Raw genomic sequence first — 69,806 nt, 5'->3', positions numbered from 1 at the left:
TCTAATCTCATTGATTTGACAAACGTGTTTTTCTTCTATCCGGTTGGAAATGGGCCGCCACACCACAGTGATCGTTTCAAAAAGTCCAGCTTGTGCATGTGATGCTAAATAAATCACATTTTGACTTTTCTCATAAACACGTGCCGGATTGTACAAAAAGCAAATTCAACCCTCGTTAGTATTAGCCGAGTCTCTGCAGCCGGCAGCAATACCCAGCTCTGCCTCACCCACTTGGATGACGGTACATACAGCAGTGCATGGCTCTCGTCCAAGCCGGGCAACCATCCGCCCTCGGCTGGCTTCCATCCACAGGCCTGTTCCATTTCGGTGTACTTACTATAAAACTTTGTGATGTACTGGAAGGTTGGCATGGCTAAAACCGAGGCTGTGCATGTATGGATGGGCGACAAATTAAAGGAAAAACCTGGATTAATGAGCGGAGGAACATTACAAAAGCAAAGCACGTCCTCTGTGGCGTGTTTAAAAAAGACCCAGTTGATTCAGATTTTTCCAATGTCAAGAGGGAAAGTGACTTTGAGCGAGGGTTAATCATCGGGGGCCAGATGGCTCAACCGGCTGGAGTCTGAACTGGGACCGAAGAGACATCTGCACTTAGATTTTTTGGGGGAAAGACGTCGGTTAAAAGGTTGAAAACAGTGAAATCTGTGATGGTCGTTACATTAATGTTAAATATCACACGTAGAGGGATTTTATCAACCTCTCGTCACAAAGATGAATTCACATTAGAGATGTCAAGGGTTCAAACACTTGTAGAATCAATGTCACGTTGAAACTGAACCTTGAACCTTCCTGCGACACTTAACGACGGTTTTTCCTTTAATTGAATCACCCGCCTGTATACAGCTGCGTGTGCATGTGACTGTCGGCGTCCTTCACGTGAGAGATTTGTGTTTGATGTGTGTGTAAGTGTGTAAACACTTTGTCGCGCTGCTGATGTCTGAATCGACCTGCTTCTCTCCCCCTCCCCCCCCCCTCCCTGAAAAGCACCTTTTAAGGCCGCGGTACGTGACGGACGTCTGTAGAACAGAGTCCTGTCGTGGACGTGTATTATTTCCTTTGACGAATGTAACTAATAATTGTGTTCGGCAGGTTAACGGAGAGTAAAAAGGGAGGGAGGTGGGGGGGGGTTAGGGTGGGGGAGCCATTTATACACAAGAGTGGTGGTGGGGCTGCAGGAGGTGAAACCTGCCTGGCAGGAGCAGGTTATATTCCAAAGGAAAAACTGCGACGTTTCCCCACAGAGAAAAGAGTCGAGCCGCAGGTTCCTGCCGCATTCGCAATTCAAAGCTTTGCAATTTACTTCCTCTTTCCGAATGATGGCCTTATCGATCGCTCCCGCACACTCCTCCTCGCCGCGTGCTTCACTCGAGGGTTGGAGAAATGCTGTGTGGAGTTAGATCTCGGGTGGAGAGTGAAGTCGGTGCGCCGGGTGGAAGCGGTCGAGTTCTCCCGAGAGTAATTTCGAGGTTATTGCTACTCACAATATTAAATGACTGATACGATACCCTCCTCTGTGGCCACATTAGCACAACAACAAACATCTGTTCAGACCCATGAGCTGAACTCGGGACGACGCGATGCAAGATCAGACTGTTTAATGAAATCGTGACTGTTAAAAAATAGTGCCCGGGAGCCGTCCCTTCAGTGTGAGGTGTTGTGTGAACGGAGCGCCGTATTGATGGCGGGTTCACGCCACCTCACCCCGTCCCTCACGCAGAGTCGTTCAGCCGTCGCTCCTCGCTGTGGTCCGACCGCTAGACACCCTGAACAGCTTGGTAGGTGCATGAAATCCAAAGACAGAGCTCGGAGAGTATTTACAGGTGGTTGCCGTGGCGTCAGCTCGCGAGTGGTTTTGTGCTGCTCAGACTATCTACAAGGAGATTTATAGTCATGGGGGATATTTTTGTAAACGGGGCGGGGGAGAAAAAACAAGTCGCACGCCTAGACAGCGAAGAATGTACGCAAATGAGCTGATTTATTCATAGTCTATCAATCAGAGGTATAACTGTATAAATCTATAAATTAGATGAATAGCTTGAATTGTATTGTAGTTTGGGGAGATATGTGAGAAAAATATATGCAAAGTTCGTCAGGTTGAATAATAATAAGGTTTTGAATTGGTTCAGAACTGCTCAGGTTTGATTCCCCGGCCTCAAAGGGTGCTTTCTGTCCCGCCCGCTGGTCCAACGTGTCCCCTTTTGTCCTCTGTCCTGTCAAACACCCTCAGAGCTCCCACGCTGTTAGTCCTCTTGGCACATGCACCACATACACACCCGCTGCTCAGCTACACCTAAAGAGAGGGATCAAATGACGGAGCGCGTTTCCAGGTCCAAGCCACCTCACGGCTCCAGCCAATCACCGGCAACAAGCTCTTTAAGGCTCCACCTCTGCTTGTAGGCCCGCCACCTGCTTGCTCCGCAACAGACAGTGCTGCATGTACAGAGAGCATCGCATGCCTTTCGTATGTTCCTGAGAAAACATGTTAGCGAAAGCACACCCTGCTTCAAAAAGGGTTCACAGCAGAAGCCTGGCGGACACGTGATGTGCGTCTTGTACGGAGCAGTTGTTGCTGGTGTTTCCATGTCCGACTCTGTTTCAGGATGGTGTCATGTTGTACAAATGTCAAGGAACTGTTTGTGTCTGTATTCACTCTTTTACTCTCCGCCATCCTGCCAGAGAAACGATAGACGTGCACTGGGCCAATGAAGATCAAGAAACCATTCTGTAGATCTGACGTTGGCAGCGTGCAGGAGTTTGATTTATTTTTTAACAGATGTCAGGTTTAAGGTCTAGACGATGATGTGAAAACAGAAGCGCGCTGAAGCAAAAATGTATCTGTGGGTTCAGTTTGGATTTTGTTTCTTTTGTAAATCTTGGATTTTGTCAAGGACCCTGTTCAGCCTGCTCAGAAAATTCATGACTACGGGAAATACAATTCAACTTCATGACGATTTCAAACCAGCAGAGTTTTTTCCAAAAACACACATAAAAGAAAAATCTGATGCAAACGAGACTTCATCAACTACGTTTCTTACTTTTGTATCGTTCCTTCAAGATTTCCTCGCTTCACTGTGACTGCGGCTCGCCTGGAAACCAGACCCATCGGCGAGCTCAAGGTTCTTCACTCTCGCAGATGGGTCTGGTCCCCCCCCCCCCCCCCCCCCCTCACATTCAGACCGATTTCCAGCTGACCAATCAAATCCATTTATCTAAAATGTGGTAGGTTTGATAAAATGACCACGGCTAATAAAATATCTGTGGAATCGAGGCAATAAACCAGAAACCTGAAAGATTAAAACCCAACCTTCTGTAGTCACACAGGATTGGTTGTAGGTCTGCTCACGCCCCTTGGAAATCGGAAAATGAACGAGAGGGTCCAGACCCATACGCAAATGCGAATAGGTCTGACGACGCCAGGCTAGACTGCAGGGGCTGCTGGGAGAAATGATGATGTGTTCTGCAGACACTCAGGGGTCACGACCTCAGGGTCAGGGACAGATGATGGAAGGTGCCAAAGACGGGATATGAGGTGTTTTTGTCAGTCGTTGTTGAAAGTGTGTCAAACCTGTTGTGTCCGTGCAAACTGTAAACCAGGCAAAAAAAAAAAAAACAAAGTGCAAGAGAGTGAGAATGTCTCTGGGGCGGATTTGAAATTTCAGCCACTCATCGGTTCCTAAACTTCATCACTGGGAGATCGACAAAGGCGATTTTCTCAGTGACTTCTAAGATGGAAAACAAATCTGAGCTGATACACACCAGGCGATAGTGATGTTCCTCAACGTAATGACGAAGCAACTAAAAAAGATGGCACCTGGGTTTTTCCAAATCAAATGCAATTCAAAGTGTGAAAATGGGAAACAATACACACAGACCCTGCTGCCCAGAAGAAGCAAATCCTAAAGTCAGATGACCTGGTGCCATCTTAGCATCTGGTCCCCGCTTCTTATAAAACATCTATTCTATTGATTCAGACGTTTTTCATGGCCAGAATAAATTGGTGTTGTTGCTTTGCACTTTCCCATCACGGCTTTTTTCTCACCTCACATGTCGCTGAGACGATCGCAGAGAGTTTATGTTTCAAATGAATTTATTGAGCCGGTGGGTGAGTGAAATATTCAGGTTATCACAGTCCTGCGTCAGAGCGGCGCTGTCACGACTTCTCGAGCGAATAAGAAGTCAAAGGGAACAAAACGCAGGTGGTGTAAAAATAAAACTGGAGTTTGCAGGTACACCCGAAGCCAGAGTCTGCCGAGAAACCGTAGAATGAGTTCACAGCATGCAGGAAAACACACGGCCATTCACTGTACAGAGCATAGAGATGCACTCCGGTCTCTATCCACAGGTGCCACATAGTCATATGTATATTTTCAGGTTAAACAAAGAGTAGCAGAAAGTATTTACAGATGTATCCACTTTACTTTTCTGTGATTATGACACGAGGATACTACGAACCCCAGCCTCCTAGTATCTGTTGCAGGTTGAACCAAACAATAAGAAGTATCTACTATTCAGGTTTTGGTTCTGTACCTCTCTGTTTGTCTTTAATTCATTCTCGTGCAAAGCAAAGGAACAATATTCAGGATTCACTCCCATGAAGCACAGGGGCAAACCAAACATGCAACATACAGTCGCTCTATAGGCAACACTCGGGGTTAAACACACACACACACACACACGCTGTCGTCTCCTCGTTTCAAATAAACTCAAACATACGCAGGAAACCTCCGAATATCTACTGTGATCTCCTCTCGCACCACCCACACCTTCAACCACGCCGAACCCCTCCTCACCTGGACCTGTCCTCCCCGCGATTACCCAATCCCCTGCCGTTCCTGAGCACCCACCGTCCCCCCCCCCCCTTACCTCCTCCTCCTCCTCCCGACACGAGTCCACTGGGTGGTGTGATGTCAGGTTTTTGTGGTGGGCTGCTTGCGACAGGTCCAGACAATCAGCGTGTTTGTAAATGTCAATGTGTGATTTTCAAATCTTTGTTTATGGTCAGGGTTTTAAAGGAAGATATTTTTATGGTAATTGTCGCTGGTCTATTTTACTATATATTTATGTAATAAATATGTGACTAAATTTACATCTCACTGGCTCTCTGGTCTGTTATTGGCTCTCAGTTCTCCACCCTGCTGGAAGTTTTTCATTAATGGACTAATAAACTGAACCAACAAAAACCCTCTTCTTGTTATCACCTCATTGTCTCCTTGTTGTGTGCGGTTGTGAAGGTAAATATTCACGTTTTGTTGTCAAATTAATTGAAAATGTAAATTCTCTTCCATGATTTTGGTGAAAATGAAACTTTATAGTTGGAAATCTAACCGATGATTCCACAAACGTCTGTATATTGAACGAATATCTCGGGAATTGTTCATCTTGCCGACTTCACACTTGGCATGTTAATTCTTAGTGGGCGTGGGAAGTGCTGTGCCAATTTTGGTGCAACTCAGATATACAGTACATTCAATATTCGTTACTCTTTAGCTATTTGTCTACAAAGTAAAAGCACAACGCTCATTTCGTTGCTGCAGATGTTTACATCAAGCTGAATTATAGAGCTTTTATTTTGAAGAGTTGTGAATTTGATTGTTTTGATTAACTGACCTCTGGAACATTGACTCTGAAATCTACTGCCGATAAACCAGGTAGGATGATATTTTCTAATTTCACAGACTGTTTATAAAAATCTCTGCACACACGACGTAATAATTCTGACGTCGCTCTGCAGCATCAACACAGGACAAGAGAACACAACGTCAAAAACACACGTTTCCACACTGCACCAGTCAACCCTGATTCCTGACAGATGCACCATGACAGTGTTTATTGCCCGTGTACTCTGAATTGATCGTATATATGAAAGATGGAAAAGTACAGTCCACACTTTGAAACTGGCTCTGCAGCCCTGACGCTGGTTTCAGTCATAAAAGATGAAAATGTAAATGTCCCTGTGTTCCATAATCCAAGATGAGCACTTAATCCTGCTTAGATTGAGGACAGCCATGTTGACCGGAGGTGTGTGAGCACCTCCCTTTGGTGGAGGATTTTTGCATAATTGAAAAACGGCAGGGTTGTATTCATATTTAACATTTGCAGCAGATGGATGCAAAGTCAGTGCAGTGAAATAATGTGTGAATGAGGAGTAAACAAGGTTTGTCTGGTCGAATCAGCGTCAGGGCGGAGGGACGGCCGCTGACAGCACCGCTCAGCTCGTCAGCACATGTCACGGAACATCCCGTGTGTCGCACGACGACTAATTCTTCACCCCACGATGATTCCTGCACCACAGATGGGAAGGCCGGCCACGCTTACTCCGAAGGAACAGGTTTAATTCAGTGAGTCCCTGCTGATAATGTGATATTGCCCCTCAGTGATCTCCAGTCTGTTCAGTTTGACTGAAATGTTAAAGAGAGAAAAAAGAAAAATCAGCATTATTCCTCGTACCTTGTTAATCCCCATGTCATGGATTTACACGTTTGCTGCAGGTTGTGGCAATTTGGATTAGGGTTAGCAGCCCAGCAGCTCAGCAAATTGTAGAAAGCCTGTCATCAGCTGACGTCTGACACCTTAAACTCACACAGGACAAAGACGAGGTAATACGTCTTCTCCAGAACTCCTGGAGAAAAAGTGAACTTTAAGGTTTGAGAGAATCAGGATCCAGGTCGTAGTCTGACCCGTGAGAGGAAAATGTAAACGATCATGTTCAGTAAAGGTCGAGAGCGAAGGGTCAGGTCATGAAAGGTCACCTGAGGGTGACGGGTCCAGTCTGACAGTATATCGCCCCCTGTTGGTCAAAGGACAAACAGACTTCTGTTGCTGTAACCGTGAAGAGAGAGAAGATGCACGTACAGTTGGCTGTGTCTGTTCAATAATAATAATAATAAACTTTATTGATACAGCACCTTTCAAACACAGTTACAAGGTGCTAAGTTAAAAACGAAGAATTGAAGGAAAACAATTAAAAGGTTTTGGTACGAAACATGTTTTCATGCAAACTTCAAGTGACAGAAATCAAAGATTCCTGCTGATACGTATCTGAGATGAAAATGTTTGAATCATGATAGATACTGAAAATATGTTCTAGAGTATTAGCGACAAGGAAACGTCATGATCTGTCATCGGTTGAGCTCCACTTCACCATCACTACCACGTAGTCTCTGGCTCAAGATGGCGGCACATTTTGGCTTCATTTTTGTACAATGGGAGGAAGTGGCAATTTAAAACGACAGCTTCCGTTCTCCACCAATCCCCTCAACTTTGAACCATTGTAGGTGTAAGAAATAAAAATGATATATGCAGCTTTAAAGATAGAAACTCAAAGAAACCGGCAGCTGTTGTAATCTCTCAGGAGAGCAGCTGTGTGGTATCTTTTGTTCCACCCTACAACGAGGTCATAGTTGTAGGTGACCTGCAGATTTAAACTCAAACTTGTTTTAAATATAGAAATAGATGCTGCTCTGTTGCTCATAGAGAACAGCAGCTGTAGTTTGGAGGTGAAAGAATCTGACTCCTGCAGAAAAGTGTGTAACTGGGTCTGTCGGTGTTCAGTGAGCGATGTGAGTGACGTGTGAGGGCTGCACCTTCTTCTCAACACAGTTTGTGTCATTAATTCGGTGAAGCCCGGGTGGATCTCTTCACATGAAGTCCGTCGTGTGGGTGGAAGCTGTTGTGGGGGCTGTGATCTCACAAAGGCAGCTTTTCCGCCAACCAATGCCTCTCCAGCTATTTGGACGATAGCCCGGCCCCCTCGGCTCGCCCTCCTCCTCCTCCTCTCCCCCCTCTCTCCCTCCCCTCACCCGTGTGTGTGTCATGCACACACACCCTCCCTCGCTGCCTCTCACATGCACACACTTCATGCTCCATGCTCCGTCATGGCAGGAATTTTCCACTCAGCAGCAGGAGTACACTGCAGCCAGCTGTGCTGTCAATTGCAGTATGTGCTCAATTCTCAAAGACTTTTTACAGACGCACGTTAGCGTCCAACCCTATATTTCCTGGCCTCTCTCATGTGCATAGCTACACGCATGCACGCAACCACATGTACACATGGCACATGGTGTACTGCAACACGCTCCATGCAGTCGTTATTTTTAACGCTAATTGTGCTTTGTTTTCCTGTTAAAACGTCTAAAAACAACACTCAGCTGTAAACATATGTGTTCTGTACATTGTGTACCAGGACAGAAGAATCCAACTGCTGGGCCTCAAGGGAGGACGACCTACTAATACCTCCCCCTCCGTCTCTCCCTCTCCCTCTCCTCTCTTTCCTACAATCTCTCCTTCTAAAGAATCTTACATGGATCAACTCCAGCACTGTCTCTTTGTCTTTCTCTTCTTCTTTCTCATCTCTTTTCATCCGTCTGTCTAATCCTCGCAGTCTCTCCCTCTTTTTGTGCCACCACCATAGGAATCATGTATGGAGTCATGAGAGGACATCAAGGACAGCGGTGTGCATGAAGCGTGTGTTCCGTATACGTTAGAGGCCTCTTATGTAAGTGTGAGCTCAGACCCCCTCCCCTTCCCGCTGCACATACATTTCCCTGCGTCGTCTCAAATCAGGTCAGATGAGGACGGCAGAGTGAGAGTAACCAGCCCGGTCAATGACATTATACACATGATCCTGGAAGCCTACGCCACACAGGGGATACAAAAGAAAATGAAAGAGGGGTATTTGAGGATTATGTTTTTTATAAACATGGGTTGGATTCGGAGCAGTGTACGTAAATGCACAGGGAGAGAAAATAAATATAAAGCCCCAGTCTGGAGTCGCAGTGTGGTGCCACCTGTTTCAACATCGTGTCTCTGTCGGTGCAGATTACCTGCAGTTATTTACATTGACATGGATATTTTGTCTGATTCTATAGAGCTTATGTACAGGCAGAGGTTTTGTGGAGCCTGGGTTTTTTTGGTCTGGGGTTATATTTTTCAGGTTTTGGCTCAGGGCCTTTTGTTCAAAACGAAGGGAATTCGTCAAAGAATAGTTTGACCTTTTGGGACGAATATTAGTTTTGTCTCTTAAAGTCAGATGAGAAGATCGATATCACTTTCATACGTGCTCGAGCTGGAGCCGGGGGGCCCGGAGCTGATTACCTAACATAGAGACAGAAGAACAGAGGACACAGCAGACCTCCGTGATGTTCACAGGTTTTTTTTTTACCAATTTTGTGAGAACCCATTAAACTCCACGCTCAGTTCAGTACAGGAGACTACAGCGACACATGGTCTGAAACGTCCTTATGAGGCCCCAAACCACAAGCTCTCTGCAAAAAGCTTCGTAATTTTAGAGGTTGAGCTGAAGACCAGAAGGGGGGCACCATGGTGCGGTGGTGGTTCACGCCGGTTCGTCGGGCGGCGTTCTGTGTGGAGTTTGCATGTTCTCCCCGGGTACTCCAGAGTCAACTCATCTTCTCAACTAACATCAGGAGAGAAACTTTAAAGATCACAACAGAACAGAAGCGTCTACATGCGTTTGAGCTGTAATGTTCATGCTCTGAACTTTTGGCAGTACTTTTATCTCGGTTGCAAACAGATTGCACAAGTTCGCACTGTTTCATTTCACTTGATTTACTTCATGAATTGTAGAAAAGATGTATTTCCCTCTGCTAAGACAGAACCTTAAAAGTCTGAACGCTGGATATATTCCAGTTTGTGATTTTAATGGGACAAGGGGGGGAAACAACTTAAGGAAAAAATGCATCGACTTGGAAAAGATCATGTGGTCACGTCTCAGGATCGTGAGCTCCTGGGATGGAAGAGAATCCACTGAGTCAACAACTCACTGTAGGAAGACATAAAAATGTAAGATGTATGCTTTTAAAGAAGCTCGAGTGGGAATATGATTAATGCAAAGCGAAGCAAAAAATAATTTCCATAGATTATAGAGGATCAGAGCTCATCTTGTAGAACACAGACTTACACGTGCAGAAATAATTTTTAAAGTTACAGATGCTATGCACACTCATGCACAAACTTGTGAAAGGTTTCTGCTCCATAAGATGAATGTTCAGATGTGTGATCAGGGTTGAATTTAAGGACCATAGGTCAAAGAGTTGAGGATGTGCTGGCAGGTTTATGGAGGGTGATCCCAGGACGAGGAAGGATGACTCCCATGTCCTGGCTGCACGTATTCCCTAACATAAACATTGCACACCTTATAAAATACAATACAATGACCCCGGCAACTCATACAAAGTGGTATAATGCATCGTCTTGATTTAGTGGTCCGCACCTCTGCCTCGGTAAAACACTCCCAAGACTCCACAAGTTAAAAATCTGTGTGTGAGTACAAAAGCATGAATCACGGCTGTATGTGGGGACACGCTGGGTTCTGGCCGAGATGAAAACATAGATTAAGTCATCGTGGAAGCCTGAGCTGAGAGTTCAAGATGGCACGGAGTGAAGCCATAGGTTCGATTCCTGTGTTTGCTCAACACTGTGTTTCTTCACACCTCCAGTAAGAGCAGGATACACGCTGCAATTTCTTTTTAAATATGTTTTTAGGCTTTGTACTTTTTTTTTTACAGGACGATACAATCATGATAGAATATGAGAAGACACGCAGCAAAGGGTGGCACAGTGGTGTAGTGGATAGCACTGACAAAAAGGTTCCAGGTTTGAGGCCTGTCATGTTCTTGCTTTGTTTTCTAAACTTCTCCACACGTATTCTAAATGGAACAGACGCGTTAACGTGAGTGTCTCTGTGAGTTGCTCCTGGTGACATATCCAGGGTGTATCCTGCCTCCAGCTCCTCTCTAGAGGAAAGATGTGATGGATAATGGATGCAGCAAAAGGCCGGTTTGGAACCGAACTGCAGCCTCTGTATGTGGGACACCTGCACTACCAGGTGAACCAGACCTGTGCCCTAGATTTCTGAGTATTTTATCTTTGTGAGGTCATTTTTTTTATCATCTCATTCTTAAAATGCTGCAACACCTGCTTCCAATCTTGCAGAAAGTCTTTCCACCGGATTTTGGAAGCTGTCAAAATAATAATTATGATATTTTTCACATGTCCATATATTCAATTAATTCCACATCTAAGCAAAACTGGGGCGAGTAACATACTTTTTTTCATACGTCTAAAACCCATCAGAGTTGATAAATGTTTCAGAGCGCTGTAACAAATTATTTAGGCAACAAGGCAAGTGTGGACATAATGTACTTCTTGCTATGCTTCCCAGGGGCCATAGTTAGATCTGCACCGTGGGCCCACAGAACATAAAACATAAACCATTAAATTAAACTTCTATCTGTACGCCGCAAAAATGTGCAGCGAACGTTTACACAAAGTCTTGTACAGTTCATAAAGCAGGGAGCCTAACAAGGAGAGAAGTGTGGAGGGGGTACGTTTTCACTGTGTGGTAAACTGATATCAGGTGAGCTCAGGTAAAGTGGGAGAGCGACTGTAAGAGCTTATCCAGTCCAATTAAAGTGATTCTCATCAACCTGCCCGCAGTGAAATCAATATTAAAACAAGTTCAATGTACATTAACTTCATCCTCGACCCTCTTTTGAAGAAATGGATCTCTGTGTTTGACTGGAACTCGTAGTTTGGCTTTAAAACTGGTGATGTGATAATTCAACATGATTCACGTGTGCGTTTTATTTCACTTCTCCTCCGTCTCTATGTTCTTGCTTTCCTCAAGGTGAATGATATAAATGATGAAATACTGTCATACATTTGTGATGAGTTGTAAGTGAATGTAACATCTAAGTATAATTTACTTTGGGGGTATGTACAGTTTTGAGTACATTTTATGTTTATTACATTTAAAGTTATTATCAGAGTTAAAATACAGTTATTTTAACTCTTTGTATCTGTATTATGGATTCACATAATTATATAAAAGTACATAAAAGTACAATAAAGTACAATAAAGTACATCTATCTATCTATCTATCTATCTGTCTATCTATCTATCTATCTATCTATTTATCTATCTATCTATCCATCTATCTATCTATCTATCTATCTATCTATCTATCTATCTATCTATCTATCTATCTATCTATCTATCTCTCTATCTATCCATCTATCTATCTATCTATCTATCTATCTCTCTCTCTATCTATCTATTTATCTATCTATCTATATATCTCTCTATCTATCCATCTATCTATCTATCTATCTATCTATCTCTCTCTCTCTCTATCTATTTATCTATCTATCTATCTATCCATCTATCTCTCTCTCTATCTATCTATTTATCTATCTATCTATATATCTCTCTATCTATCTATTTATCTATCTATCTATCTATCTATCTATCTCTCTATCTATTTATCTATCTATCTATATATCTCTCTATCTATCTATCAAATAGCCTTAAACTCTGCATACAAAACAAATGAAACTGTTTTGGTGCATTCATTGACTGAAAGCAGAAATGAGTTTAAGGTTTAATCGTTAATCATTTTAAAACATCAGCTCTGTGTGGTTTGAATCGTGACCCTGTGACCTTTCACTCATCAGAGCCTGAGTTTCTTTGTGCGTCTTTTTAAACTTGTACATTTCTTCTCCTTCAGATAAACCCGCTCGTTATTCCACAGAGAACATCACAGACTCTGTAGTAAACACGCAACACGTGGACAAACACCGCGGCCTCACTGCACATGTACGTTTTAGCGCCATCGCGCGGTGGGAGGGGCAAAAAAGACACACACACACACACAAAAAAAAAAAAAAAAGTCCACCGTGACGTACTTCCGCCTATAATGCGGAAGTGGAAGCTCGCCACATCCAACATGTCTGCCGTCGTTTAGCCGCACTGAGCAATAACAAGACGCGTGGAGGATGGCGGACGGCGCAGTGGACGAGCTCTCGCAGCTTGAATATTTGTCTCTGGTGTCCAAGGTTTGCACGGAGCTCGACAACCATCTTGGAATCAGCGATAAAGATTTAGGTTTGTGTCCAAGCGAGGAATCTGGGCTAACAGGCTATGCTAACTAACTAACCGCCGCTGCTAGCTTAGCTACACATCTGTTAAACGGTGTGAATCTGTGTTGTCTCACCGGGTTTAAATGATTTTTCTCTTGTGTCATTGTTGTTCTCAGACTTTAACCCTCTGTTGTTCTCCCCGCAGCTGAATTTGTCATCAGTCTCGCCGAGAAAGAGCCGAGTTTCGATGGATTCAAAGCTATTTTGCTCCAGAACGGAGCCGAGTTCACGGTGAGTGTGAATCTGCAGCGGCCAACACGACCCGGTGTTAGCCAGCAACAAGCACCCAGCTAACTCCGCCTGCTGGCTAACTAACTAACTAGCTAACTAACCCTTTTCTGTCTCTTCTGGTTTGTTTGTCTCAGGATTCTCTCATCAGTAACTTGCTCAGGCTCATTCAGACAATGCGACCTCCGTCCAAGGCATCGACAAGTAAAGGTGAGAGTTCATGTAGTTTAACATTACACGTGTTATTAAGAGAACGATTCTAAAGTCTCTCTGCTAATTAGGAGTACTTTAATACGCTGTGATGGAAACTGGACTTTCTAAAACCACAGTATAATGTGACACACTTTCCACCAAGACACTGAGTGATATCTACCTGATTGTCGTTGCTTCATATCTGTCTTGTTGTTATGAGCTGTCGCTTCCTCGTCAAAAACTCTAAATTATGAATTTCCATCCCTCTTTAGTCTCTGAGGCTCCCGTCAAGCCGAATTCAGAAAAGGAGCGGCTGAAGGAGCTGTTCCCTGCTCTTTGTCGAGCAAATGATCCAACACCGAAGGTATGTGGCTTCAGATCATCAATTATTTGTGTAACTTGAACTGCCACCATTATTAATAAGGCACAAAAACATCTACAGAAAAGAATAGATACATATTCATCATATGTAAACACAAGAATTAATAAATATTGCACATGGCATCCCTACACTTCCTGTACCTGTATTCTAAGTGATTTCTCATAAGCCAGGAGGAAGTTAGGCATCTGTCTTTGAACACCAATAGTTTGGGGATACACCAGAAACATGAGTATTATTGTCCTTTGTGTATTAGTATCTGCATTTATCTTGACGTTAAACTGCTCTGTGGACTGTATGTAAGATAAGTTAAAGATGGTGGATAAAAGCTGCTGTGTTCCTGATGTTTGTCTTACTCCTTCAGAAACTTCTAGATGAAGATGATGTGAAAGTAGCAGCTGATGCCATGAAAGAGCTGGAGATGTTTATGCCCAGTATCAGTGGGACAGACTCAAAAAGCAGCAAGAGCAGGTAAGATGGCTGAAAACATGTCTATTTATTCCTTCTCAAAAATAAAATCGATAATGGAATATAGGTGATGCCACAACACAACAAATATTTCCTCTGCTCTGAAGGTAATTGTGTTAATTTGACCATTTTCTTTTATGTACTTTTCTCACTTGTTCTTTCAGGTCAGAGAGGAGCAGACGCCACAGCCGAAGTCGCAGCAGAAGCAGAGACCGACACAGAGATAGAGACAGAGATCGGGATAGAGACAGGAAGAGAAGACATCGTTCTCGATCACGCTCCAGGTCTCGCTCCAGAGATCGGGATCGTCACAGGGAGAGGGAGAGAGACAGGGATAGAGATCGGGGTAAAAGAAAAGACAAATCCACCCGCTGGACCGAGCGTTCACCGAGTCCCAAGAAAGACCAAGACAGAGACTCTGATCGCTGGAAAGACAAACACGTCGACCGCCCTCCACCTGAAGAGCCTTCTGTCGGAGACATTTATAACGGCAAAGTCACCAGCATCATGCAGTTTGGATGCTTTGTTCAGCTCGAGGGTTTAAGGTCAGTGTGAAGTGACTAAAAGGCGGTGACATTATTATTTTCTTGATGGAGTGGACACTGTATTTTTCTGTCTGTGTAACTGGTGGTGAAGTCAACTGTGTTGTGTGGGTCTCATGTAGGAAACGGTGGGAGGGATTGGTCCACATCTCAGAGCTGCGTAGAGAAGGACGTGTGGCCAACGTGGCTGATGTCGTCAGCAAAGGCCAAAGAGTTAAAATCAAGGTGCTCTCGTTCACTGGCTCCAAGACCAGCCTCAGTATGAAGGTAAGATAAAACTTTCAGTAAGAATATGTAACGGCAGTTAGTCCTTCCATTGTGAGCATGTCAATTTTAAAATGTATTCCTCCTTTCTTTGTCAGGATGTGGACCAGGAGACAGGAGAAGACCTGAACCCGAACAGGAGAAGGAACATGGGACCAGACGGAGGGGACGAGATCTCCATGAGGAATCCCGACCGGCCGAGCAACGTGAACTTGGGCCATGCCCCTGAACTGGAGCAGGACGACACCCTGGAGCGCAAGAGGCTGACTAAAATCTCTGACCCCGAGAAGTGGGAAATAAAACAGGTTGGGTTTCACACTGTCTAGATTTCAAGTTAAGAGGCTGCTTAGTTCTTCGAGAAGAACTTTGACTCATTGTCTGCTCTCAGATGATCGCTGCCAACGTGCTGTCCAAAGAAGAGTTCCCTGATTTTGATGACGAGACGGGGATCCTCCCGAAAGTTGATGATGAGGAGGGTAAGAGACTTTTGTATCCTCCCATCACACATGAATTCATATGAACCATGACTGAGTGGGCTGCGTACTGATTAGTCGGGATTACTCTCATGCAGACGAGGACTTGGAAATTGAGCTGGTTGAAGAAGAACCTCCGTTCCTGAGGGGACACACCAAACAAAGCATGGACATGAGCCCAGTCAAGATCGTCAAGGTATATTTCTTGTGTTGTGTGTATCATCATCTGCTGTGTGTTGATTCTGAACATTCTAGCGTTTCAAATTTTAGCAAATTAGTCAGTATTTACTTTATAATTTGACAGAAGAGAATATTTAGAAACGGTGAGCAACTTAACCACAAACACAGAGCGACATAAACAGCATGTGTTATGTATTGAAACACACCCTCAAAGTGACCCCCGTCCTTTTCCTCTGCTGTCCATAGAATCCAGATGGCTCTCTGTCCCAGGCTGCCATGATGCAGAGCGCTCTGGCTAAGGAGAGACGAGAGCTGAAGCAGGCCGCACGTGAGGCAGAGATGGACTCCATCCCCATGGGGCTGAATAAACACTGGGTGGACCCACTGCCAGACGGTAAGAAATCCATTGGATGTGCATGGAAGTCATTTCTAAGTCACAGATGTTGATGCTGCGGAAGTACGATACATCAAATCAGCGTTTAGCCCGAAAATCATCTGCCAGCTTGAAATTAGCATGTTGATTATCTTATTAGTTTATCTAAATATATAGAGTTTTATCTTTGCTTTTCGCACCATGGCTTTGAGTATCAGATTGAATTTTGTCAAGCACTCTCTGTAGGAGGTCTCCTTTATGAAAACCACATCCCAGTCTGAGTCAGGCATGACGCTTCCTCCACGATAGGAGACATTCCCCCTCAGGCTCCCCGGTACTGGAGATAGTTATCTAGCTTCCTGCAGCCCTCTATCTGGCCAGATGGCACAGTCTTGCCATGGTTCAGTGTGCTTGTACGTCCCCCTTGGCCCCAGGTGGTGTAGACCTAGGGTTAGGGTTATAATATCCTGTCACAACCACGCAGAAATGGCAGTGAGTAGTAAATATATGCAGAGTTTTCTCGTCATTATCTTTTTTTTACTCCTCCTCACAGTCGACGGTAGGCAGATTGCAGCCAACATGAGAGGCATCGGCATGATGCCCAATGACATCCCAGAGTGGAAGAAACACGCCTTTGGGGGCAACAAGGCCTCTTATGGAAAGAAGACCCAGCTCTCCATCCTGGAGCAGAGGGAAAGTCTGCCCATCTACAAGCTGAAGGAGCAGCTCATTCAGGTTCGTCACAGTTTAGAAACAAAAACCAGAGGGAGACATTCAGATGCCCCCACGTGGGAGTTATTAAGTGATTCTGATTGAGCTTTAATGAAAACATTTCAGTCTTAAGAAAGATAAAACCGTTTAAGTACCAATTTGTAACTTTTGCTGTCTTCCTCTAAATCTGTCACAGGCTGTTCATGACAACCAGATCCTGATTGTGATCGGAGAGACGGGATCCGGTAAGACCACACAGATCACCCAGTACCTGGCGGAGGCCGGTTACACCACCCGCGGGAAGATTGGCTGCACGCAGCCCCGTCGTGTGGCCGCCATGTCTGTGGCAAAGAGAGTCTCAGAGGAGTACGGTTGTTGTCTTGGACAAGAGGTGAATGACCCCCCCCACCCCCTGACACCTTATCAGTTCTATTGATACTGTCATTTCAAGACAATCTGTGAATTCAAACATGACGCCAAGAAAAGGTGTTTTCATTTTTCTGTCTTGTTTTCGTAGGTGGGTTACACCATCCGTTTTGAGGACTGCACCAGCCCAGAGACAGTGATCAAGTACATGACAGACGGTATGCTGTTGAGAGAGTGTTTGATCGACTCTGAGTTGGGGCAGTACGCCATTATCATGTTGGACGAAGCTCACGAGAGAACGATCCACACTGATGTTCTCTTTGGCCTCCTGAAGAAGGTGAGCAAGAAGAGCACAAGCTCACAGATTCATTTTCTGTCACAGTGCAGAGGGAAACTTTAAGGAGATGCTGAGTGTCCTCGTTCTGTTTCAGACTGTACAGAAACGCACCGACATGAAGCTGATCGTAACATCAGCCACACTGGACGCCGTGAAGTTCTCTCAGTATTTCTATGAAGCGCCCATCTTCACCATCCCAGGCAGAACCTATCCAGTGGAGGTGCTTTACACCAAAGAACCTGAGACAGACTACCTGGACGCCAGTCTCATCACCGTCATGCAGATCCATCTGACAGAACCTCCAGGTATGAGTTCAAATCTTGAAAACACGAGAAAACAAGTCTTATTCTCTCTGTTACGTTCTGACTTCATCATCCTCTGTCTTCTTCGTCTGCGTCCAGGTGACATCCTGGTGTTTCTGACCGGACAGGAAGAGATCGACACGGCCTGTGAGATCCTGTACGAGCGGATGAAGTCGCTGGGGCCTGATGTGCCTGAGCTGATTATTCTGCCCGTTTATTCGGCCCTGCCCAGCGAGATGCAGACCCGAATCTTTGACCCTGCACCGCCAGGCAGCAGAAAGGTTCCTACATTTCAGATTTTTTTCAAACATATGGAAATTATATCCGACATGTTCCTGTTACAAATTTGTACTTCACATAAACTGGCACTATTCAGTATCTGCACTAAATTATGGTCTTGATGTTTGAAGCATGCAGGTTGTAAAAACATACTATATTATGTTTTTCTTTACTTACATGAATGTTGTTTCTTTTTAAATTTGTCCTGCTGCATATTCAATCCATCTTTGTTGATGGTTTATCCTTTTATTCCAATATTCAGCTGACCTTATACTTGACTTTGCTTCTTCTTTTATTTTTACAAAATCCACTACCTGGTAAAATGTATTAAGAGAATCTTCAGTCTGACATGTAACTCTATGTGTGTTTGTGTTGTAACCTTTATTCCCTCCTTTATTTTCTGTAGGTGGTCATTGCCACAAACATCGCAGAGACGTCTCTGACGATCGATGGGATCTACTACGTCGTCGACCCCGGCTTTGTCAAACAAAAAGTCTACAACTCCAAGACGGGTATTGACCAACTTGTGGTGACTCCCATCTCACAGGTACAACATCTCAAAGATGTACATGATACTGCAAATCATTTTTATGTGTTCCCGATGTGGGTCTACCACAGTCAATGCGATTCAGTAGTGAGGTCTGGTCGACTACATTTTGTTTTCTCCTTTCAATGTTAGGCCCAGGCCAAGCAGAGGGCGGGCCGAGCCGGCAGAACGGGCCCAGGGAAGTGTTACAGGCTCTACACTGAGAGAGCCTACAGAGATGAGATGCTGACGACCAACGTGCCCGAGATCCAGAGGACCAACTTGGCCAGCACTGTGCTGTCTCTGAAGGTGAACCATCTCTGCATCCAACATGCTGGGCTCCTGTCTTATCCTGCACATAAGCTGAAGCAACATGATGCTACTCGTTAGTAGTTAGGTGACCGTCACTGGTGATAGTTCAGTGAGTGTGAATGTGGAGAACAGTTATTTAAAAACCAGTTTATCTCCAATATTCAGCAGGAAACTATGAAGAATTCTAAGCAGAGTTTTGTGGATTTGTTCATGAAGCTCGGACTCTTAAGGCCAACAGATTGAATCACCTTGTGTGGCTGCAGGGGGCGCTGTTACTCCGCAAAAGAGTACAGGCAGTGTTGCTGTAAAAGGAAAGGAGTTGACCAACTCGACAGGAATTGTTAAAGATGCATACAACATCCTTCTGTCCCATATTTGAGTCCGGGAAGTGAAAGATTCCACATGAGATGCATTTAAATTAAATACTTGTAGTTTATGTTAAAGTTTATGTTGTTAAAATATCATTTGTAACCGGTATCTTCTCTGTTTGTGTTTCCTCCACCAGGCCATGGGCATCAATGACCTTCTGTCCTTTGACTTCATGGACGCTCCTCCCATGGAGACTCTGATCACAGCCATGGAGCAGCTCTACACTCTGGGAGCTCTGGACGATGAGGGTTTACTCACCAGGCTCGGTAGAAGGGTGAGGAGTGATAAATATGAAGCGTTTAAATGACATCAGATCACATTTATAGTTTGAATAAATTAATTATGTGTCAGTGTAGATCAGGAACGTCTCTTCACCTCTTCCCTCTCGTCGTCTCATGTTGCTCCAGTTATATTTATTCATTTTCCTCGACTGTCTTCCAGATGGCTGAGTTCCCTCTGGAGCCGATGCTGTGTAAGATGTTGATCATGTCTGTGCATCTGGGCTGCAGTGAAGAGATGCTCACCATCGTGTCGATGCTGTCTGTGCAGAACGTCTTCTATAGACCAAAGGTACGTTCAGCTCTAAACAGATATTTAAAATGACTGGATACAGATAGGGCTGGCATCTTTCTAAACTAATGTAGGACCAGGTGGAACATTTAAGGTTGATTGTGCTTGTTCAGTGTGTTTTTATTGCTGTTTTTATTCCAGTGATGTTTTAACTTCCATGTCACACATTATAACCTCGTTCACTCTGGTCCTGTCGTTTTTTTTAAAAGGACAAACAAGCCCTGGCTGATCAGAAGAAGGCAAAGTTCCACCAGCCTGAGGGTGATCACCTGACCTTGCTGGCTGTCTACAACTCCTGGAAGAACAACAAGTTCTCCAACCCCTGGTGTTACGAGAACTTCATCCAGGCCCGCTCCCTGCGCCGAGCCCAGGACATCCGCAAACAGATGCTGGGTATCATGGACAGGTATGATGGAGTCAATAAAACAATTTGATTACAATCTTAGGGATTGTTCATGAACACCCAACATGCTCTCCTCCTCTCCTCAGACATAAACTGGATGTGGTGTCTTGTGGGAAAGCCACGGTGCGAGTCCAGAAAGCCATCTGCAGTGGTTTCTTCAGGAACGCGGCCAAAAAGGATCCTCAGGAGGGCTACAGAACGCTGATAGACCAGCAAGTCGTGTACATTCACCCCTCCAGCGCTCTGTTCAACCGCCAGCCTGAGTGGTACGACAGCACCTCACTTGTATCAGTCCGAGAAGAGATAAATGGTCTTTTTTTTTCTTTTTATTGTGTAAAATGGATCTTCTAACTTCCTGAAATTCTCCTCCGCAGGGTCGTCTACCACGAGTTGGTGTTAACTACCAAGGAGTACATGCGAGAGGTGACCACCATCGACCCTCGCTGGCTGGTGGAGTTCTCTCCGGCCTTCTTCAAAGTGTCCGACCCCACGCGCCTCAGCAAGCAGAAGAAACAACAGCGTCTCGAGCCTTTGTACAATCGCTACGAGGAGCCCAACGCCTGGAGGATCTCCCGCGCCTTCAGACGCCGTTGATGTGACAAATACTGACGACCGGTGCTTTGTCCTGTTTCATGTGATCAGAGCCTGTTGATTCAATTCTCCGTCATCACAACTGAACTTAAACAGTGTGCTCACGCCTCCTTTTTAAATTTGTCCTCACGGCAGTTTCTAACATGTCTGTGTCTGAATTTCTGTCATTATTTTAGAAAAGCCATAGCTCTTTACTTCTTCTAGCTCTAAATCAGAAAAACAGCAACAAAGTGAAGCGTCTGGGAGGAGATTCTCTAAAACGACGGACTATTTATTTTAACGCCGATGATTTGACCTTAGGTATAAACCAGGACCTGATAAAATCTTAACGGGTCCTTTATGTTTCAGAAGCGGAGCCCGACCAAAAGTATGGAACGTATATATTTGATAGATTTTGATAGACTGGGACGACTTTCCACTCACTTGTCTGTGTATCAGAGATACTCACCAGTGAAACTATGAACATGTGTCTTCATTAAATACTTTTTTGTAAGTAACTTCGATTGTCTTGTGAACTTTAATTCATAGTGTGTTTACAAAAACATTTCACTGATGGGAGTTTGATTTTTCTAGCTGCTATTTACCTCTGTGTTCAGCTGCAACGTGACACTTCTGGATGTTACTAAATTCTACACACTGAACTTCTAACATATCTCATTATATATATAGTATGAACTTATATATATATATATATATATATAGTATGTAAATCACTTTGAGCTGCATTTCTTGTGTGGAAGGTTCCATTAAAGTTGTATTATTATTATAACAGATGAGAATAAAATGATCTGAAATAATGAAACAAGTAAAATCACATTAAAGTGAAGTTAAAAGTTTTTAAAACAACAGTTTTGTTGTCATGTGTAAACTGTCCTCTGCTGTCTGCCTCTTGACCGACAGGGGGCAGCAGCAGCAGGAATGAAACACCTCGCTGTAGCGCAAACTCAGAGAACAGAGAAGAAGAAGAAGAAGCGTTTCCGGTTGTAGTCAAAACAAGAGGGAGGAATGTCCGCCTCAGAGGAAATCAAGCGTCTGGAATATTTATCTCTCGTGTCCAAGGTTTGCACGGAGCTGGAGAATCATCTGGGGATAAGCGAGAAGGATTTAGGTAAAGCTACGACGTTGTGTTTCCCGTCTTAACCATGCTAACAGAGCTTAGCTTCACCTGTGTGTAGCGTTAGCATGTGTCGCTGAGCTGCAGCTGCTGTGTCTTCGCAGCTGAATTCGTCATCAGCCTCGCGGAGACGCACCCGACGTTTGAGGAGTTCAAATCTGTGCTGACGCAAAATGGAGCAGATTTCACCGTGAGTGTCCGACATCGTGCACATTGTTGTTAAATCTCCTGGACTCACACGCGCGTGTCTCTCCCTCCAGGACACCCTCATCGGAAATGTACTTCGTCTCATTCACACTATGCGGCCGTCGCCGTCCACGAGCAAAGGTACAGACACGTCTCACACACTCGTGGTTGAAAAAGTTTAAAAAGAGTTTTTGTCCAGGTGTTGATCTACTGTCACGTGATGTTTCCCACCAGCAGAGGTGAAGCCACAGAGCGAGCAGCAGCAGCTGAAGGAGAAATATCCTGCTCTGTGCCAACCGGATGATCCTGTGTGGAGGGTAGGGAAAGTCCCTCTCCTCTTCTTCTCCTGTAAATCTTTGTTTCCTCTGGTAAACTCTTAAAGTAAAGCAGTGTTGGGAGTGTAGGGGCTTTTCTCTGGGCGCTTCTCCTTCCTTCCCGCAGGTTAAAGACGTGCAGATTGAGTTTTGGTTAATTGATCGCTTCACCCTCCCTCCAACAACAAGCGGAGCAGATAATAGATGGATACAGAGGCCGCTGTCGTTTGTCGTGTTTCTGTAAGTCATCGTGCTGTTGTCACTAACTTTCACCTTTTTAACCAGGCTCCACCTGTTCACATCAACAAAGACGATGAGCAGGTCGCTGCAGCAGCCATGAAGGAGCTGGAGATGCTAATGCCTAATATTTGTGGGACGAGCTCTGACAGCAGGTAATTTAATAATAAGTGCCATGACAAAACAAGAGAGCAATTGATAATCCAGAATATATATTCTTTATAACCCCATCACACTGACGACATTCAGAATAACAGCTGTACTTTTTCTTTTCTCATTTGTCCTCACGTCACAATAACAGAGGTCGAGATGCAGGCAGAGAAAGCGGACGTAAGCGAAGTCGATCTCGCTCCAGATCAAGAGACCGTGTTGAAGAAACAAACCCCAAGCCGAAAAGGAAACGCCCATCTCGCTGGAGTGACCATCCGCCGAGCCCGGAGAGAGACAAAGACAACAACGCTCACAAGAAAGAGGCGGAGGAGGAGGAGCGCAGGAACAGCAGACCCGTGGACAGGCCTCTGTCAGACGAGCCTGTCGTGGGAGACATCTACAACGGCAAAATTAGCAGCCTGATGCAGTTTGGTTGTTTCGTGCAGCTGGAGGGCCTCAGGTCAGTGATGGACTCTTCACAAACAAACTTCTATTTTTGTTGACTTTTAGAATTTTTACATTTCTGCTTCCCGACCCTTAGTGATTCTATTTCATCTGTATTTAAAATTAGGCCGCTCACGCCGAAGACGAGTGCCCCTTAGTGTACTGTAACTTTTGTTGTCTGCAGAAAACGCTGGGAGGGTCTGGTGCACATCTCAGAATTGCGCAAAGAAGGACGTATTGCAAATGTGGCTGATGTGGTCACCAGAGGCCAAAAGGTGAAGGTCAAAGTGCTGTCATTCACAGGAAGCAAAACCAGCCTGAGCATGAAGGTGAGGCCACCTCCTCCTTTATGGTTTATAATAAAGACGGTATGTTAATCGCCAACTGAAAAGTTTCCAGGTGATTTAAAGTTTAGAAGATGGACAACTTGTTTTTCTGACAAAACTTGTCCGTCTTTTAAAAACTGTTATGTTAAACAATATGCAAACATTTATTCGCCTTTGATTTATCGTGGTCATTGTGTCCAGGATGTTGACCAGGAGACGGGGGAGGACCTGAATCCCAACCGAAGAAGGAACCTGGACACTGGAGTGAGAGATGAACCCATGAGGAATCCCGATCGCCCCACAGAGGCCAATCTGATAGAAGTCGAGGACAATCCAACGGAACACAAACGGCTCGCCAAGATAACTGACCTGGAAAAGTGGGAGATTAAACAGGTGCTCATCAAACACACTTTTTTAATCAGGATATCTTCATAGGTTATTATTATATCTTCATAATAGTTATAATTATATTGTTCTTTTTAGATGATTGCAGCCAATGTTCTTCCTCGAGAAGAGTTCCCAGAATTTGACGAGGAGACGGGAATCCTTCCCAAAATAGACGAGGATGAAGGTAAAATTCTACACTTTGATTCACACGATCTTTCATAATCAGAGTTGTTCTGCATAATAAGTAAAATCATGATTCCCTTCTCAGATGAAGATGTCGAGATCGATCTGGTTGAAGAGGAGCCACCATTCCTCCAGGGACAGACAAAATGGACCTTGAACATGAGCCCAGTCAAAATAGTGAAGGTAATTATCCAGACTCCAGGAAGTCGTCTGTGGTGTGGCTGCATATGTGCTAATAATAATAATAATAATAATAAGAAGAAGAAGCCAGAGGTTTTGCATTAAACAAAGTAAAGTACACGAATACCTGGAAGTGTACTGGGATCTGTGAATACTGATGCAGTTTTTATTTGGTCTCATTTTGTCCATTAGAATCCAGATGGCTCTCTCTCCCAAGCAGCCATGATGCAGAGCGCTCTGTCTAAGGAGAGACGAGAGCTGAAGCAGGCGGCTCGCGCAGCAGAGATGGACTGTATCCCTACCGGTCTCCACAAGAACTGGATCGACCCCATGCCGGACTGTAAGCAGCTACACAACACGTTTTTTTAAAATGATCCAGCAGAAACTTAAATAATCTGTAGATTTAAACATGTGACAGAAACTGACACTGTGATTTCTTCAATCAGAGAATAATTATGAAACAAAGACGATCGATGTTTTGTCCGCGATTTTATAATAAGAGGAATAAAATGAGTCTGTCCTGCGCCAGGCCTATTACACTGTTACACTGTTACCATGCCACGGCTGGAGATGGTTATCTCGCTTCCCTATGAGTTTATTCTTGCACACTCACAGACATAATGCACTGGGACTCTGTCTTCCATAAGCCTGAGGGGATATCAGAGGCTTTCCAAGTTCCTTCCAGCTGGTCACTTCTACCTCTGACTCATAGTTTAATACAGAAAGATCTAGTTGGGAAGTTGATTATCGTTGCAGTTAATCTTAATCAAACCAAATGGTAGATTGCAGGAGGTTGAGATGGATCTTGCCGGAAGTTGACGTCTCTCGACTCACTGTTTCTCTCCCGTGAAGATGAAGGAAGGCAGATCGCTGCCAACATGAGGGGCATCGGCGCGATGCCTGTTGACGTCCCGGCGTGGAAACGATACGCCTTTGGAGGGAACCAGGTTTCTTACGGCAAGAAGACGGAACTTTCCATCCTGCAGCAGAGAGAGAGCTTACCCATTTTCAAACTTAAGGAGCAGCTCATTCAGGTGAGATTTTATGCGGAGCGGGAAATGATTGTGAGACTAAATGAACTAATTACATCGATCCAGTGACACCAATATCAACCATACCTCTCCCTCTCTTGACAGGCTGTCCACGACAACCAGATCTTGATTGTTGTTGGAGAAACTGGCTCCGGTAAGACCACACAGATCACTCAGTACCTGGCAGAGGTGGGCTACACCTCCCGGGGGAAGATTGGTTGTACGCAGCCCCGTCGAGTAGCCGCCATGTCAGTGGCCAAGAGAGTCTCTGAGGAGTACGGCTGCCGTTTAGGCCAAGAGGTCCGTGAGCGTAGACTTTATCCCATGTGGCATCTATTTCAAATGTTTGTAAGATCGCCTCACATTTTTTTTTACCATCACCTTAGGTGGGTTACACCATTCGTTTTGAGGACTGCACCAGCACAGAGACCGTGATCAAGTACATGACCCACGGTATGCTGCAGAGGGAGTGTCTGGTGGACTCGGACATGAGCCAGTATTCCCTCATCATGCTCGACGAGGCCCACGAGAGAACAATCCACACCGACGTCTTATTCGGCCTCCTCAAGAAGGTGATCTACCAATCTTACAAATGTCAAATGTAGAAGGAGAAGATACTTCAGCTGTATTGCGATCATCGTGAGGGTAGTTGTGTTTTCTGAACATTAAACCTTTTCAAGAAATAACCCAAATAAAAACTAAAAACCTGACTTTGAGCAGAATAAAGAAAAGTAGAAAAGTAAATGACCGAAATGAGCTTTTTGTCCCACTTGTTCATCCTCTCTCTGTCTCTCTCTCTTTCTCTTCCTCTTCTAGACGATACTAAAACGTAAAGACCTGAAGCTGATCGTCTCCTCTGCAACACTGGATGCTGTCAAATTCTCCCAGTACTTCTTTGAAGCTCCCATCTTCACCATCCCGGGAAGAACCTTCCCAGTGGAGGTGCTTTACACCAAAGAGCCCGAGACAGACTACCTGGACGCCAGTCTCATCACCGTCATGCAGATCCATTTAACTGAGCCTCCGGGTATGGCTGCTGAAACTGGATTCCCTAAACCACGTTGAATTTAAGGTCACTGTTGTCCCGAAGACTTATTTTGAGGTATTTGAAACATCGTCAACTTTTTCTTTCTGTTCCGTTGCTCAGGTGACATCCTGGTGTTTCTGACCGGACAGGAAGAGATCGACACGGCCTGTGAGATCCTGTACGATCGGATGAAGTCGCTGGGGCCAAACGTGCCCGAGCTGATTATTCTGCCGGTTTATTCGGCCCTGCCCAGCGAGATGCAGACCAGAATCTTCGACCCTGCACCCCCGGGCAGCAGAAAGGTAATGTGCTGGATATTATGTTTTAATTCTTTAAACCCAGTTTATTAATTACACTTTTCTTTTTTTATAAAGTTCAAATGTAGAAGACTGAGACTCTCGCTTGTATTTCTTTTGTTTACAACCAGGTCATCATTGCCACTAATATTGCGGAGACGTCTCTGACGATCGATGGGATCTACTACGTTGTGGATCCTGGTTTCGTCAAGCAGATCGTGTATAATTCCAAGACCGGCATCGACCAACTTTTGGTGACTCCCATATCACAGGTCCTTGAATTAAACACAGTCCTCATCATGAGGACATTAAGGATTTTATACTTGGTGACCTCAGTGGTTTGAATTCTACCCTGAACACCTGAAAAAGCCTCGGTAGTGATTCGATGGACTCCCTGGTTTCTTTTGTTTTTAGGCTCAGGCCAAGCAGAGGGCGGGGCGAGCCGGCAGAACGGGCCCAGGGAAGTGTTACAGACTCTACACTGAGAGAGCCTACAGAGACGAGATGCTCGTATCCAACGTGCCCGAGATCCAGAGAACCAACCTGGCCAGCACTGTGCTGTCTCTGAAGGTGATTGAACGCCTCCGTGAATCCGTCGTTCAAGAAGCTGCGAGAAAAAGTGTAATAATGTTTCTGTCCTCCCGTGCTCTGCTCACCGCCACAGGCCATGGGCATCAATGACCTCCTGGCTTTCGACTTCATGGACGCTCCTCCCATGGAGACTCTGATCATAGCCATGGAGCAGCTCTACACTCTGGGAGCTCTGGACGATGAGGGTTTACTCACCAGGCTCGGTAGAAGGGTGAGGAGTGAAATCAATGTGATCTGCATTTACTGATCTAAGAAAATTAATCACAGTATTCACAATATGGTTTTGATTAAATGTTCAAACCCTGCATCGCTAACTGTCTGTGTCTGTGGTTCAGATGGCCGAGTTTCCTCTGGAGCCGATGCTGTGTAAGATGTTGATCATGTCCGTCCACCTGGGCTGCAGCGAAGAGATGCTCACCATCGTCTCCATGTTGTCTGTTCAGAACATCTTTTATCGACCAAAGGTTTGTGAAATCGTTCTTCTTCAAATCAGATTAACTTCTACAACATACTGTTCGTTTTGAAGTATGTTTATGACAAAGTTAACTCTGTAAATCACACATCAGACTCCACTAACACTAAATTCAACCCTTCCAATCTTAGGACAAACAGGCGCAGGCTGACCAGAGGAAGACCAAGTTCTTTCAGTCGGAGGGAGACCACCTCACACTGCTGGCTGTCTACAACTCCTGGAAGAACAACAAGTTCTCCAACCCCTGGTGTTTCGAGAACTTCATCCAGGCTCGTTCATTAAAGAGAGCGCAGGACATTCGGAAGCAGATGCTGAGCATCATGGACAGGTGTGAACTACTGTCGGAAAACGGTCCTGTAACATTACTGATGCATTTTTATTATGGTTTCTTATTTGTATACGTAGTTGAAAATGTGTAAATGAGGTGAAATATTTCCCAGGCACATGCTGGACGTGGTGTCTTGTGGAAAAAGTACCATGCGGGTCCAGAAAGCTATTTGCAGTGGTTTCTTCAGAAACGCAGCCAGGAAGCACCCGCAGGACGGCTACCGGACCCTGATTGACCAGCAGGTGGTGTACCTGCACCCCTCCAGTACTCTGTTCAACCGCCAACCAGAGTGGTGAGTCTGCATTATTATTAAAAAAAACTATTTGCTGCAGTATAAGTCACAAATCTTTCTCCTCCTCCATGTTAGCAGACTGGAAACTAACACGTGCACTTCCAGTAACTTTGTCAAAGATGGTTTGATGCTGTTGAAAGCCGGAGTAACGTCATGATTGATCTCTAACTGTATTTGTTTTGTCCTCTCTCACTCGTCAGGCTTGTGTATCATGAGTTGGTGCTGACCACCAAGGAATACATGCGGGAGGTGACCACCATCGACCCTCGCTGGCTGGTGGAGTTCGCCCCGGCTTTCTTCAGGGTCGCTGACCCCACGCGCCTCAGTCGACAGAAGCGGATGCAAAAACTGGAACCTCTCTACAACCGCTACGAGGAACCCAACGCCTGGAGGATCTCCCGCGCCTTCAGACGCCGCTGAAGACTCGTCGCCCTCATACCAGGGGGACGTTACAGACTGAGCCGGTTAACGGCTGAAAAAGACAATTTGATTTCATGGTTTAATTTTGCTTTGTCGATTTTAAAATCTTGGTAATTGTCTTGTAAGAATATTTTTTTTTCTGATGTCGGTTTTTCATCGTCACAGATAAACACTGGATGCACTTTAATCTGCTGCCACGTCTCATTTAACTCTGAATCACTGAAAAGCAGTTTCATGAAAGACAGAAGAACGGTTTGGATGTTATTATGGGTATTTATTAAGCAATCTCTTCGACCACAGTCATGTTTATGGAGTGAATAGGCCTCAGATGTGAGAGGAATGCAGCTCTTAAAAACAAAACAAAAAATCCCTAATGAGATTAATTTAAAAACAAAAACACCATAGCCTTATATACAAGTGGATGGGGTGGGCATGTGCAAGAGGTGCATGGGGTTTCAGGGTCGTGTATGATGATGGGTCGGTACAACAGGAAGATTTCTGAAGGCGGGGAGAAAGGAGAGAGAGAGGGCGGTGGCTGGCTTTAGTACATGTAGCCTTTGGAGTAGGGCTGGGGGCCCATGTTTTGGGGGGCTTGTTCCGTGGTGTAGGGCACCCCCTCGTCCAGGTGGGACAGGGGCACCGTGTCCTCCTCGTTGACGTAGCGCTCGAACTCGGCCTTCAGGCTGGGCCGCTGATTGTCGGGGAAGGCCAGAGAGATGAGGGCCTCGGGCTCACACACAAACTTGTAAACGTAGCGCTCGCCCGCCACCTGGAGAGAGAGAGAGAGAGAGGGCTTGAGTCATACAGGAATGCATGTAAAAAATACTGTTACGTTCAGGTGCGCAGACCACACTGATCTGACTTCCTGTTTCCAGTAAAGGATCAGATCTGCGTCACTAAAGCGCAGCGACCCAGTTATAAGAGACTCAGCTCTGATTGATTGTGAGAGCGTTTAATGTGACTCACATGCTGCACGTCGTTACACACAAACGTGGAAGTATGGACGCGGCAAATCTTGTAAACTAGATCATTTTCACATTCATCTTGAAGATGAAAACAGCAATTTGCACGATGCCCAAGAAAGAAAATACATAAACCTTTCTAAATAAGATTCCCTGTCATTTAAAGTTTTTTAAAAGATTTTTACAAGATATTTTATTATTTCTAAATTGTGCCCTATTTATTATTAACTGTAGGAAACAGGTTCGCTTATGGCACTTTCTAATTCCTGTTTTCCTTCAAATTCATTAAGTCAAAAAGGGATTTTCCCATCGCAGACAAATATTAATTAAGAATTTCAAATATTTTAATAATCAGTTTGAAAACATTAATTTGGAAAATTTGACTTTTAAAGTTAAGTGAAGTTAAGACTCTTCCAGAAAAGTTACAGATGTTATGAAAAGAAACTTTCAGACTTTAACATCTGAAAAATCAGGACAATGTGAAAATGACACATTCTCCAAGGTTGGTTTTTTTTTTGTACCTTCTGCATGATTCCCTTCTCGTAGTAATAACGCAGAGAGCGACTGAGCTTGTCGTAGTTCATGGCCGGACGGTTCTTCTGCATGCCCCACAGCCGGGCGACCTGCGGAGAGGGAGAGGACGGAAGGAAAGGAAATGGCTGTGGTTAGATTTTTGTTTTATTCCGTCCTCGGTGAGGTTCCTGTGTAGGTGACTGGTTATTTGCATGATTTTAAAAAGGCTGAAGACTAACGTCTGTCTCACATGACACGTGTCAGCGTTTTGTTCCCCCCCCCCCCTTCAAATTCATATTCCTAAAAATCATTAGCACTTCACAGCTGCGTGTGATTCCCGGCTGCAGACACTAGGGGTCCTTGCTGACGAGTCAAAGCCCTCTGATTTTTTTTTTAACATGGCCAAGAGCAGGGCGAGTCTCCACATGTGGATTCACTTCCTTTTTATGTAACCCATTACCACTTGAATGCAACCAGAGTCCCACAGTGTTCGCAGGGAAACGAGAGTCGAGCTCGTCAGAGGGCTCGGCCGTGAAATACAGCCCAGAACTGAACCCTCAGCTGACGAGGGTCCAACAACACAAGACTGGTGTCTCACAACAACCCCACACAGGCGAGAGGCAGTAAATCAAATCATTTTACAACAGGGAACCGTATTAATGTTGACAAACACCTCGGGACGGTGGAGGAAAGTGTAAAGCTCGGTGGGGGAGGGCGACGCTGAGATTCATGACTCAGGAAGAGACAGGTTGAATCCCACAGCGGCCATCCAGCCTGCAGCTCTGTCTGATCTCTGAGTGCGCTCTCAGCCCTAATTGCTCTTGTAAAACTCTTACCCCCCATCCATTTTTAATGTACAGTAAAAAGATAATGGAAAACGCAGCACAGCCCCCTCTGTATTAGGATCCACCCTAAGTGGACGCTGTCTGATGCGTCCAATCAAATTGCAGACTTAAACATCGCAAAAATGTCTGGACTAAAGAAATGTGAGGAGGTGAGGAGGGGGTGAGGAGGGGGAACTGGGGTGTTGGGTGATTCTGGGATAGCGCTCGTCCTTCGTTTATCAATCCAGCATTTCATGTGTTGAATAATGAATGTGGAACTAATGGAAGAGAGATCAGAGAAAAGGCCACGTCTCACGTCTAATCGCTCCGAACGAGGTAACACCTTAAAACCCTGCAAGCGTAAATTCAAATCCGAGAATAACTCCTCCGCCGCCCTTTTCAGATTTGCATCAACGTAGTGATCTCTATCAACACTTGTTGCCGTGAAATTATATAAACTAACAATAACATTGATGTTTGTTGGTTCTATTGTTTGATTTTAAGAACGATTACACAAAACTTTGTGGACGGTTCAGCACTAAAGCAGGAGGAAGGATGTGTTACGGGTCAGAGAAGAACCCGGAACATTTTGGTGCAGCTCACGATCATCAGGCTGAGCAAGGATTTTTTTTTTCCCCACTTCATTTAAATTTGAGATTTTTCATCATTTTTAAATTTACCAGAGAATAATTCATGAATCTTGAAGAAAAAAAACATCAGGCACATTTAAGGAACTTAAATGAAAGAGTTGTTTCCACTGTACCTCCTCGGGTTCGATGAGTTTGAACTCCATGCCGCGGCCGGTCCAGGCGATGAAGTGGGCGTTGCCCGGGTCGTCCAGCAGGGCCACCAGGAACTGCCAGAGCTGCAAAGAGCCGCGGCGCTGGTAAGGCGTGCCCTCGCGGAAAACACCGCCGCCCTCCTGCTTCACCTCACCTGGGACGAGGAGGAAAACGACCAGAGATCAGCGCGGTCACTTACAGCTATTAACTATACACAGCCCACGATGCAATTCAAACAAGGAGCCTTTCAGTGGTTTAGAGAAGTCAATTTGATATTGGAAATATTTTCCCCGGACCATTAAGATTCAATCATTAAATCGAGCTCTACAATGGTTCTTGTGTTACACGTGAAAACAAAGTTGACTCACAACAGCTGCGATGCATCTGAGTCGCAGAGCGGCCGGAGCATCAGTGGGTCGTCTAATCTGAATCTTTCATGTTTGCACACTGACGTAAACTGAGCGAAGTGCTTACTAACAACGGCTTATCACCAACAAGGCAGCAGTGTGACGGAAAGAAAGAAAATATTAGATCAACAACAGCGGCTCGTCTCGGGACGGAACGAAGAACAATCGCGGGTGGAGGAGCGCGTTCGTAAACAGACACTGATTCTCGTTTGCCTCTGTGTTGTTTACCGGTTACTGGATATGTCGTACACAAGCGTGGGAACATGAGAGGCTCAGCTAAGTTACTGCTGGTCTCTCGCGGAGAACCTGCACACTTCAGTGGTTCAACCAGTGCTGGCACCCGTGGGCTCTCCACTCAATCTCCTTTAGTGTCAATCACAGACAAACACAACGAGAGAGCGGCCGTCTCCGTTCCCACAGTGACAGGGGAGCCCTGCATCGTGTGTGCGGAGAAACCAAACCCACTAAGTAAGTTTGTGAGCGCACAAAGACCCGTGTAGGATCTCTGATGTCTGCATAAGATGATAGTCGGGGGTTTAGAGATTGGAGTTGGTGACTCGTGTTTCTCTCCCGTCTACCTGCCGTCATCCAACAAACACCTCACGCCGGAGCGTGCACGTGAAACTGTGTGCAGAGGGATTATGGGTACAGGGCTCTTACCTTCGAACTTCTCTGGAACCACACGGGAGTCATTTTCAAACAGGTAGCCTGGAAGACGAGGGGAGAATCGGGTTAAAGTTTCATGAGGCACAACCAGGGTGTTCGTTTTATAAGGATGATAATAAACTTTATTAACAATACCGTTATATAATATATCAAACATCTTCTTTTACGAAAGTAAACCTGAGCACTTCAATAACAAACAGGGTTTCATAGTGGAAACTTTTATTTTCAGGGCCAATTAACTTAATTCCAACATCACGTAAGAGTCTCTTTAAACCTACGAGGATTTGGGACGAATCCATCAGAAGTTCAATCGCGCAACAAACAATGGGAGTGAGCGGACGGATTGGGTTTTTTTTTTTTTTCGCTGGGGGAAACTGGGTTTTTCATATTCCAGGACTTATGTTTATTCAGGGATTCTTGAGGCAGGGGTGAGGAGAGAGCTTCTGCCAATGGAAACACACACACACACACACACACACACACACACACACACACACATCTGGTCGGCCAATGAAAACACGGGACAATCTATGCCGGTTAGCCAATGACCGCAGAGCTCCAACCAATGAGGGCTCAGTGAAGATAAAGCAAAGGAGGAGGAAGAGGAGGAGGAGGAGGAGGCGAGCGGATGCATGTTTGTGTAATAAACTCACATCACTATGATTCTTCTAAAGGGTGAAAACATGAAGGTTATTATACGAGGACATTGAAGGTTACCTTCATTGCTGTGCTGCGGGTTTGGGTAGCCCTCGTTGTGGTGGTACATGGAGGGACATCCCGGCACATCTGCGAACACAAACACGGACGCACATCGGTTAATTCTGATTAACGTGTTTTCAAACTTCTACATAGAAACCACTCACAAGGGCTGAATTATTAAAGAATAATCTGATTACACAAAGAAACACAAACAAACCCACTACAGCAGCATGAAAGAGTGTGTGTGTGTGTGTGTGTGTGTGTGTGTGTGTGTTGTGTAGAGGCTTTGTGTGTTCACCTCCAGCGTCACAAGGACAAATGCTACATTTATCATATCGCTTCTCTTGTCTCTGCTGGTATTTTTAGGCCATGAGCAAGCACCTTCACCAGACCAGAGAAGTGGTACAGTATTCAGTGTCTGCACTTTGTCTGGGCTCATCATTGACTCAAATAGATTATATTCCTCCTCAGAAAACCTCCAGACAAACTCCTGTGCTCGTAACGAACGCTGAACGTGAGTCCTGCAAGAGAATTGAGCTGAATTTCCTGCGAATGCTCTTCTCACCTTTGTTTTTCTTGCAGAAATAGTGCGTCACACGCTATTATTCTATATGTGTTTTTCTCTGTCGGCGGCACGAATGAGACGAGAGAATAAAAAAACTGAAAGGTGCAGCTCTGTGCCTCTGGCTCTGGCTGTGACTCACTCCTGGGGAATGCAGCTGCAGCGCTGGGACCGTGATAAGATGCCAGCGAGGAAAATCAAACCCTCCATTCCGGGGCAGCGGCACTCGATTGCACTGTAAATAATATGTCTGCCCCGAAATGGCAGCTGCCACCGGGGAATGATGGGTAGACTGGGTGTGAGAGGGTTAATTGCGAACCGAGTGGTGTGACCATTTCGCGTCTTTCATGCGACACAATAGCAGTGATTACAGAATGCGATTCACACGGCTGCGGAACACCCAAGCATCTTATATGTTGATTTAACCAGACGTGTTTTCAATTTAAAATGGGTGAAGCACAGACTTTCTCCCCTGAGGCCTCGGTTCAACTCCTTATTTTCAATTTCCCGAGAATTATTTTTAGTTTCCGTCCCACGTTAACCATGTTTTAAAAAGCCTTTTCGACCAAACCATCTTCCATGTGACTCATGAAGTGGTCCAGGGGAACGTCTTAAATTTAATTTGACGAAAGCATCTTCAAAAGTTCCGCCCCTGCAACCCAGCAACCCTGCACTAGCTGTCGAGCTCCGCAGCAAAACCAAGATAAACTCTGATCTTTTGTGTCTGATCGGCCGTTGCACTCGGTCACACTCCTATCAGAGAGGCAGGAAACTCCACCAGATCCAACTTTCTCCTCCCAGCTGATTATCCGCAGACAAACATCCCTTTTATACTTTCCCTCTGTGTTTCTCAAGGTTGTGTGATTCCCTGTCGCTGCTATCCGCCTTCTTATCAGAGGTGAGAGTATCAAAACACGGTGAGAAGAATTGGGTCGCTTCATGGCGTCTCTATGATGCATTAAATCTGCTGGTTCCTTCGCTGGGAGGCATGTTTTTGTAGCCGTGTGCACGTAGAGTGGGAATCTGCACAAAAGCATTGTCAGACCTACATCAGCTCTAGCACGGGTGAATGAGGACAGAATGTATGTGGGGGAGTGTTAGATTTCTGTTTCTGTGCTCTTCCAGTGGTTCAGCTTGTTGTTAAAGCCCCTGAGCTGCCTACTCCACCTCACCAAACCCCCCCCCCCCCCCCATAGCCCGAACCACGCCATCACCTCCCTCCCCTCACCCCCGCTCCAAGTCCAGCCAGTGAGAGGTTCGGGTTACTGCGGCCACGCTCATTTTTCCATTATGAGTTCATCTGCCTGCAGAAAAAGGAAGCCGCTGGTGCAACCTGAAACCCTGGAGCACTCCACCAGGGACTCTAGTCTTTCCAGTGCCCTCCATTTTCTCAATGAAATTCCTCTGCCTCTCTCTCTCACACAGAGAGCGGTGCAGGGAGGGAGGCAGGGACCGAGCGAGGGAGGGGAGGAGGGAGGGAGGAGTGTAGCCGCAGCAGAAAAAAAATAAGTTTTTTTCCTCTTTTCTTTGCAAAGTGTCAGAGAGTTGAAAGGAGGAGTTTTGGAGGCAGGGAGGGAGTCGACATACAGTGAAGAAGTTTGTTTGCCATTTGGACATTTTGTTCTTGAGTGAGTTGTGCACACGGGGGAGGGTTTGTTGTTAAAGGACTTTTATTTGAGTCAGAGAGAAACTCAAACATCCCTCGAGAAACACACTGTAAAGGTTTCAGGTTGTCTTCACAGGTAGATGCTCAAATCTGGTTTTACATGAATGAATTTAGTCGTTATTATCCCCAAACATTGTTTATTACATCCGTGTGCTTAGTTTGTCTGATATTTAGCAGAACAGGACAAAAACTACAGGAAACATTTTCATCAAACTTAGTGGTAGAACGTGGTTCTGGTTCAGAGAAGAACAAACTGAATACAGGTGAGGATCCAGATCAGTGGGAAGATCGAGGGTTTATTATTATTTATTATATTAAATGTGGAGTTTTGCAACATTTTTTTTTTTTATTTCTCAGGGAAAAGTTCATGGATCTTAATGAAAAAAGAATCGGGTACATATTTATGAGTGTTTGTGATTTGATTCAATTTAAGGGAACAATAAGTCGCTAAATTTGTTTTTCGAATGATGAAGATTAAACTCTAAAATGGGAGGATTTCCTATTCTTCTATTTCATGAACTCAGTGATTAATTGATTGATCAGAAAAAATATCAGAAGTTGCCTTGGTGACATATTTATGTGTGAGAGAAATAAACGGATGTGAAGGTTTTTATACATTTTTCATTTCGGGAATAAGTCCTCTGTACATATACCACCCACTGGACGTGAAGCCACTTCTCCCACATCATCGCAGCATCACTCACCCGGCTCGTAGGTGTAGTCTGTGGGCTCCTGCTTGACGATCATGTGGGCTGGTGGGAACCTGTGTGGATGTGGATGTGGATGGGGGTGAGATCCGTGGCCGTGCCCGGCCATGTGAGCCGCTCGCTCGTACAGCGGGTCCACGTATTCTTGCTTAAAGCTCTGCTGCAGGTAGGGCATGCAGGGGTCGGAGTGCTGCCGATGGTAACCGCCACCACCGCCGCCTCCGCCACCCGGCCCTCCGCCCCCGCCACCTCCTGCCGGTGCAGAGCTCATGCGCTGAAAGGCCTGCACTGGTGGGGGGAACTGGGGGCACATGGGGTCTCCTGAAGGCCCCTGAAACCTGGAACTGAAAAATAAAATAGAGCAGCTCATGTTAGGATCTTGTATATTTAGTCAAAGTCCTTTTTAAATATTCTTCTTGTGTCGAATCTGAGCTTTTTAACTCATGTTGCTCTATTTGATCTGATCTTTTAAAATATTCTGCAGCTCAAAGAGTTTTTATTGAATAAAATTAGATTTTGGCTTCTGAATAAAGCTGAAATACAGGGAGACTTTAATAGAAACTTCTCCGATATACTGCTTTTGTGATAAAAATTTTATAAATTATACAATAAAACTGTATAAAATGGTCAAGTACGGAAAAATAATTAAGCTGCTTATAGTTTAATTAAGCAAAAACTAATAATTGACCATGAAGGCATCGTGTCTACAGTTAAAATGTCTTCAACAGCAAATGTCTTTCCACTCAGAGCTGCTCAACGACTGATAATATATAGTTTCTTTAAAAAGGAAGTAAAATATTGTGCATGCGGTAACATTTCTATCACCTGGTGTTGATGGGGTAACTGTTGCTGGGCAGCGGCTGCGAGGTGGCAGCAGGGTTCATGTAGCCAGCATCGGGCCGTCCGGCTGTGGCAGGTTTCGGGGAGTAATGCTGCTGCATGGGAGACATGGGGGTCCCCGGGCAGGAGCTCTTGGCTCCAGCTGCGGCCCTTTTCTGCTCATAGGCACTGGAACACACACAGGAACACACTCAGAGGGTCGTGCATCCACACACGGGTCAACAATAGAATCGCGCTGGGGAGGGGGTAGTTTTACAACAAACAGAGCTAATGGGAGATGTTCGGTGGTCAATAGCATGTGATCAGTGTTTTAGCCGTGCTGACTTATTCATGAAAGCTGACCAGCGCTGGGTTGAGACCAGGAAAACAAAGAAAGTGATTTTATTTTCACTGCTTTAAAATAAGTTTGAACAATTTTCCAAATAGGATCAAAGAAAAGGCTTCAAAGTCGCGAGGATCATGATACGTCTTGACTTTGCTTTCCTAAAGAAAGTCAAGACTGAAGAAATCCTCCTTTTGAGACGAGCGCTTCAATGAGCCACAGACAGAGACGTGAAGTGAGGAGACGCTGGAGGTACCTGGCATAAAGGCACTGCTCTCCATTGGGGTAGCTGAAGCTCTGCTTGTGGCTACAGGACTGGCTGGGGTCGGAGCCCGGGCTCTGCGGCTCCTTCTTGATAGTGACTGGAGGGCTGTGAAATGCCACCGCTGCAAGAGACAGAGAACAGAGATGAGGGGTTGGCACACACTCACTCACACACACACACACACAGATACACAAACTGGGATTTGTATATTCACTTCTCGCTCAGCCCTGCCCCCGATACTACTGTCGTTAGGTTCAACGGCAAAAGCAAATAGTTCAGTTCGGCGCAGGAATCTCTTTTACGTGCCAGCCAAAATGCTTAAGTGACTGTCAGCTGCAAAACACAGGGCGGCAGACAGATGCGTATAAACACACACTTGAGACACGCTGTGAAGAGCAGGCGCACAAAACACACACACACACACGCTCACACACGACTGCATTCCAGCAGTGATTTGGAAGTGTCCTCGCCCACTTTTCTTCCCCGTTCCAGACACAACAGCAGCCAAAACTTCCTGTCAGAGTCGAGCTTAGAGCTAAACAACTGGACGGGCCAGAGAGATGTCTGTGGACGGATCAGAGCTAATGTCACACCTCTGTTAGAACTGCATATACACTGCTTGTGTGTCTTCGGCATTCTTTCCTATTTGTGTCCAGATGTTTGCCTTCGCTTGTGCGCTTTGTGTTTCTGCCTTTGAGGAACAAAAAAAAAAAAATCTGATTCCATCCAGAATATTCAGCGACATGTTTTACCCTCGACGTCCAGCACGCTGAACTGTCCGTCAAGCCGGACCTCTGGAGGGGACCTTTGCCTCGACGGCCACAGAAACCACCCAAAGTGGAGCTTCAAACTGCGCCGAGGGCTCGTGTTTATTATGTGAGGGGAGGTTTTCACCCGGAGAACTGTACAGGATGTTTTTCTGGTCCCGACAGGGTAAACAGCAGCAGCTGTGCACTTCCAGCTGGGGAGGCCTGTATTTACGCGTGTGTGTGTGTGTGTGTGTGCAAGAGTGTGTATCAGTGAGTCCGTCTGTGTGACTGTTAAAAAGTGTGTGTGTGTGTGTGTCTGCAGTGGGTGTGGAGCTGACGGAGCAGGCCACACTGAAAGCTCAGCCCAGGTAATTATATGCTGTCGTCCATTCACAAAAAAGACGGAGAAAAAAAAACGTCTGGTTGAGTGAATGAGGCCCCGAGACGACTGTTCCACCGAGGAGAGAGACAGAAAGTGAAAAAACAACAGAGGAAAAATAAGAGGAGATAAAAGCGACGGGGGATTTTTTCCTTCAACTCTCAACATTCATGAACTTTGCTGCAAGTTGTTAAAACTGGAGTAAAAAACTTTTTTTTAATTTAGTGTCTTAACTCAAGTCGATCGACAAACGTCAATAAAATGATGGATAATCCATTCATTGATATATAATAATAAAAAAGTTATTTATACAGTACTTTTCAAAACAAAGTTACAAAGTTAAAACTAGATAAAATAGGACTGAGGCAAATTAATCATAAAATATGACCCTAACATTATAAATTGTATTTATGATCTATAATAAAATGAAACAGATATTTAACTGTGAACTGGAATTGATTAAAAACTTTCCCTAAAAGATGCCATTTAGCAGCAGAGTCATTTATAAGCGTAAAAAAGTGCCGAACATTTACCTGATTACATCTTTTAAAAATGTGAGAATCATATTTTCGGATTTATATTATTTTAAACTCTTTAAAGTTGTCATTTTGTTGAAATGAGATCATCCATGCTAGTTTTTAAATATATTACAAGTACATGATTGAAAAAGAGAGTAAGTAGTGACGACCGTGGGATCCGTGATCAAACAGCCTTTGTTGGGTTTCTGTTCATGAACATAATCTCGTGCGCTCAAACAAAAAAGCCTCGAAGGAACCTTCTGTGCTTTGAACGGCTGGAATTCCTTCCTGATACTCATCACATGTTTATTCGACCTGAACCTGTTTGCTCCGACTGAGAATTCAAACACGCACAAGACGAGACGAGGAACCGAGTCGAACAATGAAGCGGCGCTGCTCATCGTCACAGCCGTCCCTATTTTTGGTTTGCACTCACTCTCCCATGGCAGGCGGGCAGGTGAGGAAGTATTGGCTTTAGCAGGGGATCAACGGGATTAAAGAGCATTTACCCAGATTTCCCAGACAGATGTGATGGGATTCCAGCCTCCTGTAAGTCTCCGACAGCTCGTCTGCCAGCGCACACAGGGTGGCACATGACTGCCGCTCCAATAATACCAGTGTGTGAGTCTGTTGACTTTGCCCCCCCCCCCTTTCTCCGCCGTGGTCATGAACTGCAAACAATCCTCAGAGAGGAGAGTGTACACAAGTGCAGTCACAAAGTAGATCCACTAATGTCAATGGCTGCAATATTGGCCTTGATGTGGTGCTCGCTTTATGAGGTTGTTGCATCTCAAACACTCCGGCCAGGGAATGGTGTCAGCTGTGTGTGTGTGTGTGTGTGTGTGTGTGTGTGTGTGTGTGTGTGTGTGTGTGTGTGTGTGTGTGTGAGACCTTTTCTGGATATTAATTAATTTGGTAAATGAGCGTGAGGCAGCTTTTTGTGTTAGTGCCTGTGATTGTGATTGCAGTTGCACGTGTTCCCTATTAAATAGAGTTTTGTTGATGTGCTGGTGAACAAATGATTGAAGAGTGAAATACATCAGTTCCATCACTTAAACATGAGCAGGAGAAAAGTCAGGGGGTCGTCAAATCTATCCTGAGGAGGGAATAAGTGGCCGCAATCAATTTCAATCAACCGATTGTGAGGATATACAAATAGGAACTGGTGATGGTTAAAGCTTTCACCTGTTGGTGGCGCTGGATTCAGAGAATCACCTGATTGGTCGGAGCTGCTTTCAGAACTAGAGTCCAATGTGAGAATGCAAACATCCGAGTGAGCGGCTCCACAGATTTTTCCTGGTAACGTGTTTGCGAAATGTGTCGGTGAGGAAATTCAGAGCGAGTTAGACTGTAAAAAAATACGAATATTTCAGGATGACAACGTCAACTTGGACAGACTGATAAGAGCCGACTTCAGTTGATGTGATATCAATCATTACTGTTTTAGTTGCTCTATGGAGCGACTCTGCTCTTCGTAAAGTCATTCTGTTAATGTGGTTAAAAAAACATCACTTTTGGAATAAATGACACATCCAGTTCCATGAATAGTCCTTAAAATAAAACAAACTCTGGTCTCCACTGACTATAACAAACTCTCTGGCGTGTCAGTAAATCTCTCTGTCCAAATGATGTCAAATTTTCTGCTAGAGTTTACAAGGCAGTGGCAGTTCTGTAAACAGATCCAGGGAGAGTTATGTTCTTGGGGTTTCCTCCTCTTCCTGCTTTTATTTCTAGGGCAATGTGACCTCTTACATCACACTTTCACAACGATCCTCACGTATCAACAGCTTCTCTCTCTCTCCAGCACCGAGGGGTGGGGGGGGGTGAGGAACCTGAAAGGTGTTTAAACGTGAGAAGACAGATGCAGTACACAGTAGCCGTTGCCTCTCGTGATTTTGAGCTAATGCAGGAGCGTGCACGGTGAAGTTTACGTCCTGAGCATGAATGTGTGCACGTTCTCCTGCAGCACCGTGGCAGATTCCCAAGCACCTCCTGAGGTCGAACGCGGTCTTCCTCACTCCAGATTTATCTTATCTCCTCCTTCCTCATCTTGGGGGTATTCTTTACCCTCACCCTTTGACACCCTATTCTGAGCGCGGCGTATGGAGATGACACCCCCCCCCCCCCCGGCTGAAGGCGGGGTGGGGTTGGACTTTTACATATGTAAATGTTGGCTCTTAGAGGAGGAGGATGCAGGGTGAAAGGTGATGGTCATGGTTGAGTGCTTTAGGAAGTAGAGGGATCATTACGCAGGGGGGGTCCCATTCAGTGGACACCCACCACAAACAAATCGCAGGGGCAGGGATGGCAACACCCTCCCCCCCCTCAAACACACACACACACACACACTCTCTACTCGACGCAGTGGGCCCCTCAGCCGAGCCAACATATTCCTTAATATACAAAAAGCACTGGCAGATATTTAGCAGCTCGTGAAAAAGATTTGGCTACAGCACAACAACAAGGATGAAACAGAGAATTGCACATTTGATGATAATTAGCCAGTAAGCCCGGGTGGATGAATTTAACGCATCCCAGTTTTAGAACAGGTGCGATGTCATTTCCCTGAAATCATGTTCACCTCACTTAAATCTTGCACACATGGGTCAAAAGTTCAACAGCTTTAGACTCCAGAGATCGTCACCGATCTACGGGAATCAATTTAATACCACTTGCCAACGAGCGGCGGCTCTGAGCAATCGGCAAGACCTTGCTATGAACCCTCCTATCCTATTTTAGTCGGAGTATTTCCTACCATTAAAGGCCCGGGCGTAGGGAAATCCAACCTGAGGACAGGAGTGGATCTGGAGAGTCTTACCGTGGATGTTTATGTGCGACTCGGCCAAGTCTTACGGCTCTGGAAGTCTGCAGCACACGACAGCCTCGCTCACAATAACTCATTGGACATCAGCCCCAGTGTCAAACAGGGTGACTGGATCGCGCCAAACCGAAGAACATGTGAGCGTTAGCGTAAATACGCACTTCACCGGGTCCAGTTGTAGCATCTCGGGGGCGATATGTGGATCTGGATCTTATCTCACATGATATGCATTGTGCATGTGCAGCACGTGGCATCAGTGGGCCGCACAAACATGCCAATAACATGCTGGGAACGTGCGATAGGCCCCACCTGGTTCTCCTACTCTTGCCAATTGATCTCCTATGTGGTGATGGATCAATAAAAACAAGGATGCCAATTATGCCACAGTGGTTTTAAAGGTTAAAAAGGAAGCTATTGATTCACATGAGTTGCAAATGACATTAGTTGTTTAGCTGAACACACAGGCTCCATCGTGGTGAGAGGGAGCCGTAAAAAGCAACTGTATAATCTGGAAGTATCTGACTGTCGACACACGGATGGGAAGTTAGACGTAACCTACACTTTAATGGTCATTTTAAGTCTCGCACGCACTGGTAAGTTTTGCTTTTTTCAGACCAAGTTTGGTTTTATTTCTGCGTCTCCGGTCTGGTTTTTTTTTTTTTTTTTTTTTTTAATGGGCATGAAACCAAAAAGTTGAAAGCAGAGAATTATCTTCTGAGGTTTTCAGTTAGAGCATGAAACTGCACAGAGAGGATGAGAAAACGCTTAAAAGATCTTAAAGCAGGTTTTCAGTAAGAGATAGAAACGTTTTAATGCCTTTAAATGTCTTTTTAGGCAGATTAATATAATAATTTTCTACTTTTATCTAGTTGTTGTTCAATTCTCCATTTTAAAACTGCCTCATTTATGTTGAAAATAAAAATGCAGTTATTGAAATAATAAATTGATCAAAATCAGATACACACATTAACACTTAGCGTTACATTAAACCATATCGTTAACATGTCAGATAAAACACATTATAACGAGGCCTAAAATCTTCTGCCCAGTCACTTTGCTTTAATTTAAGTTTTAAAAAAAAATGTGTGTAGCATCAAAACTGTGAATTAAAAATATAATTGAGAAAAGGATCAATATAAAGTATGTCTACCATGGTACTAGTACACTGAGTGCAGACACAGCTCCACCGAGGCCCAACAGTCCTCAGATGAAATCACATTTAAATCCTCTGGACTCTCCATCATCCTCTCATCGTTTCTGATTCGTTTCATCAACACAACCACAGATTATTCTCTGAGGAATCACTGAAAAACTTTTTTTTTAAAACTTTTGCATCCACCCGGAAATTAAATGGCTTCTTCCGGTGGCGAGGCCCCGCCCCTCCGCAACTTTGCACTGTCTCATTTTTGTGTAAACTCGCGAAAAACAAACAAACAAACAAACACAAACAAACAAACAAACAAACAAACAAACAACACAAACAAACAAACAAACAACACAAACAAACAAACAACACAACCTGTGTATCACTGGGTGAACGATTCACTCCGTCACCACATCAATGACACACAGCTCCTCAGTCCTCACACACTTTTCTTTGCAGTAACTTCATTTAACCAAACGCAGGGTTTCGACACGACACAGTTCTTAACGACGTGTAAACTTTGTGTTTGTGTGTTTGTCGTGTTAACTCGTGTGTGTGTTTGTTGCGTTAACTCGTGTGTGTGTTTGTCGTGTTAACTCGTGTGTGTGTTTGTTTGTCGTTGTGTTACCTTGTTAGCTGCGTCACTCCTACTTCCTGGTTTGGGCAAAAGACGAGAAAGAGGGTGGAGCTTGTTTAAATACAAGAGGCCCCCAGTAAATGGACCAGACTAATACCTGCAGCAGCATGGGGGGAGGGGGGGGATTGAACCATTGTCTCCAAATATTACACACGTCCCTCTTCTCTCATGTGTTTGGTTCTGTTCACTCCATTTTATTTTTTTAGTAAAGTTCTGTTTTGATGAACGAAGTTTCTGCGCTAAAACATTTCTGTGAGTTCATAACTTTATAACTTTATCTAAAAGTTACCCGGTGGTTGTTTGCGATGAAAAATTGAGGATAACAAAGGTCGATGTGTGAAACAATGATGTCGGTACGATCACGATGAGACCGGCAAAATAGTTTTTGTTTGCGTTGACACATTTATTTAATGACTGTTACTCGGCCCTGTAGGTTTTAGTGCAGTGGAAAAGTAAAGAGAGAGAGGGAAGCAATACAATATGATCCAGACCGACTGCACGGTCTCTCCACTCATTCCACTGGTGCATGGAAACATGTGCTGTACATATGTGTGTGTGTGTGTGTGTGTGTGTGTGCGCTTCTCAGGTCACTGCACAATCAGGAGAAGGGTGGGGGTGTGTGGGGGGGGAGAGCAGCTCAGGCAGCACTGACTAACTCATCCTCATCTCTGAGAGCCAACAGGCCCGTGAGTGGCTGCAGTATCTGTGTGCTCAGGGAGCACCGGAGTGTCGGATCCATTAGTGTCGGCTCTATCTGATTTACAGGTTGTGCTCTCTCATCTGATAATGGCTCGGGCTCCTTGAATATTTAAAGAATGGTTGTCAGATACCTGCCAAACAAGCCGAACAACATTGACGGAAAGTGCAACAGCATCAGCGAGGCGGAGGATCGGCCCCCGGCGCAACGCGGTGGCCCCTTTAGCAGATTTGTTTTTTTGTTGGCTGTTAAACATGGTGATTTGGTGCACGGTGTTGCGCTGGCTAACAGGATGTAGATCTGAATGACACCCATCATGGGAAAGTCAGTGGAACAGAACATTTTGGCCAACATCAAAGTTTCACTTCCCTTTTGTCAACTGGAAATAGATTGCAGTATTTGTCTTGAGTGGTGGGAATGTTCTTGTCTTAACAAGTATTTACTGCTTCTAATGATCCCTGCCCGAAGCTTTGAATCTTCTCATTGAACCAAGTATCAATCGACATATATCACTCATTGAATATAGTTTTTCTAATTAAGAGGGATGTAAATAATTGCTTTGAGCCATCCAGAAGTGATGGATATACAGCTTTAACATCGACGTGACTGAGAACAACAAACACTCCGGGCCATAAGTTTTCTTATTTTCACTTGTCCTCCGTTTCTTTAATAGATTTTTGCGTTATCACTTTGTCTCTCCTCACATTGACACAGGGCTCCACCTCAATCTAAATCTCTCCATTAACTCCGAGCCTCGTGTGAGCTCTTTTGTGCATGAACGGCCCCCAGCTGCCCAACGAACATCCAGTAGCGTCCAATTACTTTTAATCCCCTGAATTTAAAAGGCTGTATCTCTGGTGTATTCCAATGATATCTGACATTGGGGACTTAATGTAGTATCCTGTTTTAAGAACAAGAAGTCTGTTACTGACGAATGAGAGTTAACAGTATATATTTATACAACTCAGATATTCTTAAATAAAAAGAAACATCCAAATTGAATAAGAAACGAATGTGAATGTCAAGTCTTTCGCATGAAGGGGATCAATATTTTAATCGGTAAATGTTCGGACATCTCACGTTTTTCCCCATTGTCCACTTCACTTTCAATTGTGCCACGTATGCTTTTTATAAATGGCCATTGACCAGTCATAAATCTCACTGGCCCTTTGCTGCTTAGTGGACCTGATACAATACATCCCTGTCCCGGGACGTGTGCAGCGAGAGGGACATCCCGTCACAGGCGAGGGATGGATGTAATTAATCTGGCACAATATTGACTCCTCACTCTCCGATCCCTCAGCCCCCAATATAGCTGTCCTCTCTTAATGTTTAATGTAGTGGTCGATACACCCCCACACTGTTACTGAAATGATATAATGAGCTCCCGCTGCCCACCAGAGTATCCTGGGTGTGCATGTGCAGCGTTGGAGCGCCTGATTGGTTGTGTGTTGGAGCAGGAGGTGTCATCAGAGGGAGATGACACGGAGTAAGTCCTGGACACCTTGCTTGAAATTATCAGTGCACATGTCACATCTACAGGCAATCCTCCCTCCCCCTCCACTATCCCTCCACCTCTGGATTGGGATCTCTACCGTAACGCTTCATGGCACGTTTGACCCGCTCTTACCCCTCTCCTTCCCCTTATCTGCCTCCACGTTGATTTATCTTGACTTTATCTTTATCAAGTCATCTATCAACCCTCTCCCCCTCGCCGCTCCTCCTCTCCTGGATCAGCGAGGATCGATACGGTCGTATGCCGGCTCTCAGCTCCCTCCGCACACCTCCTGGTCTGTGTCAGCATGTTGCTTATAGGTCCGCCCCTGCAGCTGCCTCCTCCACTCAAGTGCACTGTGTGTTTTCTGTGCTGATTTACAGTATGCATGCGTGTAGAGAGCGACATGCCAGTTTGAATCTAAGCCAAGTCAGGAGGCTAGAAGTAGCTCCTAAAAGATCATATTGTTTTGTTACAGCTTGTCATAACTCGGGTACTCAGAGAAATTGCTAAGAGCTGGAATATGGCAGAATAAAGTCAAGTTTCGAAGCCAGAGCCGTTAAAAACCTGTGTCTGCTGCAGAGTCATTTGATCTGGTAGTGAATGCCGATTGATTCCATTCCCATTGCAGACAAAAGCCAGATGTTGGTGGGTGTGAGTGGTTTTTTTGGACCCAGGGAAAAGGGGCAAATGTCAAAAGGCCGCGAGAGAAGCAACATGGAATTAATCGTACAAACATAAATCAGACATTCTTGGCCCAAAGGCGTTCATTCAGTAAAGATGTGAGAATAACAAAAGAGAAAAGTTATAAGACTAATTCTGACTTGTTTTTGATTGTTACTGCTTTTCCAGATCTCACCAGATCACTGGGTGAGTGGAGTCTTATTATTAACAACAGATGCCAAAACTTGACTGAGGCCAAAGCTGCAATAAACTGGAATCATCCTTCAACAGGCAAAATTAGACATTATCCCAGTATTGTTATTGACTGCTTCAAGTTTAACCACTGTTGTTTTTCACAGCCTCGCCCCTTCTTCTTCTTCTTCTTCTTCTTCTTCTTCACAGCATCTGTTCCCCTCTCTGCTCGCTTTCGAAAGAGAAAACATTCCAGCTGCAGAGAGCTCAACCGTCTTCCTGGAGCAAACGCACTGCTGCCGACATAGAAATGCACAGACACGCATGTGAGCGTTGCAGGGATGCACCGGCACACACACAAACCCTCTTTTCCTCCGCACACACACACACACCTCCCCTAACTCTCCAGTAATAAAACACACACTGCCGTCCATTCACAAAGCTCTGCTGCTGACATTCGAGGCTGGCTCAAATCCCCGTGGCCCCCCTGGCTTTGACAGGGCTGTTCTGAATCAACACGGAGGACTTCAGCTTTTACTTCCCGACTGAAAGCTATAAAACACCTATTACGCTGCTCGCCTGGCCTTTAGAAACCCATTTTTTTATTGGATTTGATTGACTGAATATGACTCAATAATGTCGTCAACTAGCAAGAACTCAAAATTTGGGAAAAACCGAAGATGTGGACCTGAGAAATTGAGCAAACACAAAGTCGGGATCTGGATAAAACTGGGGCTGCATGTCGTAAAAATCTGAGATCTTAAAAAATAGCTGTAGTCCTGTGACAAAAAAACAGGTGTGCACCTCTCATAGGTGTTGTTAGTGGTGGAATAATGCCCCCCCTATGTCATGAATGAATGTTCACTCCCCTTAACTCAATGTGCTGCCTCAGCCAGTCTTTCACAACCGACCCATTCATAAAAGAGCAGGGCTGAACTTTGCATGTGTGTGTGTGTGTGTAGATCAGACTGAGTGCATTTGTGTGCGTGTGCACGAATGAGAGGACGAGAGGCCGTCAAAAGAAATCATCTGTCCAAGTTGGAGAAAATCAGCCATTTTACTCAGAAGCAAAAACACAACGCTGCAACAAACACACAACTCATTGAGGAGAGCTGGCCTCCCTGGAGCGAGTAAGCGAGCTGCGTCCGCACATATCTGGCAGGCACCTGGATGTTTTTGCTTGCTTTGTTGCATAGCAGCTGTATTTTGGAAAGTGGAGAACACAGAGGTGCATGTTTTCTCTTTTGGGGGGGGGGAGAGAGAGGGAGGGAAGAAGGGGGAGGGGAGGGAAGAAGGGAGGGAAGAAGGGAGGGGCTCCATTCACCCGTCGTCCAATGCTCCAAAAAAATAGAAAAAAGGGGCCTGATTGGACTCAGGTCGGATCCAGAAAAACAACACAAACAAGAGGAAGGCTGTGAATTCATGACAAAGCAGAACACACAGAGGGTCGAGCTGCGTTACTGGAACTTTTGCATTCTCTTGTCTCTACACTTTTTTCTTTCTGCCTCCCTCTGTAGTTAATCAACAGAGGACAAAGGTACTGTTTATCTTTTCATGTCGATTTGGCCGAAGTGAGTTACTTCCAGATTTTCTTTGTTGTAGTAAATAAAAAATCTTTTGTTTTTGAACTACTGGATGCAGAAAAATAATCCGAATCCCTTTGGACTTAAATGTTTTCCTCTAATACACCCGACAATTAATTAAGTAATGTATAATGTGTATTATTCTATAAAAGTACAAATGAGAGTGTGAGGCAGACGTTTGTGAGTTTGTTGATTGAGTTTATATCTTTCCATCCTTTTCTTCTCTCCTTCCTCTGCACTCTCTAAAGTCTCTCCCCCTTTTCATCTCGCGTTCTCTCCTCTACTAAAACTTGCTCCATGAAAAGCACTGTCACAGCATTCTATAGCCACAACTTCCTATATAATTACTGCGAGCAACAAAACTAAACAATCGTCCCACACAGCCCCAAAATCACTGGATTAGTTCACATCTTGGAACACTCAATGAGTGTGTGTGTGTGTGTGTGTGTGTGTAGAGAGAGAGAGAGAGAGAGAGAGACGTAAAAAAGGGAAAGGGGGGAGGGGGTGTCCAGATTTTTTAAATTCGACTAAGTTTGTACAGACACAGGAAGGGAGGGAGGGGTTTGGAGTATCCACTTGGACAGGAGGGGGTGTCGGAGAGAGGGATGTGTAGTACTGTAGGGCTTTTTTATGAATGAAGACTGAAGGAGAGAGCAGCCGAGGACTGGGGGGAGGGGGTGGTGCACACACACACTTCCTCTTACGCAGGCAGGGAAGAAAATTTATGAATGGGTCACATCTCTCGAGCTGCTCCAAGTGTAAACAACATGCTTGGACAAAGAAGAACGGGCTCTCGGTCTCGCTGAACGTCCCAGACGTGGCCCTTCTGCATTTCTTCACACAAAATAAGTAACGTGTTCGGGCCACTTCTAATTAACTATGTGCATTACAAGTTTTTTGAGTGACACCTCCACATGTTTCCTCCCCGCAGGCGCTGAACAGACAAAAGAAATCTGTCCAACAGCGTCAGACGAGGATAAACCCCCGAAGGTGCTGTCAGCTCCGAAAACCAAACATCAATCCGCCTCTGCTCCCGATGAGCAAGAGATAAAACCCCACAAAGGGCCAAATCACATTAGTTCAACGGTGAAGAGGACAAAAATATGGTGAGCTGTTATCACCAAAGGCTCAATTACCTTTAAACACACACAGGCAGGTCAGCAAGTACATAAAAGTTGCATGTTTGCATAACCTTCCCTCAATGGCAGCCTGCAGACAGAGCACGCTTGTTAGCTCTGAACGAGAATGGACCAGATGAGATAGATTTTCCAGATGTGCAGGTATTGCACAATCGCCGCTCAGCTCCCTCCTCTTCTCGAATCTGGCATTCCAGCATGTCCCCTGTTTTCCCGTCTCGTCTTCGAGCCGCTTCGTCGGCTGCCTCTTTCTGTCTCTCCCCTCGCTCTGTCAACACCGCACCCATGCAGGTAACAACCTGACTCAGTGAACAACAAAGTTTAATTTTACCAGAGCGCCATTTTTCAATGCAAGCCTCAATTATACAACAGTCACCTGGGATTAGAGCTTCGCTTTATGCTCCGTCTTTTACGGGCTTGAGTTTCCAAAACAGGTGAGTCACCTGTTTTCAAAAGTATCAGGCAGTGCGAAGCCTTTTTGTGTTTTTTAAACAGCTCACAAATGAATATATTTATAGTCGCTTGTCAACTTCAGTTTTCCATCAATCAAAGCTGAATAGAGATGCTCCACTTAGATGCGCTGGCTATTGACTGTGACCAGCAGGGACACTGTCAACGCCGGAGTGTCTGTGCCGCGTATAAGTGAACTGCCCGTCAAACTGAAGCCCCCGTGACCCTGCAAATCACGCCCGGGTCAACCGTTAGCAGAGCCCTGACAGCTGATTGGCTGACAGGCCAGGAGGTTAAGTAGACATGACCTCTGTGTGCCCCGAGGTTCATCTCCACTTCCTCCTCGGCATTGTTGGCCAACAGACAGTGACAATGTCGCACAGGCCATGTGTCACAGCGCGGCCGACCGGTTGCGAGCTGGTTCAGTCACATGATGTTCACACACAAAGGACACACGGGTCTCAGTGAGAGGAAGAACCTTTGACTGCGACTGAAAGCTGTCAGTTCTACTTTCGGGATGAGATTATTCTGGAGGCGTTTCGAGGTCTCTTGAAGTAACCCTGTCAGTGTCATTGCTAAAGACGGAGAACTCCGCACTGGGTTGAATGGGACGGGGGGGAAAAAAAACAGTGTTTGTAGAGCGACACATACTCCCACCCAGATCCTGAAGCGCTATTGTTAGGACGCACAACAAAAAGAGGGAAACTCATTCAAATCGCCGCTCAGTTCTGCGGCCCAGGAATTTGCTTTTCCATTTTACACCTTCCGATGTGCACAAAGGGCCGACTTTGTACCTGCGCCCTGAATTATTTTTTCTTACTGGTTTCCTGCGCTGAACCCATTCAGCTTTTCAAAGGAATGCAAATGGATGACAGCAGCACATAAACGCCGGCATCCAAATTCACGTCATGCCCGGCTCATTAGGCCTTCTGTTTCTGCACGGCTTTGTCTGCCAGAGAGATTACTGTAACATCAGCGAGTTACAGTATCCCCTCGTAAGCCTCTGGCGGTTTCACAGCCCGAATCTCACTCTGGGTTCGTCCTCGCTTCAGCTGGACTTCAACTGACCAAATCTGAAATATGGGTTCAACTGTCCGTGCACAGCTGTCCGTGATACATCAATACATGACCGAATATAGAGCAAATTGTTGGAAAATCTGATTTTGTGTTTGAATCCACTCAGCGACATGAGCACATACACGTACACGCTGACAGATCACGTAAATAAAAAGTACTCACAGTTCTCAGAATGGAAATCAGGAACAAACTGCTCGTCACTGTCCGGAACCTGAGCTGAAATGAGAAGACAAAAATCAGCAACCAGAACTTTAACATTATTATTATATTTCAGTCAAAGCCTGACCTCTCTGTGTCTCCCCCACCCCCCTAACTCAATCTGTCTTCATCTCTTCCTTCAAATCTGAGTCGGAGCCTCGTACGACTCGAGCCGGGCGACCTTCACTTCACGATTTCTGATGCCAGCGCTTAGATCAATACACAAGAACACGGAGCTCATGAATGGCAACGCAGATGTTCTCACAGACCCGAGCGTGGTTTTCTTTAGTCAGTTGCTATAGAAATTTCTTCCTGCCGGCCCCCCCGTAAGTAAAAAGTTCGGAAAAGTACATGTGAGAATTACACCAGGAAGTTTCCAGAAAATTCACAGCGAATGAGTTGATGATGTTTCAGAACATTACTAATATAATAAATAAAACATCAACTTGGAGAGACGACGAAATCCGAGACCTTTTTGGTGAAAAGGGCAGACGCCAAAAAACATGAGATTTACGCACCAAATTTTTATGTCATGCCCTCTCTCCTGCATGCCCCGCCCACAAATGTTCCTAGAAATGTTCCTGTTGTTGTGGGACCTGGATCTGCATCCAGTCCAGAAAATGTCCAGACCCACTTCTACAGATATTACCCAGAGTCCGTGTCTGACGTTGACTGTTCAATGAGCGAACAGCCAAGTTGACAGGTTCCTTTATTAGTATATATTCTGTTCAAGTCATATAATGAAACTATTTTCTCGTCCATCCAAACCGATGAAGCGTCTTCCTGCTAACGGTCTAGTTTGCACCAGTCGCTGTGAACCAGTTTCTGTTTCCACTGCAGACATGTGAACAGCCTGAACTGGCTGTTCTGGCTAAACAAGTGGTGTCAAGTGGTGTGATGAAGTAGAAACACCATCACAAAGCGTTGGGGACTCTGTCTAACAGAGTATAAATAGTCTGGATTTCATCCGCTGCATGTGATGATTGTCAGACTAGAAGTGAACAAGAAGGAGAGAAGTGAGATAGAGGAACAAGAAGTGAAGGTTAAAGTGCTCCCTGGAAAACTGAAATTCAATTTGCTGTGATTTAACGTTTTCTCCAGTTATAATCACAGATTTGATAACGGTACTTTTCCTGTAAAGACGTTCAAACTTGTCATTTATGAGGCTGTGATGTTTAAAAGTAGGCGTCTCGAGTTATTTTCAGACATGAACTCTGGGAAATATCCGGAGTTCACTGCTTGTCTGAAAACAGCTTCGGAAACAATACACAGCCATTTGATAAAGTGATGTAGAACGAATATGTTTGTGATACCTTGTTTGACTTCTCCTCTATTTCAGTGGCCGACATTAAACCTCTCTCATAATCCAAACTCATTTAGGATCTAACTGGAAAAGCAGCAGATCAAATCAGTTCCTTATTTATTATTTTTTAGAGAATTTAGAAGGTTAGAGGCTCAAATCCTTTGAGAAGGTCAGATTCACCCAACGAGGCTGGAGCTTGTGTGCATCATATTTAAATATTCAAAGACCTGAGCAGAACCAGGTCGAGCAACCGTTGTAATCCGGAGTCACTCCAGTTTTTTTCAACAACATGGACGCCAGCAAAACTCTGCACTGAGGCCTTTTGACTGTCACCTCACCCAGCGTTCGACCTCCCTGGCCTCTCCTCTCTCTCTCCATCTATCACTACGATTTCCAGACACACGACACAGAAACCAAATCTCACACACACAGAGGACAAAAAGAGGAAATAAGAAATTCAAATCCACTTTCTTGTCGTCACACTCCTCCTTCCTGTGCAGAGGAAACCGGACGACGACGTTTTGGAGCATGTTCAGATAAATCACATCGATTTCTTTTACGTAACGCTGCATCCTGTGGGTTACTATACCATAACAATATTACCCCCTTTTAACTTTTCAGCCTCTCAGCCTCAGGGGGGGGCAGAAATAAAAACGGCTGCATGAGACAGAGCAGGGGCCGATGTTCAGCTGCACAGATCCAACAATCAATCACTTCCACTAGTTTCAACATGTCCAGAACGGAACATGCCGGACCTCATGAAGACGCAGGAGAGAAGAAACACGGATGTCGACCACCAGACATTAGCCTGAACCCTGGTGTGTGTGTGTGTGTGTGTGTGTGTGTTTGCGTCTGTGCACTTTCCGCTTGCATGTGTATCTGATTTGTTTCCAGGAACACCTCGTCAGGGGCTTTGAGATGCAAGTCAGCACAAGAAGGAAAGTGGGTTTATACGAGCACAGACGCATGTTCTCCTGATGCTTCCAGGCACCTTGAATGACTTTTTTTTTTTTTTCTCTCGGTAGGAGATCCTGGGAGGGGCCAAGCTGCCTCAGTCATATAAACCTAAAGGCCAAAATGAGACAAGATGTGACAAGCTCCTGAACTCTTGCCATTCAGTGCTTCACCCTGTCTTTCTCTCCCTCGCTTCCGCTCTTCTGTAGCAACAAAAAAAAAAAAAAAAAAAAAAAAAACCTCCCTCCAGCAGGGACCAGGTTTTACAATCTTGGTGAATCCCTCACAACTGCAATCAGTCATGATAAGGTCTTTAATTAATGCAGCAGGAAAGGAGGGGTCTTAGCCGGGGAAGCTGGGAACAAGCCCGTACTTAGGGTTAAATAACACTTTGATAAAGTTACACTTCCATCTTTCTGCTCTGCCTTTTTTTTTTTGCTGTGTTCACTGTGAGTCGACAATAAGCTACCGGCTGGATTTCAAAGTCAGAACATGATGTTTCCCAAAACAGAAAAAATACATATATATATATATATATATATATATATATTTTACTTTACTTTCTTAACTGTGTTTTGGAAGTTTTACTTTCATTTGTCCAGGATTTGACTTGATAGGAGACTTCTGCCACAGATACACAATAGAGAGGCAGCGTTGCCACATGGGAGATGTTGAAGTATCTTACCAGAGGCTGAACATTATCGTATTTTGAGGTTAAATGATCGTACACGACCAGATTAGGGATGGGACGCTCAATATCGGTGTTTAGAAGCAGTGTCAAGATTCTTTGTTTTACAACTTCCTGGAAAAAACGGATTTCTGACTTGTTTCATTCAAATTCACTGCAGTGAGTTGGCAGCAGAAACCTGGTAGGCTGATAAACCTTGAGCAAATAAAACCAAAAGTATCTGGATTATTAAATTCCACTTGAGGTAAATGAGAGACTTTTTTCCTGTGGTTTGTTTGTGCTCTAACCCTTTGAGGGTGGCATTTATAGCCAAACCTGTGAATACGAAAAGCCTCCAACTTTGAAGCGACACCCATTGTTGTGGTTTTATTGGCTCTGGCTCTCGGCTTTTTGTCTGCGTGGGACGGCGGTGTGAAGTGAACTTGCCGGTTTTTTGACACCGCATGAGAAAAGGGGAGAAAGCTAACACGCATACAGTATTGTTTGGTCATAGACAGTAGCATGGCTGAGGAGTGGGCTCTATTTAAATGTCTGTCTGGCCTTAAGACAAATGCAACTGCCTTGACTTCCCTTTAGTTCACTGGCCTGCATGACTCAAAGTCAACACTGGGCCTCATTGTACTGTTTTAAAAAAGGTGACACAAGCAATTTTCATGATTAGAAATGTTATGAAATTCTGCAGAGGCAATAACAAAAGAGCACCACCCATATGCACTTCATTAAAACGGCATTTACAAAGAATTGGAAAGTTTCTGTCATGAATTTTGAATTCCCTCCAAACATGCTTTGAATAAGAACCTGTATCTGAAGTTTTTCCACAAAGTTCAATTAAAAACAAAAAGGCTTCCAGTCCCTCTTCTCAAATGTTCTAACTCAAGTTTTTCATGTCAGTGAATTAAATTTCACACGTCTAGATGTCGCCTCGCTGCATCTTGAGCCACAACTTGATCCAAACCGATCCTGATGTCCCAACTTTACTTTTACATTCACACTTTAAACAGATCAATGTGAAAATAACCTTCCAGCTCTGACCGTACATCGTTCTGCACAGCGAGGGTCAGATAAACACATTTTGAGCTGAGGGGGATTTTAAACAGGATCAATAGGAGTTTTCACGTGAATCACGTTACAATATAAATGTCACATTTCCCTTTAAAGCTCCACATCAAAGCCGTCGACACAACAGAGTTCACACCTCTTGGTGCAATTCTCAGTTTAGACCCATTGTCCTGCCGCTGCTGAGCTCCAGGTCAGCACCGAAAACAGGCGTCATGACTCACGGCTTGAGTTGTACTCCCCCTCCTCTCTCTCTGTCTCTCTCTGTCTCTCTCTCGGCATACAGTATAATTACTCCATTAGGGCTCATGTCATCGTTGCACTTATCAAGTCTACAAGCTGACAATTGCCTCCGACAGGGCCTCATTTCATCGCTATGTGCCTTTGAGTGACACAAGCCAAATAGCCTGTTTGTTTGCCTTGGCCGCTGACTGGCAAGCACACTACATGCCAACATGGCCAAAATAGGACATGCTCAACTAATACTGTCCCGACTGTGTTCTCTCTGGACTTTTTGTCTTCTGTGTTGTAAGCATCAGAAAGTTTAAGCTACAGGACAACAGCGGCTAAACTCAGATATCATTTTTATTCTCAGGATCAGATTGAGGACAGCGCCTCACTGACAAAGTGAAACTTTGTGGAGACTGACAGAAAACCTAGAGGCCATAGTCTTCTGTGACTTTCTGTGTCCACCAATCTTCCCAGACAGACAGACACATCATCAACCTCATGGGGACAGTAATAAATAAATGGTGCATCATCACAGAAAAGCAGAGATTAAGAGGAGAATCAGCCTGAGGGGCAACTCTCACCTTCCGTGAGCCATGTCTCCTGGAGTTGGCTTAAATCCTGGAAGAGGTCTGGACAGAAAAAAAGAAAGAAAAGGATCAACACACAGCAGAGACACCAGAACGTGATCAATACAAATGAAGATATGAGCTTTACGGTTCGTCTACCATGATGTAAACATGTTATGAGACCAGAGGCCAAAATTGTGGACTTCCACTTCTTTACCTTCAGATTCCTGAGGGGGTAATTCTGTGTCCATGTATTTCCTCTTCGCTGCCATCAACAGTCTATTTAGGGGCCCATTTCCTTGCGACTTCTGTAAAACCCATAGAGGAAAAGTGAGAAACAAGACTCCAGCAGGGAATTAATGATGAAAACAGACAATGCCATGTTTGCTGTGCCATGGAGAACAGGCAGAAATGATGCAGGGTTAAGCACTTGGATGCATCTGAGCAGGGTGGTGATGATAATAATTTGTAATGGGTCACAAATGGGAGCCGGGAGGTGAACGCAGGGCTCCTCGGACAACAACACATTTCTCAGTTGTAGAGGCGATCGGTGGAAAAACAAACGCGCAGCCTGCGTCTGAAGTAAACTGGCCGTTTGGCACAAACACGGACGCGCTCCTCACCCCGGACAAACCCGTTTGCAAACATTATTACTTGCACAACTCCATGTGATTCACTTTGTGGACATGTTGCGGCAGTTTTAGGCGCTTTCAGAGACCGTTTTCCGTCGCGCGCACAGCTGCTTTACGCGTGAAAAAGAAAAAGAAACAACTCGTGCAGACGCGACACGGATAGAGCCCGGTGGCTGCAACGAAAACGCGCACGCATTTGAAAGTAAGAGAAGACTTCATCCATACGTACATTTGCTAAAGTGTAAGGCACTTGCTGGTCCAAATATCCATCCATCTTATAATCCATCCGTTAACCGTTTGTGGTCATTGAGGCTGAGCTGAGTGAGATCCACGCAGCCGTGCACGGAGAGGAGGGAGCGCAGCTTGTGAATGGAGCTGCGTGGAGGCTGCATGCATAATGAGCTCCATTCACAAAAAATGCCGAGGGGAAGTGATGGCAAGTGATTACCCAGCGGGCTGCTGCCCTCTTTACAAATCTCTTTTGTGTGCGTGAGCGTGCGTGAGAGAAAGAGGGAGAGAGAGACGCGTCCAATTCAACCTGCAAAAAAATGTTCAGGTACTTTTACGCACCAATTTACGCACTTTTTTTTTTTTTTTGCTCCTTTGGTTCGTGTGCAGCAGAATGCGTCCCCAGCGTCAAACAGCAACACGCATCACAAAGTGTGTCGTGTGATTAATGTTATTTAACAGCTTCTTTTTTCTTTTCTTTTTTTCTGCTGCTCGGGCTTTCTGCCACGTCTGCCCACACTGCCAGTCTCCACTTTCTATTAGGAAGCAGCTGAACGTGAGAGGGGAACCAGATGTTAGTCGAGTCCCTGCAACCGAACCAAAAGTTTATTGAGTGCAGTTTGAGTTTATATTGAAGTGTTGTGACTTTTTAATTCCCAGCTGTTCTGTCGTTTCTCTATCAGACCTGATTTTTTTTTTTGGGGGGGGGGGTATTTCAGGGAGACTTGCTTTTCCAGCTCGACCCAGAGGAGACTCCTGATTGGTTGATTTCCTCTTTCAAGGGCTCAAATTTCTCGCCATTGTCCGCATGACTACACTGACTTATGAATGAAGTCTCGGTTCCACCCAGGAGCCAATCAGAAGTCCGGTATTCCACATCCTAGCAACCGTGGGTGGAGCTTGCACCACAGCAGCCAATCACCTCCCCGGACACTGTGGTTCTTTTATTCCGGATTTTCCAGTTGTTTTTCATTCACAAAAAAAAAAAAGAGAGAGAGAGAGAGGGAAAGTTAGCAGAGGAAGAAAAAAAAAAAAAAAACTTCCATTCATAAAAAACCTGCCCTGGCATGAAAAGTCCTGACATGTTTTTCTTCTTTCTCCTGCTCGAACAAACTCACATAACCTCATGTTGTTTACTTCACTCCACGTCTCTGCACCTCCAGGAGGAAGAGAAGCAGTGGCACCAGCTCTGCAGGAGACTTGCACATTAAAACTGCCGTGAATCTGCTCAGGAACATGCATTCTCACATTCTTGTGGTTTTAAGTCTACACCGCACGAAAACCACAGGACTTGAAGTTCTCCACCGAGCTTTGTGCACAAAGAGCAGGAGCAGGACGGCGAAAGATGCTTGTTGCTTATTGAAATCAAACCGAGATGAAGCCACAGGGGCTGTGTTTTGTTAAAGGAGAGAGACAGGAAAGTGAAGCTGTGATGGGGTCCGAGTGTGGTTTCAGTCCAGAAGGTTCTTCGTCCTTCTCATCCTCTTTCTCTTTCTCTTCCGTCGATATCTGATTTAATCTCCAGAACAGGTGACGCTCTACATGTTATTTCCTGCTTAATGATATTTAGATGCTCACAACAGGCTATAAATATTACATCAGCCCTGCTCGGTGCAGCAGTTTGGCTTGAGGATATCAACAAAAGTACATCATTAGAGTTGTTTAGTAGTCGTTTTATTACATTTAAAGCACTATATAAACTCTGCTGTAACCAATAGGCTGACGCATGGGTTCCCAAACCGGGGCTGGAACTCTTAAGAGGGACTCACTGTGAATTTAAAGGGGCCTCAAAAGGCTTACAAGAAGAAAAACAGGTTACATGATGTTGTTCTTATCTTCTCTGTGAATTCCTGGATAGTTTTTTTTTCCCTCTTAGAAGACTGAAAAACTCTCTCTCTGGTTAAAACACACACAATGTGGCCACAAGCTGAAATATCGGGTCACAAGAAATGAAGCCAGAAGTGACAAATAGTGGAACTGAAAGAGTTCGATTTCTGCTTCCCAGCACATTCTCATTGGCCTTTATGAGTTCTGATTAACAACAGGAAGATGGACGACGCTTCTCTCCGCACACTTCGTCCCAGGATGAATCCATGAAACAAGGAGCGTCTCCACAGCCCCTCAGCCGGGCTGCAAACTCCCCCAAATTATAATGAACGACAGAAAACCCCTCTTTCAACGCATTGCTCACTTATTTCCAGCGAAAGCAGAACCTGTGGTGAACGGTCACAAGCCGAGAAAGAGCCGAGACCTTTGTCTGTCTTTCTCTCACATGAACTGGAAGAAAAATGGAAGGAACGTCTGCTGATTGGTTGGATTCTTCTATATTTAATTTCTGCCAACTCATTTTATTGCATACATCAAAGCATGACTCGACATTATTGTGTGATTCCCCTCACATACTGGGAAAAATCATGCCTGGGCAAAAAAAACATTTATATTTAGATACAAACATTTTCCATTCCAGCAAGACGAGTCCCCACAATGTGATTGTGTAAACAGATCTACGTGATTAAAACCTTTACAAATGAGAATTTAACATGAAGAAACCTCTGAAACGTGCCACGTGTGTAAGAAGCACACGTGTTGTTAATTCACACGCGGTTGACACCTTCAAAAGAAACAGGCCGTGTTAAATACCCACACATTTAGACACCTATACACACACATATACACTATTATGCTGATGCAGCCGTGTTGTTACTGCCTATATACATGATTTACAACTTCTTTAGATCCTTGAGGATGAATTGAAAAATTATAGAACATAGACAGAGGGTGTAGATCAGCTCTGGTGTATTTCTTTTACAGCACACACACACACACACACACACACACACAGTAGTGAAATGCATTGTGAAATCTATTGTAATAGTCATCCACCCCGAGCTGTAATGTAGCTTTGTCAGCAGAGAGATAAGTACTGACAGAGACAGAGGGGAGACATTTGAAGTTCAGTGCGATGCTGAGGAGTGGAGTCAGAGTGCTTATTGATCAACGCTGGCTGTGCTTGATGGATGGGCGAAATGTTATTATAGCTCCAGCTGCTCCTGGAGAGAACGAGTGAGCGAGAAGTGCCCGAAAACAGAGGTTTGAAGAGGAATATTCAGAAAGAGTGGGATTCTTTTCTAGACAGAAACAGAGCGAGGGAGATAAAACAGGAAAATGAGGAGTGAACGATGACACTGAGTGAGAGAGAGAGGGGAAACGGATTCGGAGGGTGAAGAGACAGAAGGAGCCCGAGGCCGAGGCGTCTGTGGGGGATGGTGTGGTGCGACAGGCTCGTCGACAGCACCCCTCCGTCTTTCCTCTCTCCCTCTCTCCTCCTTCCTTCTCCTCACTCGCTCCTGATAAGGCCGATGGTGACTGATAAACACGTGAAGATCTTTGTTTGGAAACAAGGGCATCACACTTACGGGAAACTACGGAACATCCAGTTACAACCCCCTTTTTTCTCACTTCAGCTCCAGATGAACTGATTTATAAAATTCTGGCCAATTTCTATACCAGCAAGATTTTCTTTTTAAGAGCTGGAAACTCAAATTCGTGAGTTGCATGCACCAGAACCTACGAGGGAACAGACACTGAACAACCGACAACAACAAGCCCATTCAAAGCTCCATTAGTTGTTTTACTGGTTGTGAGGCACATGACTCATCTTCCGCTGTGATTGAATTGGAAATTTTCAATTTTCAAGACTCCATGTCCGCATTTGAATTAACATGCACAAGTGTGTTCCATGTCTTTTCTCCATAAACTGTATCTAAATATGAATCTTCACTTCCTCCCACTGTTCAGAGAGGAAGCCAAAATATCCTGGATATGGACGCTCCTGTCAATGATGTCATGTGGAGCCAGAATCTGCAGAGTACCGATCGGGGGGATGTAGCCATGGTGGCGAGGTCCCAGTTCGACCAATCAGGAATCAATCGTGATGTTTCACCTCGTTTTTATAGCATCAAGTGACTAATCAAAACCAATCTTATCAGAAACATGAAAAAACATCAAGCATCTGTGGGATTATTCATTAAAATGACAGAAATCGTCTTTGAGGAACAATTTTTAAGTTTAGTCCATATTTGCGTTGAAGAAGTGGGGCTCATGAGCTATACTGCAGCCAGCCATCAGGGGGCGATCAAGATTATTTGGCTTCACTCTTTGGTAGCCGTCACGTCGTCCATTTTTATAAATAATCCGTGGTCTTGTCTGAAAAGAAGAATGAATTTTGAAAATCTTTAATTTCAAGATTTTAAATTATGAATTGAGGACAGTTGATTTCAATTGAGTTCTCTTAAGTAGTCACATCTTTTATTTCTGTTATATCATTTCACTGTGACATGTTGTTGTCGTAATAATACAAACACACTTTTCAGATTCTATCACAGTCTGACTCTGATCTCTACGATATGAATAAAGTGAATTTAATGCATGTTTTTTTTGTGTGTATGTGATTTTATCCACCTCCGCTTTGATGCCTTTCATCTCTTCTTTCAAAAACGTACCCATCTTAACCATAGTGTGTACGTGTGTGTGTGTGTGTAATGACTCCGACCCTGCTGAGAACAGATTCCCATAACAAGTCTTGTTCTGCTTTGCCAAGCGATGCCAAAACCAAAACCAGACCATGTGTGTTGAATCCATGTGTGCAAACCTATAAATTCCTCCCCACCGAAAATGTAACGTTTATTTATTTGTCCGTCGTCATACTTTCCAGTTGCTCTCCACCAAATCCTGAGAGATGAATCAGACTCTTTAGCTGCTAAGTGCAAATCGTGAAATCGTAAGAGCAGGTCGTGAACAGTGTCCGCAGCTGAAATCAACCCCTTTCTGCTGGAATCAAAATGGATGAGAGCAGTGAGACCAGAAAACCAAAACAATGAGCTGAGAGACGCTAAAGTGCTGGGGGGGGGGCGACCCCTCTCACAAACACGTTCATGTGATCCATACATAAATACCCACAGCTCTAAGTTTAAACATGAAAACATTCTGGAAACTCAAATGTCTCCACACGCAAATGAAACCCGGAAACGATCACGTGACGCCGAGTGCACATGCATGACACCGGTCCTGGTGGGGGATGCTGGGGCGTCACGCGACCATGAAAACAAACACGACTTACTGAGGCCTGGTTTGTTTGGACTGGGACGAGCTGCAGAGGAAGAGCAGCTTCTCTCACGTGCCACGCCAACTGGAAAATGATTCCCAGTGCAAACATTGATTGTGTGGAACGCGGCTCAGTCTGTGTGGATTTGTGCGATTGTTTCACATGCCCTTGTAACTCGCTTGCGTGTCTGTGCCCCTTTTTTTTCCAGTTTCTCCTCTAGATTTAAAATAATCTCAACTCCCACACACGAGTTTCTCACATCCTCTTCACGCCACGCTGCCAAATCTGGACACCCCCCCCCCCGCCCCCTGGGTTTCCTTGTGTCCTGCCTGCGTTCCAAACCAAGGTGCCAGAGTTACGTCCAGGAGTTTATATCCGCAGCAAACAATACGTACCTGAAAATAACTCCAGACAAAGCAGAGCCAGTTTTGTTTTTAAAACGCAGAGAATACTTCCTCAGAAGGTCAAGCTGGATTATTGGAACTCGTGACCTTCCTGGAAAGAGCTGGTTGTTTAGGGCGTTAAAAAACATTCTATCATGTTTCTGCTGGAGAGCTGCACCTTGAATCTGCTTTATTTCAACCCCGGGTGTAAAAAAACACCCAATCAGCAACTGTCTACATCATCATTTCCCCACATCTCTGTTTCTGCCCGTCCAGACGTGTGGACGCAGCATGGGTCACTTCTGTCCACATGAATGGAGACCAGGAGATTTTTGATTCACACCTCCCGGCGCTGTGCTCCTTGACGCTGGTGCAGGCGACTGTCACCGCCGGCCTGGTTTAGACCACAGAGACACGTCCAGTGATTTCCCCGCCTGCGCACCAGCCATGAGGAATTCCTGGCACTGATGTCCAGTCAGCGCCGCAGACAGGCTTTGCTCGCCTCGGTTGAACCCCCACAGCCACAGACGAGCTTCAGTGGAGGTGTGTGTTTTTGTGTGTGTGTGTGTGTGAAGAAAGAGATAATGACACAGAAAGAGATCTTTATTAGTGTGTTTATGAGAGAGTGTGTACGTTTCATGTTTAATGCATGCTCCCATACATCTTCCCCCTTCTTTGACTGGGTGTGCTGTAACATCCGCCCAAGGCCTGTTCTTCATTCCCCCAGGACACTGCACCGTTGCTGGGATGCCTGCTTGTGTATAGCCATAGTCAGGAAATGTCACTGTTGGCATCTGACGACGGCGAGTGAGCCAACCCAAGCGTGCCTCCTAGCCACCTGCGGCCCAACCTCCTCCGCCACAGACACTGGCTTGCTTGTTTTTTCTCTGACCATTCCTCGCCGTTCCCCTCCGAAGCCGGGCCGTCTGGCCGGCCCTGGGCCTGTGAAAGATCAATCAGGTGAGCACAATAGCATTTATAGGGGTGTTTTTGACTGGCAGCGCTGTGGAGAAGTGGCTGCCATGCAGCTGCACCGGCACAGCTGAGCTGCCAGTTAAAACACAAAGCTGACTCTAAAGTCTCCCCCCCCAGACCGCCACACACACACACACACACACACACACACACACACACACACACACACACACACCCTTAACACTCATTTTAACGACAATACTGTTGAAAGTGTTAATACGTCATTGTAGATGTGAAAATCAACCTTTTATCACTTTAAATTCATCAATTATTTGTTGTTTGTTCATTTAAGTGTTCTTCATCTATTTCAATATGTTATTTAACTTTTTTTTAAACTTGTATTCTTGTTTTTATTCTGATTCGATTCTCTTATCTCTGTCCTGTATTTTGATATGTAAGAAACTCTATATGAACCATTAATACCAGTAAATGTGATCGATAGCAGATGTAATTCTTTAGTTTTTATTTATTCTCAACAAATTCCATGAAAAGTTTAGAAATATCAGACATATGTTACACACATGAAAGCATCTCACTAATGTTAACTTTTATTTAAAACATACTTATTTGTATCTTTCATCTTTATCTTTTGTCTGTTCAACAGTGATTTCGGAATGAATAAATATGTGAGTGTAACCAGGGTTTGGTTTTAAGAGTTTCTGAACAACAACAGATGTCTTTGGCACAGAAGACTTGGATACTTGTTAGGCAAAGCAGATTTACTGATATATAGCACATCATCACACACAGAGAGGTCATTCAGTGTCCTTTACTGCCTTGGTTGAGCATAGAAGTACAGATCAGAAGCATCGAAACATAAAAATATTTAAGACCTTTAAACATGTGAGTATAGAAACTGGATAAAAGCACAAATTAAACAACAGCCAACGACTAATTCAAGTGCTGGATTCAGTTAAACAGCATGATGGGAAAAGTGAAACGGGATCAATTGATTATTTGAGGTCTCTTTATGGGATTTGTTGACTTAAAATGGCATCAAATGATTTATTGAAATGGAGGTAACCTCCTGGAGACAAACGCAAAAGTGCCTTCATGTGTATTGACGCCATAAAACTGTCCCTGTGTTAGTGGCCACAGGCACATTGTGGAGACCAAAGAGTGTTGTGGCAGACATTGTTTTGTTCTAAAAGCAGGACGGCTTCAAGGAGACACAGAAGAGCCTTGTTGACGTCTCTCTCTCTCTCTCTCTCTCCTTCACTCGCTCGCTGCCCACACAGCGCTGGTTTTGTGTAAATCCTCCTATTGTTGCCACCAGCCCTCTCTTCACCCACATTTCCATTTATATCCCATTTTCCACTTCATTACCATGCTAATTTGGGAGGGCAAAAGAAAAATCCCATGTTATGTCATTTATAGTGATGCAGCTGGTTTATCTGTCCATACAGAGGGGAAACCAGAGGGGCTGGCCCCCGGGGGCCCTCGCCTCCCCCCCTCATCAAAACTGCCTCTGTCCAATCAAAGGCGGGACGTATAGACGCTCGGACTGTTTGGTACACAGACGATAAAGATGTCTATTATAAATCCAATATAATGGAACATCACTGAGTCGAAAATCAAACAAAAACTGGATTAATAGAAAGTTATTTTAGCTTCTCCGAGCTCTGCTCCACATTTGCTGCTGGGGTTTCATGGTTTTGCAATCCTGCTTTCACGAGGGAGCCCGTCTAATTCTGTTGGATTCCAGCTTGTAATGACTCGCAATGCTTGTAAACTCTGTGGTGTAAACAATGCCTCCAGATCCTTCCACCAAAAACAACACACAAGTCTGTTTGCAGGCCTGAAATAGTGGGCGGTTGGTTGTGTTTGGTTTATCCGGTTCTGGGAGACGTGATAACACAAGGTCACTCAGCTTGACCGCAGCTGTCCCACCTGGACTCCTGGTAAATTCAATAAGACCTGATGGTTGTAGATAAACGTCCTGAGACCGTTCTGAAGGTTTCCATATGATCCTGTGTGCTTTGTGCCGCCGTCTCTTGAATGTGTCTTCTCTTTCACCTTTTTATAGCAACATCAGGTGGTCGTACTTGATTTGTGGTCTTCGGGATGTAAACAGAGAAATGCTGGTATGTTTAGCATGTCTAATGTTTAGCATAGTTGAGTGTGTAAACATGCCGAACTAAACACGAGAGAGGCCGATGGATATTTCACTTATGTTTCATTCTCAGAGCTCATCAGCAACGGCCATTGTTTTGGGGCTTCTGGTGTAGACGGAGGATTTGGGCCAAGACTCTGTCGTCTGTTCGTCGAACACTATTTACAAGTTTCTTTTATCTCACGAGTTGAACTCGTTGACAGAACCTGATGGAGGGATGTGGTGTGGATCCAGATCAGGGGACAAATCCAAGATTTCTTCAACAATGTAAAATCGGATGTTTCTCAACAATTTGTGATTTTCTCAGAAAATCATGAAGATATCTTTATGAAACAATCCTTTGTATATGTGTGTATATTGTGATAAAGTGGCCAATCAGTCCTTTCAGTATTTTTCTTATTCTTTATGTGTATATTTTATATTTTGTACTTTTGTGTTTCTTCAAATAAAAGGAAAGAAATTGAGCTTTTAAAGATCGGAATCACACCGGCTCTGTGTCACATCAACTCAAAATAATTTTTCTCACTCATGATTTTGGACTTTCCCAGTGAATCCTGTTTTTAGCTCCAGAACACAATGAAGCTATGGATCATGCGTAACGAGCCCAAAAAGTCCAAAAGGAGAACTTTTCAATTTGACCACGGGATGGCCCCGGACAACATCACAGCCTTCACAGGAGGACTGTGGGTGGGGGCGGACGTTTGGATTGTGGCCTGAACATTGAGAATACGCTGTTCTCTCTTGATCTAAACAAAAAATCATTTGCCGCGTGTTCACTCCGGTTTTTAATACAACACATGTCAGGAGAAGTTAAACAGTTTGTCCTTGGAGATCAGTGTCTTACTCATAAAGCAATTTACTGGATCCAACATTTTTCACAACATGTGCACATTTTGATCAGAAAACCTTGGTTCTCTCCCACTTATCAACACGTTTCTTAAATCCGTTCTGCATGTGAGTGTACTTTATGGGGCCGGAAGCTCTCTGTCTTTGTTTTTCTAGTTTGACCAAACATGTATGAGCAGGTTTTGGTTCACCGCAGGTAAACAGTCTGTTTGGAAAGTGAAAGAGTCTCAACCCAAGAGTCTTAGTCTGGATACTTGCTGTCCACCACCGGAAGCTTCCAAATATATGTTGCTTCCCCTTCAGTGAGCACAGTGTTACCGTCACGTTGAAACAACAGACAAAACTCAGAAATTAAACTGGATTTATCCTCAGACAAAGTTACCTGGACCTCAGAGAAGTCTGAACAGGGTTGGAGAAGTCTTACGCAACATGCCACCTCATGTTATTCTCCCTCTGTCCATCACGACGCAGCAGGACACGATAAAAACAACGTTCTATTGAGAAAACTTGGGCCCGTAGTGCGGGCAGCGCTAAGTGACCCCTCCCTTCTTGTGTCATGTTGTGTTTGCTCCGCTCAGGTAAAGCTGCGCTGATGTCACCGTGCTCGACATCAGGGGATGAAGTCAGTGGTGTTTGAAGGAGTGAGATCATTTTTCCGTTGGGTGCAGAGTGGGGCAGTGTAAAGGACACCTCATGTGGCAATCAGGAGAATGTTGTCGGCCTGCCTGTCTCTCAGAGAGTCGATCCATTCCGCAGAGATGATGAACATGACTGAGGCCGGTCACGCTTTTACTTTCGCCTCTTTTTCTAGTTTGTTTATCCACTTGTGATCCGTACCGAGGAAGTTTCATTCAACACGCTGCACGGTCCAAACACAGACTCAGAAACTAAAGCTACAATAACAGGATCTGCAGTTTACATGGTTGGATAAAGGGAATCGATGGATGAAAGTGAAGGGAAACACACAATAATGGGATTATAGAAATTATTTGGCCTCAGTGTTCAGATTTGTTGTATTGTTTGTCTTTATCTTTATTTGTTCACACAACATGTTAAAAATTACAAAATGACCAATACAGTCGCTTCGTACCGGAGGTCAAGATAAGCGCGTGAAACAGCTCAAATACATAGAAGTGGATATACACACTGTAACAAACAATTCACACTGGTGCCCTGACTCACACACACACACACACACACACACACACTCACACACACACACTTTTCACCAGTCCTGCCCATCTTACATCATATGGTCCATGGGCACAGTTAGTCATCCTCATGTGACTTAACCTCATCTGTGGATCTTTGTGGGCATCAAACGCACACACACACACGCACACACACACACACACACACACACACCCCTCTACCCATCTCAGCATGACATCAGCTCGTCCTGAGTTACTCGGCCTCCCGAGTGTCCTGATGGCAAGAGATAAGGCAGGAAAGTCACTGATTAGCTGGGAATCTCGTTACACAGGGAGCAACGGATCCCTCCCTTCTTCCTGCTCCTCCTCCTCCTCCTCCTCCTCCTCCAGCACCACCACTCCTCCGCTGTCTGTCCTCACCATCACTGATTCCACGCATGAGCGACTGCGAGGCTAAACGATAAGCAGATGAAGCGGATATCTGCGTAAAAGGTGGAAAAACAAAAACACAGACCTCAACTTCAAATCCCCAGAGGACGCACCACAATGAGGTTTGATTGTTTTGGTGAAATCAAACAACAGCTGACTTTAGAGGTATCCCAGTTCCTTGAATCGCAGCATGGATGACGAGGACTGTAAATCAGATTGATGTTGAATTACGTGGGCTGTCCATCTGATGTCACAGTATTTCCCAGCAGTGTTGTGAGGGCGTTGCGTCTTCGCTGGTGCATTGGGCCCATTGTCCCGGGTACAAGGAGAGCAAACGTATGCTTGAGGGAGCCCCTTTTAAGACTCAATCAGTCCTTTGGTGGGGTCCACTGACCCAGAAAATGGGTTTCAACAGCCAGAGGAAATGATACTCAGTAATCACTTCACTGGAAACACGGAGGGAGGAATGCGCAGGGATCTCACACGTCGCTGCAGAACAGACCAGAATAGAGAATGTTCACAAATCGAACTTTTAACCTTGATGTAATATCTCCATCATCAAATAATCAATAGCATTCTTCAGACCAGTTTCTCTCTTGGCAGGTAATCCACACGTTTGGTTGTTGTATTGTTTACAGCTTTGGTCGCAACATGTTTCCCACACATTCTTGTCATTAACTTATTATACAAGAGCATTCTCCTGAGCAGAGCACAGGTGTATCATGTGTCGCTCATGCTACTTTCTCATGGGAGCTGTGGTTGAGATGTAAAGAGACGTTATAAGCAAAGGCCACGCTAGTGCTGCGGCTCTGATTTAATGATAACACCTGTGTGACAGTAAAGAACAAATGTTTTTCAGTCTGGTCTCATGTAGCTAAACTGGACAGATGTACTCGGGCTGCAATTTTCTGTCCGAAACCAAAGAGACATAGAATATTTCAAAAACTACCGGCTGTAGCATTTTGAAGGTTTGTCCTGACATTCACGGTCCCAAGATGATGAATCCTGGTGACTTTGATTTTCCGTGTGGTGGCACCATGAGCTTGTGGTTTAAGATCAAATGAAATTAGGTGCAGATCGGGATTAATTGTTAAAACTAGCCGATCCTTGGCTCTTCTTCTAGCGCCATCATCAGCTCAGAGAACTGAGACGGAGACATAGATCGCTCGGCAGTCGGACAATTTTACAAGAAACTGTTTTGTGACCTTTCTTGCCAACCTACCCCCCCGCTGCATGTGAAGACAAACCTTCTATATCCCTGAGGCTAATAATGCCATATTATGACACGGAGTACATCTGATACGGGTGGGTCTAGTTCAGTGAAAACACGTTCCCTGTGCTATTCTGTTACACATACCATTGCATAATCAGAAGTGATTCTAAATGGGTC

The 69,806-nt window shown here is 44.8% G+C and overlaps 3 protein-coding genes and 2 long non-coding RNA genes across 7 annotated transcripts; 4 read left to right on the top strand and 1 right to left on the bottom strand.

Moving 5' to 3' along the window:
* The first annotated feature begins 12,729 nt into the window (after positions 1-12,729).
* LOC109645869 (ATP-dependent RNA helicase DHX8) lies at positions 12,730-21,322 on the top strand. The gene is made up of 23 exons (XM_020111540.2): positions 12,730-12,925; positions 13,106-13,191; positions 13,326-13,398; positions 13,653-13,744; positions 14,124-14,230; positions 14,392-14,772; positions 14,892-15,036; positions 15,132-15,338; positions 15,422-15,509; positions 15,605-15,702; positions 15,933-16,080; positions 16,613-16,794; positions 16,967-17,161; positions 17,288-17,473; positions 17,568-17,778; positions 17,875-18,056; positions 18,461-18,601; positions 18,734-18,889; positions 19,398-19,535; positions 19,703-19,831; positions 20,041-20,237; positions 20,321-20,500; positions 20,609-21,322. Exons 1-23 carry the CDS (start codon positions 12,817-12,819, stop codon positions 20,826-20,828), a joined length of 3,651 nt encoding a protein of 1,216 aa, XP_019967099.1. The 5' UTR covers positions 12,730-12,816; the 3' UTR covers positions 20,829-21,322.
* A 451-nt stretch (positions 21,323-21,773) lies between these two features.
* Positions 21,774-28,990, top strand: LOC109646020 (ATP-dependent RNA helicase DHX8-like). 2 transcript variants are annotated; one of them, XM_020111715.2, is made up of 23 exons: positions 21,774-21,933; positions 22,044-22,129; positions 22,200-22,266; positions 22,363-22,442; positions 22,725-22,831; positions 22,978-23,286; positions 23,455-23,599; positions 23,798-23,989; positions 24,080-24,167; positions 24,252-24,349; positions 24,539-24,686; positions 25,199-25,380; positions 25,483-25,677; positions 25,764-25,949; positions 26,194-26,404; positions 26,525-26,706; positions 26,832-26,972; positions 27,115-27,270; positions 27,365-27,502; positions 27,627-27,755; positions 27,895-28,091; positions 28,204-28,383; positions 28,584-28,990. In XM_020111715.2, the coding sequence occupies exons 1-23, from the start codon at positions 21,831-21,833 to the stop codon at positions 28,801-28,803; spliced, it is 3,540 nt and encodes a 1,179-aa protein (XP_019967274.1). In that variant the 5' UTR covers positions 21,774-21,830; the 3' UTR covers positions 28,804-28,990. The 2 variants fall into 2 exon arrangements, with proteins under 2 accessions (XP_019967274.1, XP_019967273.1); XM_020111714.2 differs by having other exon boundaries at positions 22,360-22,442.
* A 66-nt stretch (positions 28,991-29,056) lies between these two features.
* Positions 29,057-57,907, bottom strand: etv4 (ETS variant transcription factor 4). 2 transcript variants are annotated; one of them, XM_069517405.1, is made up of 12 exons: positions 57,417-57,907; positions 56,773-56,863; positions 56,571-56,618; positions 51,722-51,775; positions 38,010-38,139; positions 37,417-37,599; positions 36,589-36,935; positions 33,675-33,743; positions 32,952-32,999; positions 31,866-32,038; positions 30,287-30,388; positions 29,057-29,572 (listed from the first exon to the last, which is right to left on the bottom strand). In XM_069517405.1, exons 1-12 carry the CDS (start codon positions 57,471-57,473, stop codon positions 29,345-29,347), a joined length of 1,530 nt encoding a protein of 509 aa, XP_069373506.1. In that variant the 5' UTR covers positions 57,474-57,907; the 3' UTR covers positions 29,057-29,344. The 2 variants fall into 2 exon arrangements, with proteins under 2 accessions (XP_069373506.1, XP_069373507.1); XM_069517406.1 differs by lacking the exons at positions 51,722-51,775; positions 56,571-56,618; positions 56,773-56,863; positions 57,417-57,907 and adding an exon at positions 44,258-44,299.
* Positions 57,612-61,844, top strand: LOC138406028 (uncharacterized). Its single transcript, XR_011239695.1, has 2 exons — positions 57,612-57,743; positions 61,214-61,844. It is a non-coding gene; the product is annotated as an uncharacterized lncRNA (long non-coding RNA).
* Positions 61,845-65,887: 4,043 nt separating this feature from the next.
* Positions 65,888-66,450, top strand: LOC138406029 (uncharacterized). Its single transcript, XR_011239696.1, has 2 exons — positions 65,888-65,961; positions 66,064-66,450. It is a non-coding gene; the product is annotated as an uncharacterized lncRNA (long non-coding RNA).
* Positions 66,451-69,806: the final 3,356 nt, after the last annotated feature.

This window comes from Paralichthys olivaceus, chromosome 21 (genome assembly GCF_024713975.1).
Source record: "Paralichthys olivaceus isolate ysfri-2021 chromosome 21, ASM2471397v2, whole genome shotgun sequence".
NCBI lineage: Eukaryota > Metazoa > Chordata > Actinopteri > Pleuronectiformes > Paralichthyidae > Paralichthys > Paralichthys olivaceus.
Note: the sequence above shows the minus strand (reverse complement) of the source record. Positions and strands in the feature narration are given on the sequence as shown.

What these genes read in the sequence shown, in the direction of transcription:
- LOC109645869 (XM_020111540.2), top strand. Translation starts at nt 12,817, where the DNA reads ATGGCGGACGGCGCAGTGGACGAGCTCTCGCAGCTTGAATATTTGTCT. An exon ending in AATCAGCGATAAAGATTTAG is followed by an intron (nt 12,926 to 13,105) that starts GTTTGTGTCCAA and finishes TTCTCCCCGCAG; the next exon opens with CTGAATTTGTCATCAGTCTC. An exon ending in GTTCAGCTCGAGGGTTTAAG is followed by an intron (nt 14,773 to 14,891) that starts GTCAGTGTGAAG and finishes GGTCTCATGTAG; the next exon opens with GAAACGGTGGGAGGGATTGG.
- etv4 (XM_069517405.1), bottom strand. Translation starts at nt 57,473, where the DNA reads ATGGATTATAAGATGGATGGATATTTGGACCAGCAAGTGCCTTACACT. An exon ending in GGAGACATGGCTCACGGAAG is followed by an intron (nt 51,776 to 56,570) that starts GTGAGAGTTGCC and finishes TTCTCATTTCAG; the next exon opens with CTCAGGTTCCGGACAGTGAC. An exon ending in AGACTACACCTACGAGCCGG is followed by an intron (nt 33,744 to 36,588) that starts GTGAGTGATGCT and finishes TTGTGTTCGCAG; the next exon opens with ATGTGCCGGGATGTCCCTCC.
- LOC109646020 (XM_020111714.2), top strand. Translation starts at nt 21,831, where the DNA reads ATGTCCGCCTCAGAGGAAATCAAGCGTCTGGAATATTTATCTCTCGTG. An exon ending in GGGACGAGCTCTGACAGCAG is followed by an intron (nt 22,832 to 22,977) that starts GTAATTTAATAA and finishes TCACAATAACAG; the next exon opens with AGGTCGAGATGCAGGCAGAG. An exon ending in CACCCCCGGGCAGCAGAAAG is followed by an intron (nt 26,707 to 26,831) that starts GTAATGTGCTGG and finishes GTTTACAACCAG; the next exon opens with GTCATCATTGCCACTAATAT.